General features: G+C 31.8%; 8 protein-coding genes across 9 annotated transcripts in view; 4 read left to right on the top strand and 4 right to left on the bottom strand.

The window, feature by feature from the left end:
• The window catches only part of LOC118050333 (probable 2-oxoglutarate-dependent dioxygenase AOP1), a 2,694-nt gene extending 2,247 nt beyond the window's left edge, over window positions 1–447 (top strand). Inside the window, exon 3 of the mRNA XM_035060656.2 lies at window positions 21–447. Coding sequence (XP_034916547.1) covers window positions 21–260 — 240 coding nt within the window. The 3' untranslated portion in view covers window positions 261–447. The remainder of the gene's footprint in view (window positions 1–20) is intronic.
• A 2,957-nt stretch (window positions 448–3,404) lies between these two features.
• Window positions 3,405–8,378, top strand: LOC118050334 (uncharacterized). The gene is made up of 9 exons (XM_035060658.2): window positions 3,405–3,608; window positions 3,715–3,834; window positions 3,942–4,121; window positions 4,253–4,332; window positions 6,010–6,049; window positions 6,156–6,263; window positions 6,715–6,795; window positions 7,153–7,275; window positions 8,046–8,378. Exons 1-9 carry the CDS (start codon window positions 3,498–3,500, stop codon window positions 8,091–8,093), a joined length of 891 nt encoding a protein of 296 aa, XP_034916549.1. The 5' UTR covers window positions 3,405–3,497; the 3' UTR covers window positions 8,094–8,378.
• Window positions 8,379–13,894: 5,516 nt separating this feature from the next.
• LOC118050335 (gibberellin 3-beta-dioxygenase 1) lies at window positions 13,895–17,438 on the bottom strand. The gene is made up of 2 exons (XM_035060659.2): window positions 16,785–17,438; window positions 13,895–14,597 (listed from the first exon to the last, which is right to left on the bottom strand). The coding sequence occupies exons 1-2, from the start codon at window positions 17,252–17,254 to the stop codon at window positions 14,036–14,038; spliced, it is 1,032 nt and encodes a 343-aa protein (XP_034916550.1). The 5' UTR covers window positions 17,255–17,438; the 3' UTR covers window positions 13,895–14,035.
• Window positions 17,439–26,269: 8,831 nt separating this feature from the next.
• LOC118050336 (protein TIFY 8) lies at window positions 26,270–31,440 on the bottom strand. Of its 2 annotated transcripts, XM_035060660.2 has the most exons (6): window positions 30,626–31,423; window positions 29,539–29,726; window positions 28,985–29,430; window positions 28,778–28,865; window positions 26,687–26,882; window positions 26,270–26,592 (listed from the first exon to the last, which is right to left on the bottom strand). In XM_035060660.2, exons 1-6 carry the CDS (start codon window positions 30,909–30,911, stop codon window positions 26,510–26,512), a joined length of 1,287 nt encoding a protein of 428 aa, XP_034916551.1. In that variant the 5' UTR covers window positions 30,912–31,423; the 3' UTR covers window positions 26,270–26,509. The 2 variants fall into 2 exon arrangements, with proteins under 2 accessions (XP_034916551.1, XP_034916552.1); XM_035060661.2 differs by lacking the exon at window positions 26,270–26,592 and having other exon boundaries at window positions 26,740–27,056; window positions 30,626–31,440.
• Window positions 31,441–37,615: 6,175 nt separating this feature from the next.
• Window positions 37,616–41,038, bottom strand: LOC118050196 (uncharacterized). The gene is made up of 2 exons (XM_035060457.2): window positions 40,298–41,038; window positions 37,616–39,735 (listed from the first exon to the last, which is right to left on the bottom strand). Exons 1-2 carry the CDS (start codon window positions 40,890–40,892, stop codon window positions 38,507–38,509), a joined length of 1,824 nt encoding a protein of 607 aa, XP_034916348.1. The 5' UTR covers window positions 40,893–41,038; the 3' UTR covers window positions 37,616–38,506.
• Window positions 41,039–41,088: 50 nt separating this feature from the next.
• On the top strand, window positions 41,089–43,488 carry LOC118050197 (photosynthetic NDH subunit of subcomplex B 3, chloroplastic). Its single transcript, XM_035060458.2, has 6 exons — window positions 41,089–41,295; window positions 41,388–41,501; window positions 41,736–41,789; window positions 42,090–42,152; window positions 42,399–42,461; window positions 43,164–43,488. Exons 1-6 carry the CDS (start codon window positions 41,089–41,091, stop codon window positions 43,197–43,199), a joined length of 537 nt encoding a protein of 178 aa, XP_034916349.1. The 3' UTR covers window positions 43,200–43,488.
• An 8,586-nt stretch (window positions 43,489–52,074) lies between these two features.
• LOC118050160 (cyclin-A2-2) lies at window positions 52,075–59,057 on the top strand. The gene is made up of 12 exons (XM_035060404.2): window positions 52,075–52,215; window positions 53,841–54,200; window positions 54,383–54,665; window positions 54,922–55,055; window positions 55,600–55,692; window positions 56,363–56,496; window positions 56,650–56,725; window positions 57,438–57,514; window positions 57,609–57,642; window positions 57,730–57,879; window positions 57,987–58,121; window positions 58,590–59,057. The coding sequence occupies exons 2-12, from the start codon at window positions 53,901–53,903 to the stop codon at window positions 58,641–58,643; spliced, it is 1,470 nt and encodes a 489-aa protein (XP_034916295.1). The 5' UTR covers window positions 52,075–52,215; window positions 53,841–53,900; the 3' UTR covers window positions 58,644–59,057.
• A 379-nt stretch (window positions 59,058–59,436) lies between these two features.
• LOC118050159 (serine/threonine protein phosphatase 2A 57 kDa regulatory subunit B' kappa isoform) lies at window positions 59,437–63,740 on the bottom strand. Its single transcript, XM_035060403.2, has 2 exons — window positions 61,981–63,740; window positions 59,437–60,067 (listed from the first exon to the last, which is right to left on the bottom strand). Exons 1-2 carry the CDS (start codon window positions 63,121–63,123, stop codon window positions 59,711–59,713), a joined length of 1,500 nt encoding a protein of 499 aa, XP_034916294.1. The 5' UTR covers window positions 63,124–63,740; the 3' UTR covers window positions 59,437–59,710.
• Window positions 63,741–70,695: the final 6,955 nt, after the last annotated feature.

Here is a 70,695-nt window from a genome sequence, read left to right as displayed (position 1 = left end):
TATGCAAACTGGTGTTGCAGGCATGGAGCAATGGGAGGCTTCACGCAGCAAGGCATAGGGTGGTGATTAGCGGGGACAGAGACAGGTATTCTTGTGGGTTGTTCTCAACGCCAAAGGAGGAAGCAGTGATCGAGGTGCCAGATGAACTTGTAGACAAAGAGCATCCTCTTCAATACAGGCCATTTAATTTTTCAGATTATCTCTCCTACTTTGTTTCCAAATTAAGTGATGATGCGTTGGAGATATATGCTGGCATCTGAAGACTTTGTTGCCTTATATATATAATTAATTAAGCACTCGATCCTTCCTTCTATAATTAATACTATGTTAATGTTGCTAATCAACTTAATTGGTTTCTTTACAATGTGTTTACTGTTTAGAGTTGTATGTTTAAGATAATTAACTTGCCTGGATCCTATCATGGGCAATTTATAATTTAATTTTTTTTTAAATAATATACAGCATTTCATGAGGCTCAGCAGATCATCTATACGGAATTAATCTGTTCAAGGGAGATTTTTCGTCGTAGCTTCATGGGAAATAGTGAATTTATTAATGACATAATTCCTTGACCTCGTCTTCTAGTTAATCTTTAATGATTTCAACTGTAGTCCAAGTTGATGGGATTTTCGTTTCGAAGGAGGGGTGAATTACGCATGTCGTCCTTGTGCTATGGTCATTTGATTATTTGAGTCCCTTTACTACTAATTTGATGATTCGAGTCCTTCTTCATTGTATTTTGTTTGCAATCAAAACCTTCCATCAAATACATTGGTGGTAGTGACTCAAATAAAGATTACTCAAGTAATCTTTAATGATTACTTCGTGTTGTGTTGTTCCTTCTGAAACTCTTTGATATTATCATTAAATTTGGTATAATAAATCAAACTTGAAAAATTCTTACTTGAGTCCTTATCAATTCCGAGTTTCTAATTAAATCATGTAAAAATTATCTTGATATGACATAAAAAAAAATCAAAAACGCGAGTTTAAATACATCCTAAATGATTGGTAAGAAGAGCTTGACATCTTGATTTTTTTTTTGTAATATTAAAATGATGATATATTGGATTAATTCTGGTCAACCCAGTCTAACTTGTGAAACCTCATTACCTGAATTGTGGATTCCAATGGATTCAATAATATTTTTTTTATTTTAATTATATGAAAAAAAGGAACAATTTAAAATTGACCTAAAATTAAATTATGATATTTAAAAAAACAATAAAAAATTCATTAAAAATCCAATGCTTAATGATTTAGTAATGACAAAATCTCGTGGCCTCCTTAACCTCGTCTTCTAGTTAATCTTTAATGATTTCAAGTATAGTGCAAGGTGAGGGGATTTTCGTTTCATTACACATGTCATCCTTATGTTATGGTCATTTGAATATATGAGTCCCTTAACTATCAAATTTGATGAATTGAGTCCTTTTGCATTTTATTTTGTTAGCAATCAAAACCTTCCATCCAATATGTTGTTGGTGGTGATTTATTTTGTCTTACTTCTGAAAATGGGTGTAGACATGCCTGTATTATCTAGCATTTAAACTTAGAATATAAGATCTAATTTTAAAAGTTCAACAAAAACCATAAATGCTAAACCAAAAGGTTTTAAATATTTTTATTTCATAAATAATCATAATAAAAATTCTACTAAAGATAAAATACTAAAAATCTTATTACAAATCCTCAAAACTATTAATAATGAATATCTAATAACAAGTCAAAAGAAGTCCATCATTAATTAATAAAAATCATTTAGCTTGGCTAACAACTTAAACTAGTAATGTAAACATTTTTTTTAAAAAAATAAAATTGATCTTACATGTAGTATAGCGCAGACTAATATTGATCTAGTCTCAACCTAAAATATTAAACTATAAAGTAAGGTTTCAATGTATGACACCATCTCAAGTTAGAGTTCTTTAAGCTTGAAACTTGTACAAGTTCACCACTATCTCATGTTTAATTTTATCAAATAAAAAGGAGATGGTGAGATTTAAACCGTTGACTGTTTGATTAACAAAACTTTAATATCATGTTAAAAAATCATCTCAACTTAAAATTACTGGATAAATTTTCAAGATATAATTGATATTATTTAAAACACACTAAACCCACAAAATTCTAAAACTATTGTAGTTAGAATTTTCTACTTTGCACCTTCTCACTTATCATAATATAAGACATCAATAAGTGTTACTTTGTTAATTGTGAGATTTGAATCATACTAATTTCAATTTTTACCAAAATTAGGTTTAGCTACTTCTCCATTTGGAATTGAAGGTGAACCTATTTTCATCAAAATTTAAAATTTTGATTTTGCTTTAAATTATTTTTTAGTATTTTTAAATTATTTTGATGTGATTATATTAAAAATTATATTTTTTTAAAATATATATTATTTTAATATATTTTTAAATAATAAAATATTTAAAAAAAACAACATATAATTGGCTCTAAAAAGATCATACTTTAATGAAACAAAAGCTCAAGTGAATAGTGCCTCATCAAAGTATCGATGGAGCTGAAGTGGCAAAAAGGAAAATAACATATATTTTGATATATAATATCAGGAATTTCAGTTTGATTGTAATTTTAATTCCTTAAAAAATATTACCATTTCACTTAGTACAGTTTTATGGCGCAAATAAAATTTTCTGATAATAATAATAATAATAATTTATTTTCTTTATACATTCCTCGCCGTTAAATCCATATGTCGAGCTTAGACGAAACGCAGACTTTTACATTGATCTTAGATGGCTAATTATATCACTTTACGTGTTAATTCGATACTAAATAGCAAGAATAATAATTTAACTCCAACCAGAATCATAATTTATTTTTATGAATAATTATTTTATTTAATAAACAATAAATATATAATATAAATATTATTAAACCGACTTGCAATACAAACCAAACATATCTATACGATGATCCTAAGCCGAACACACGAATCTTATAAAAGAATTTAATTATGACACTTGACATTTTGGATTTTCGGGAATGAACAAGTAATTAAAATGACTGTTTATGAAGCTTCAATCAACCAATGGCCGAAAGATTAATCATACGTTTGAACCCTATTCTTTTACAGTTTTATTTCTATGGACCCTTTACTCCTTTTCTTTTTCAATTGATCCCTCAAGTCAAGAAAAGTTTTTAATCTAGCCTCTCCATCCAATTTATCATTAGATTTGAACACGTGGCAGGACATGCTCCAGAGAAGTGCCCCCTTTTCTTATATGCTTTCTGAATATGTTTCTTAAAATGAATGGAGTTTGGATAAAGGGACCATATTAAAAACATTAATAGAACTGAGGGACCAACAAAAAAATATCAAGAGTATACGGACCAAATGTACGATTAATCCAACAACCGAAAAACTCTTTAATTTCCCTAATCATCATCTGATTTGCACACGACCTCTTCGATCTTTTCATAATAAAAGGAAACCTTAAAAAAACCCAAGTGATTTTCTCGTACAAATGCAACAACAACACGATGACGATACTAACAAGGTCACACGATTTGAAGAGGAAGAGCTACAAAGTGCAAGAGCTTCAGTAGAAACACTGACTGCCAATTTGGACAATCTGGTCAGCAAATTATTTATTGAAACATGTATTAATCTAGGTGGATTTTTTTTTTATTCTCTTGTGGGTTATTAATTTTGTGCTGTTAAAATTGGTGGGTTCTTGTTAGAATCAAAGAAAGGCTGATGTTTTGAACAATTTGGAACAATTACGAGAAAGAAACAATAAAAAAGGCGATGCTACGTATACCGGGGTGCAGAAATTAGTCCCTCTTTTGAAGTCACTAAAGGTAGTAAAACACTAAAAGTTAACTAATCCCACTTTGTTTTGTAAGGTGTTAGTGGTGAATCTTGAGAAAAGTTCTTTCCTTTTTGTGTTTTTGTTTTGTTTTTATAGGATTTGGAATCGCAAGAATCTGTTTTGCAATCTGATTACGATGTGAAGAGAACTGAATTGGAAGCTGAAGTTTGTAATTTGGAGGAGAAAATAGCTGCTGGGATGGACAGTGAGGGTTTGTGTAAGGACTTGGATTGTTTATTGAGCGAGTCACTGGAGAAACTCAATGCAGCAAAGAAGGTTTGAAAAACTTAAATAAGTTGCTCTTTCTGTTACTGTTTAGATTGTTTAATTCTTTTTGGGAATTTGAATTGATTTGCATTTAAAGTTAAATTCTTCAGAGATGGTGATGTGGTGTTTTGTTGTGTTAGGAATTAGCAGCTAGATTGAGGGCAGTGATGTCGGTAAAGCGGAAACTTGGTGAAGTGCCAACACAATCCGAACTTATCCAGTATGTTGATTCATTTTCCTTCTGTATTTTTAACTTTTCTTGTCTAGTTTTATTGCCCTTTAGCACTTCACATATCTAGTACGCAAGATGTTCTAAAACTTGGAGCAAGTAAAATATAATAGATGCTGAAATGCCATGGGGTTATTTTTAATCATGTAACACATGAGCATTTCATTCACATAAATTGTTAGAAGTCGGCTGCAGTATTATTGGTGTTTCTATGAGCTTTAGCAAAAATCAGTTGTAATTTGGTACTCTTCAATTTAGTGATCATGGTAAATCATAATTCAACTTACACATTAATGTTGAATGTACAAACACCCCCACACGCCCCAAACCAAGCTTCATGTTCCATAATCTCAATTAAAAGCAAATCATTGAGATGATGCATTTTCTCAGTTGTCTTCGGGAAATTTCTCTTTGCTTTACATTACAGTGGTGACTGGAAATTGATGCTACTGATTCCTCCGTAGAGGCACATTTATTGATCAAGTTTTCCATGGCTTCTTTGTCTCTGATTTTCTCCTTATGCCTCAATTTATTATTTTCTATCTGTTTCTTGTTGACAATAGATATTGTCAATATGTTCAAGAGAGATTTTCTAGTAGCTTCATGGGAAATAGTGAATTTAGTAATGACATAATTCCTTGTCCTCGTCTCTAATCCTTAATGATTTCAACTATAGTCCAAGTTGATGGGATTTTCATTTCAAAGGAGGGGTGAATTACACATGTCATCCTCATCTTATGGTCATTTGATTATTTGAGTCTCTTTACTACTAATTTGATGAATTGAGTCCTTTTGCATTGTATTTTGTTTGCAATCAAAACCTTCCATCCAATACATTGTTAGTCGTGATCTATTTTGTTTAAAATCAAGTCCATATATTGATTTTGTTTAAAATCAAGTGTTTGTTTGGAAGTACGGTAGATGTTGCTTTTTAAAGTGCTTTTTATTTGGAAATGCATCAAACAATTTTTAATTTCATTTTTGACATTAGCACATTGAAACAATCTAAAAATAAAAAAATAATAACATGAAGCTAAAACAAAACTCAATTTTTTTCAAAAGAGCAGTTCAACCACAATCCCAAACACCCTCAATTTTGCTTAAATCTTTAGTTTGAAAAGAAGAATAATTTTCTATAAAATGAAGATCGATTTTTAAAGTGAAAATTACCCATAACTTCCTATAGTTTGGTCGAAATTGCACTTACCTACTGACTTTTGAAAAATTATATTTTACATCATTGGTGAGTGTAAAATCGATTAAACTGTAGGATTTTAGGATGAAAACTGACATGCAGAGCTTTTATAAGTTACCTCTTTCAAATATGAATTTCTATTCCATTGCTTAGACTTCCATCTTATCATCATAGCTGCAAGAAATGCCTTTTCTGGTTCTGTTCCAAAAGTTTCCACATTCTAAGGTTGAGTGTGCCTATACATCTGTCATTTTACGTGTGAGTGTAATTGCTACTATTTGATATTACGCATTTTGCTGCCTATTTTAACTTTTTAATGTTTGATATTGATTGACACCTGATCCAATATTGCTGCATCTGTCATTCTATGTATGAATGTAGTGGCTACTATTTGATATTACGATTATTGCTACCTAGTTTAACTTTTTAATGGCTGATATTGATTGACTCCTGATCCAATGCTTTCATTTCAGGTATGAACGTGGGTTTTCAGATGTGAATGATCATATCCAGGTTTAAGATTCCGCATGTTGGTTTGTTGGCCTTCATTTGAAATTTGTGTTGGATCTATCTTCAACTAGTTTCTTTAATCACGTGTTGTTTGTTTGCTAATGTACAGGAAAAACATCGACAAACCCGCAAATATTATGCAACCTATAATACTCTTTTGGAGATTAAAGAATTGATGCTAAAGGAAACTTCTTTATTGAATTCAATAAGTTCACAGGTATTTGTCAAACAACATAGAATCTGCATCATCTTGCATCATCACTATTTCTTTTTATGAATTCAGTTCTACTAACAAATGCATTTATGATGCTCTTTTACTAATCCTCTTTTAATTTGTGGGTCTTTTTTTTCTTGCTAATTAGTTGCTGCAGTTTGATCTGTTAAGGAACAAAGCGATGCATAGCTAAAATTATTTGACTCTGACTGGAATGTTATTGTGTTGTTATATGATATCAAAGTAACAAAGACTGGTGCTTATAAGTTCCCTTAAAATGCATTTACCTCACTTCTGGAGTTCAATCGTGAAAAGCCAACATTATGATTATTTCAATGATGTAAACTTTTGATTACTGAGATAATACGTATAATAGATGTCTTCACTTGCACGGATCTGGCCATGATCTGTTAATTTCAATGTTGCTGACTTGTTTTGCATGTTGAATTCACAGTTTCAGGATGCCATTACAACTACCAATGGTTGCACAAAATTGATTGCTTCCATGGAAGGAATTGTCAAGGGCAGCCAACAGGTAATTGAAATCTTTTCTTATAAATGAACTTAAGTAAGGTGAATTGAGAGTTCATTAATTTCCTGCGAGGATAAAAGGGCCTGGATGCTTGACAGTCAGAAAAGAAGGATAAGGTCCATAAAAATTTGGTCTATTTTGATATGCCTGCCCATTCGATTTGTTTTTCAATAGAGAACCATCCTCAAAAAGTTTATTGATATTACTAACACTAGTAGTTTGGTGGAGAAATGCAGTTTTGGCCTACTTTAAGTTCTTGGATGAGTTTTCATGTTCTTTCTTCAAAATACTGCTCACTTTTTTGCATGATAATGATTTTAATTATTTGAGGGAGTAATTACTACCGCATCCATCTTGCAGAGGCTGCAAAAGGTCGAACTTGGGCTTCAAGAAGAGCAGAAGGTTTCTGATGCTCTCAAGAAGAGGTATGCTGCAGCCATGGCAGAGCAAAGGCGCTGCTATTCGCTCTTGAAGGCTTTTCAGGTAAGCACTGGTCATTAAACTATGCTAGTCATAATGGTTATACTGTGCAAGAACAAATTTCACAAATACTTCACCATGACGATCTGATATTAATTCTTGCTGGTTTCTCATAGTCTGAGCAAAAAACATTTTTAAGACTTTTACAAGAATGTAGCTTAATGTTATACTTCGCTATCCTTCCAACGTTATTTCAATGCTGTACATCATTTTCTTTTAAACTTTGGCAATGTATGAATATGCTTTGGCACCTTCGAGCCTGGGTTTTTCTTGGCAAAAGAAAAGCTATTTATTGTTGATGAATTAAGTTAATCATGCGGAAATGCACTGGTTTGTTTTTAAAGAACTATAGAATGGCTGTTGAGTGGTGAAAGACTTGGACTTGCAACCACGGGTCCACGAGGGCCCAAGTTCGAGTTTTGAGAATAGCTCCTTCATACAAATCACAATTCTCCCTCCTGGGGCTTCATTTAGATAGGATGTTAACTGGTAGTGATGCTTATTAGACAGCACTTTTATTTATGATATATGCTAGTTTTTCATATTTAACAAAAGGAAATAGTTACCTCTTTAACAAAAGTGGTTCACGAGTACGACCTATTTCATTTCAATTTCTTTGTCACTACACGTGCACGTGGAAATTGTTGCTGGACAAGAAAATAGAAATTCAGTGGGGCCTTTTTCTTACTGTTTTATTTATTTATTTATTGTGGTAAAACAAACCTGTCCCTACTTCGCCCAATTTACATCAATAGAGGTTTTTTTATTTCCAGGAAGAATGTGCAAAGAATGAGAGACTTCGGGGCCAGACTTCTGTTTAAAACGCCACTGCTGCCTCTCATCTATTGTTGAAACGTCTAAGCATCAGTGCATCACTATTGACTCTTGACCCGTGCAATAACTCTTGCAGTGCTGATCTCTTAGATCAGACGGAGAGCATTATTGTCATTGAAAATGTACTTAAAACATTCTTTTTCCCTTGATTTTCGTTTGCAGGCTATATTATTGCTCTCATTTGTAAGGTTGCCTGCTGTGCCCCCATTTTTTGTTTTTGTTTTTAACACTATCCGAATAAGTTTTATCAACCCACTGTCTTTTTAGATAACGATGCCGGTCTTATTCCTTGGAGGTTCTTCATACAAGGTAAGTTGACTTGATATATTATCTGCAGTAAAACCTAACAGGATCCATTTAAGAGAGAAGAAAAACCAACAGGATCTCATCTCATTTAGTTTCTCATAGAAATGAACACATTTTGTTAGACTTTTGAGTAGGCACACGTCCATGCTGCTTAGCTTTCCTCGCTGGAATCCAGATGCAATTGTGATGCGATGCAATCAGTGATTTAGACTGTGTAAATGCTATTAGACATGTTTTAGGTTCCGTTTCAATTGTTCTTCGCCAACCTTTCTTGGGGTGATTTAACAGCTCTACTAGGGCAAAAGCAACAGACATCTTGAGTTTGATACTTTCCATTCTCATGCATGAAGAATTTTGTTTTCGGTATTCGTCGTGCATGAACCTGACATTATCAGTGGAAGAAGTCAATAACAGGACTATACACGAACCTATACGGCCATACCCCTCAGAAGCATCTTAAATTTAAATTACTGTCCTAATGGCTACCGTTTATGTGAAAGCTTTGAGCAGGAGAGACTCGCCAAGACTTTCATTTTGTATGCTCTTAGAACATTAATGAGAGAGTGCAGCAGAAGCAACAGCTGGATCACGATATCTCCTGAAATCGCTGGTAACTTCAGTGTCTTTCACCTGACTAGAACCTTTTCCCTTTTCTCTTTTTCTTGGCATTAAAGTTAAAACATCCCTTGTCCTATTTGTATGACAGTTTATCTTCCCCGGGGCCACCAACCTTGAGAATTGGCTTATTAGGCGAGTATGATTAGGGTCAGTTTTTGGCTGTCTGATTGTGGTTTCGATAAATTCGGTTCAGTTTTCGGTTAACCGAATAAAAAAAACCAAACCTGAATCAAGTTGCTATATGGTTTTCGGTTCTCAGAATCGAAAATTTTGGGTTTTTTTATAATGAAACTGCTTATATATCCCACCCCCACCACGAATCCTGAAAATTGAAATATAAAAGCAGACAGTCAATCATGAATCTCCTAGCATCCTGTCTACAAGTAACCTAAGAAAAAGATGATCTGTTTCTAGAATCACATGCTTCATGTTTTTACTCCCATGGAAATTGAACTCTTTCTCAAGAAGAAGACAAGCTTACGGGGGCAAGGGAATAATTTTTCACCAAAAGAAAATGGACAAAGTTCTTGACAAATTATTATCTTTGTCGATCCCTAATGATATGTTTATGATGGCATGCTCGTTTATATCTATACTAGTTTGATTTTATGTGTTGTGTTGTTGCGCGAGATATTGAAGTATTTTTTTTTTTATGCTAGTGCAACCCATAAAAAAATATATTATGGGTATTACAATTCACCATAAATTATTTTTCTATGTTGTATTTTTATTAATTTTTTAATAATATATTTTTTTTATCTTGCGTTGTCTTACATATTTATAATTCAAAATACCGTTTCATGGTTTACTAAGGGTTAATTTTACAAATCTAAACTATAATTATTAAATGAAAAAGTTAAAAAAAATACCAAAAAAAACGACATAAATGAAAAAAGCAAAGTTTGAAGATCTCAATAAAAAAACAAAAGATGCAAATGAAAAAGAAGAAGAAGAAGAAGATTTGAGGTGGGAAAAAAGAAGAAGCTTAAAGGGCATAATTATAAAAGAAAGATGCAAATGAAAGGAAAAAACTTGAGGTGGTTTACTTTATGAACAATGCAAGTTTTTCTTGTGTGTATAGTGTATATATATATAAGTATTTTTCTAGGTTGTGGCAAGTTTTATAATGAATCAAGTGAGAGTTAATCTAATAAACTCATAATTAGATTGACTCAACTAAGAATGAGTAAAAATATGTTTGACTTTTTTAAAAAAAAATTTAATGATATTATTTTAATTTTTTAAAATAATATTAGTTTAGATCGATATGAATTAACTAACTTAACTCATAAATTGAATTGGATAATAAATTTGATCCGGTTTTACATGTATATAGAAAAACAAACACCAGAAAATCCAAGCAAAACTAGTGTTGTGTTACTTTTCTCCAAGATAATGTCTCACTTTCCTTTTCTTTTCTTTTCATTTGGTTGTCATCTAAAACAAAAGGTATCAATTAAAGACAAGTCGTCTGGTAGGCTTGTTTTGTCGTTTCTGTTATCTTTTTAATGATGTCGTCGTAGTAATATTAATCAGCTTATAAAATGGATAATGGAGGGCTTAAATAAAACAAAACACCTACATCAACACAAACAAATGACGTCAAAGCGAATATTGTAAAGCCTAGCTCCCTAGCTAGCTAGTAATTAAAGATACTGCAAGGAAAATGAGTTTAATTAGAGCTTAATTATTGTTTAAGATCATAACCTCTTTTTTTGTCGTTTAATGAATGATTTGTCAATTGTAATAAAAAAAAACAGATGAATAAAATTTATAGCATATCACCTTGATAAAAAGACAAGCTGTCCTTTTTTGTGATTCTACATCACGAGAAAAAAAAATGAAAAAACTTATACTATATGTATGATAAGCTTAGTAATGGATTCTAATATTATTAATTAAATTTATTTTATAGATTTTTATAATGTAATTGATCACATAAAGTTTATATAATAACTATACAAAGATATATCTAGTTTTTTTTATTATAAAAAAAGTTTTGAATTAGAGATTTTTTGAAAAAAAAAAGGCATTACTATTCGTTTAATTTTGATAAATCAAACTTCTGTGATTAATCAATTGTTGTGATAAATGATAATTTAAATATCAACATCAATGCTTTTATACACATATTAATATACACATTGATAGGTTAATTTTGTCCCATTTGTTATAAACATACCATTGTTAAAGAGTTATATAATTCAAGACCAGTGTTGAACTTAAAAAAAAAAAGTTTAGTTCCTTGTCATGGTGAATCCTAAAACATTTTTTTTTTGAAACAAAAAAATATTGAAAAGTTGACGGTTAAGGTGACTGAATTTATAATGATAAAAGCTTGATTTATGAGAAAATAAAAAAAAAATATGTTTTTTATATAGAAAAAAAAATAAAGGAAATAAAGAAATGAAAGAGAGGAAGAGGAAGTGAATGAATACATGATTATATATATAGTAACCTTTTCTATGATCTTTTATTAATGAATACAACAACGTTATATTTTATTGATAAATATCACCATAATTTAAGAATAATATTTTTTTTATTAATATTTTTACTTGTATTTTACAATTTTCTAGTCGTGACCCTTGTGCGTTCAATAGAGACAACTGTTGTGAGCTTAAGGAAGTGAATGAATACAGGATTATATATATAGTAATCTTTTCTATGATCTTGGATTGATAACACATGACATGGGGTCATGGAAGAAAGAAATGACCGAATTTAATTTGTATGAATATCAACCAACATTTGTATGAACTCACGATGATTTTAAATATAGACTCTCCATATTGATTTGATGTATTTAGAGAAATTTAATAGATTTACTTTTACAATTCAAAAATAAAATTAAACATAATAAAAGTACGCTAAAAACAGTCTATAAAAAGCATATATAAATTTAAGCCGCCAAGACCAACACCATAATATTCTTCTTCATATTAATAAAAGTTAATGCAACATTTTAAGCCATGCTAATTTATTTTGGAACTATGGATTGTATTTTTTTTTTAATACAAAAGTAATTACATCTAGGCTTTATTTTTCTCCCAGAACATGCATTTGATCCTTCAAATCATAAAAATGATTTGAAGATCCCCACCAAAAAAGAAAAAGAAAAGAAAGAACATGATCATGTCATCTCTCAGCTTGACGAACAGCCCTATTAATTTGTGGTCACTACCCCAAATAGCATAAGCTTCTTCACCATGAGCATCACCACCACCAATCTCCGTGTGCTCATCGGACATTCTTAGCGGCACCACCATTTGTATCAAAAGACATATTATGGTAGTAGTCAACACATTAACAAAGACAACAAACATGATTCCAGCAAACTGAACTCCCATTTGCCGAACCCCAGAACAAAATATTCTACTTTTGTCATCAAAACCATAAAATAAACCGATATAGTGCGTAGAGTCCCCAAAGAACAGCCTGTTTAGCTTCGGTTTAGCAAAAAGGCCTGTAAGAATACCGCCGTGGCTACCGGCAATGGCATGTGTATGCAACACAGCCATTGGCGATCAAAATCAAAGTAATCGCTGCAAAAACAGACTGGAAAGACACCATTGTTGCGTTGGGGAACATTCCAAGAAATGCTTTCGAAGAAGATATTTTTGATCCAGAGCGACATTAGCCTTTCCCCAGAATGTAAGAACTTAGAGCCAAAAGACATTCTCGTTACTCATTTTTACTATCTCAATGTTCTTTTTTTTCTTGTCGAGGAAAGATGAAGGTTTCAAGATGGCATAGTGCAGATTCTTGATGGGCTTCTAACTAGATGAATAATGATTTGTTTATAACGATAAGCTGTCTCTAAGTTAAATTAGTTCTTTTCATCCCATTGTCCTCGATCCATTGTCATTTTCCTGTTTTCTTATCTGCTGCGCATGATTTTGAGATTGTTGGCGATCAATCCAACCAATTTTAACGACAATTTCAAGATCTCTGATCATGTGTTTTCAGCAGTTTCGCTGATGTCCCATTTTTGCAATCCTCGCTGGCATGACACACAGACACTCTTTGGTTACAATGGAAGGCATCGAGTCGACATCGTCCTAGTTTACTAGTAGAGGGGAAAAAAGAAACCACTAATCGTGTGCTAATGTTTTATAAGAAAAAGATGAGACATCAACTTCGTCAAAAGTCTTTAGAGGATCTTAAAGTGTTATTTGATTTTGTCCCTTTTGCAATAAAACAAATCATTGTGAGTTTGTCCCATTCACAGGTAATCAAGATTCTAATTTATATTAGGGGAATCGATTCATATTTAAATTACAAGAGGAGTGGAATGAAGATTTGAAATTGGAAGGCTCTATTTTATAGCCCAACACCCATATTATTATATATATATAAAAAATAAAAGTAGATGGTTAAAGTTTATATAGAAGGCGGCCTCATAGCTATGTATTTGTGTTTTAAAAATATTTTAAAAAAAAATTTAAAAAATTTTATTTTAAATTAATATTTTTTGTATTTTTAGATTATTTTTATGTAATATTATCAAAAATAAATTTTAAAAATTAAAAAAAATATATTATTTTAATATATTTTTAAATAAAAAACACCTTAATAAACAAATAATCAAACAACTCCAAAGCTGCCATCCACTCAGCTTAGAAAGGTGAATAGTATGTTTCTCAAGGTTGGCATCAAATTGTATAACGAAAATCTTATGTATATTTAGATTCCCAATCATGGAAACTAAGGCAAAGCATCCACGTATAACTTAGATCCATCACATTGATCACTAACTAGCTAATCACAATAATATATATATATATATATATATATATATATATATATATATGAATTTACACATACATGAACAAGCCAAAACAAGTACTGTAATATTACACGATGTATGGAATAGAGAGAGCTATCATTAATTTTAGGCAATACGAGCGAGAACTCATTGTCGTGTCTTTGCTCCGGATTCTATCCTTAACTTTTATGTAGTAGATAGATGCACACATATATCACAACTAATAGTACCCTTCCCTTAAATTCTGATCAAAGATAGTGCTTTCTCAAGATTCTTAGCCTTGGTGCCAATATAATCTCTGACCGATACAGAACGATATAGAGGCATTTGGGTAGAATTCAAAGCCAGAGGAGAGATGTGGAAATCAGAAGGAAGGCAGTAAAAATAAGCCAAGGACAGCCTTTGTTGGTTCTGATCTTTCATAACCACACGATGAAGAACACTAGGAAACTTAGCATTTGAGAGAATATGCAGGAGATCACCCACATTCACTACAAGAGATCCGTTTGTGGGAGATACTAGAACCCAACCAACTCCTTCTTTGAAGATTTGCAAGCCTTTTACTGTACTTTGGTGTAGTATTGTCAAGAGGGAAGTGTCTGTGTGGGGAGCTAGACCCATGGCTCGATTTGGGTCAGGACATAATGGATAAGAGTTCAGCTGTAAAGCAGTGCTGTCACCTCCAGCAGAAACGACTCTACTTATTTCTTCTTCAGATATGTCCAAGGACTTGAGAACTAGATGCATTAGGGTTCTGGCTAGCTCCTTCAGTTTCTTCTGATAATCTTCCATTACATCGCTGTTTATATATATATGCATGCATGTAATTATATTAGGAAAACTAACAGAATTAATTAGATCAAGAGATCAAATGCTTCTTCTTTTTTCGTAATTTAATCCCTACTTGTAACAATATAACTATGTTGATTGCTAAATAATTTGTTTATTGCAGTACTGTATAGTTGTTAGGGACAAATTAAACTAGAATTATGTAAATGAGGCCGCTAGTAAAAACAAAGGAATTAAGATTTGAGGGTCTAGAACTATATAATTTTATATTCTGGACCGGATGAGAAAGTATTAAATATTATATATGACAATAATTAACCTTCATAATTCAAATCTAAACATCAAAGAAAGAAAGAAAGAAAACTGGGGGAGCCAATCTTTGAGTGGTTTAGGATTTTTGGATCTCAAAGCATCATATCTAGTAATTTATGACAATGAGTATCTAATTGGATTTTTACTGTATTTATATTTTATTTATTATTTAGTATTTATTAAATAAAAAGATTAGATATTTATATCCAATTTATCAGATTTTGAATTATACCCATTTAGATATTTATTATCCAAATATTATTTATTGTTTAATATAAATAAAAGAGTAATATGTGTGTATCGAATGATGAAAGTATAAATATTATGCATGTATATGCATGTATTATATAAATATTAGGATATGTAAATATTTTATTGGATTAAAAAACCACAAATATTCTACATGTGTGTGTATTGTAAATGTATATATCTTGAGTCAGATTGAGATTAGGATTTGGATGGAATTTGACAATATTTATAACATATCTATTACACATAGGGTAAAATAATTATATAAAAAAACTCACTTATTCAAATTGATTCTAGTTAAAATTCATGTTAAATATTTACCATCCTTGTATACAAATGATTTTTAACCAATCAGAAACTGACACCTCTATGATATTTGCATACTATATATTATATATGTTCTCCACCCCTTTCCAAAACCGCAGTTATTTCTTCCTTGAACTTGCGCAACTTTTCTTCCAAGAGGGAGGGAGAAAGAAGTAACATCAAAGCACTAAGATTGAGAATTTCAAGTCAATTCAAACTTGTGCTAATTAATACTTCTTTATTCATATGAAGTTTAAATATCAGTTAAAGTTTGTCTCTTTTTTTTCCCTTCAAAAGCAAAAGTTGGAGTTATTTTTTGAATTATGATTTTATAATTCAAAGATTCTTAAAGTATCATTTGCCATTTGGATTGTTGAAAAAGCTTGACAAGGGATGCCCAAAGGAAACCATTTTTATCTTCCCTTATTCTTTCTGAAAGCACATGATTCCACAGCAATGGCTACGAATATTACACATCGTATCTAGCCATTATAGATATCTTTACTCCTTTTTATGTGATATGTCCCATAGAGTTTAAAAAATATTATTGTGTAGACAGTTCATGTAAAGCAATTCATTCCAATCATATTAGATATTTGAAATCCAAGTTGCTTTCACCTACATAGACCAGCTGGTCTATATAAGGATTCTGTAAGCAATTTATAATTTATTGTTTGTGAGAAATTAAATTTTTCAAGAAGAAAAAGTTATATCAGCTCAAAAATTTAAGGTTTTAGATGAGATTTCATAAATGATTTCATATTTTTTTTAATATACTTTCATAAAGACAATATGATTTCATAAAGATTATATAAAGAACTGAAAACCATTTGATAATCAAGATTCTAATATTATATATATAGAAGAATAATTTCAATCCAAGAAATTAGATTCTTAATAAATTCCGAGTTATGGTTGTACAAATTAAAACATGATATGTCGAATATATATAACATTTCCGACAAGTGATTGATTGGAAAAATTGTTGCACAAATTGTATCATACGAATTCAATACCATAATGATTGATAATCGTGTGATAATTTCGTGATTGGAAGCTAGTTTTGCTTGAGAGGGTAAATTTTGGAGATGGGAAGGGAAGCATATGTAAGGTGAGGACAACAGGCCATGGCTTGAGCTTCACCTTGGCACCTCTAAAGTTGAAAGATGTTGATTAAGAAACTCTTTCTCGGTTGATGAATCAAATCTTACTTAGTGATTACTTCCTTGTTAATATATAATATAAGCCTTAATTACGAGCAAATTAAGATGCAATATATATGAATTACTTCCATAGATTTCTCTACGTGCATGAAAATGCATGGACTTACCAAAACCTTTGGTAGTCATTGGGCCAGAGATCCCTAGCGTGATCAGTAGAAGAACCCATGATTGTAAACCCTTCATGCCACATATACTTGTTGAAGAACGGCGAAATCCGAGCTAAGCCGTAGCCGGTGGCTCCACCAGGAGACCTTAAGGCCTTCAATTTCTGTCCTGTCGGGAGTGAGAAGAGTCTTCTAGCCTCGGACTCAACCTCATGGAATAGGTCCAATGGAATGTCATGGTTTGTGACCTGGAACGCGCCCCATGCCTCACAAGCATGCCCTATCAGTTTCCCTGCATCAGGATCCGTGAGGTCGACAGTGGGAATCGATACTCGGTCTTCGGACTCAAAGGGGTGGGAAGTAGGCGGCCATACATGTGAGTCGGGCAAGGTTCGTACCGAGTCAAAGTCCAGTGGGATAACATGGTGGGGATGGTGAGGAAGGTCTCGATAGGCTTCAGAAAGAGTGCTCATGGCAGCTAGCTATGCCTGGGTAATCTTAATGAGGGGGAAACAAAGCAAGCTCGAGAGAGTTTTTCAGTTGAATAGGAACACAAGTACATTAGATTAATGGATCAATACAAGGGATTAGGTTATTAAATAATGTAGGTGGAGGAGGGTGGCTTTTGTCCCGAGTGGTGCCTGTTTGTGAATTTGGAAGGATATGGGGATCGATCGGTTGAATGAGACAAAAGCAGGAAGAACCAATCAGAAAGCTGAGGCACATCTCAAAAACTCCAAACTGTTTGTTTGTGTGGAATTTGGATATGCATGATAAGAGGGACCCTCTTTTTATCTTTTGCTTTTGCGGACAATAGACATGCCTTGTCCACAAGTAAGACACTGTCGAAAAGCAAATCATTTATTAAGCTTGCAATAAAATCATACATATTTCTATGATGTCGGGAGTTATCTCAACAGTGTTTGATCATTTTTCAATAAACAAGTGACTCTAAAAAGAATTGCAAAATTACTGTTCCAACTTCGTGTCTGTATAGACATGTATGCATAGTATTTTTAAATTTAAAAATCAAGAAGGCTATTTTTGAACTAGAGAGTCCCAACAACTATATATTTTAAATAGTTTTTTAAGCTATCATCTAAATCTTAATTAATGTGAGCATTATACAGCAATCGAACTAGGACACGAGAACTAATTATTAATTTTACAAAATTAATGTATTTTCAAGGAAGGAGACGAAGTATACACTGTCACGAGATTCTCAAGTAAGAAGTGATACTTCGTATCAGGTTCAAACCCTAGGTTGCTCCCTATCAGGTTCAAATCCTAGGTTGCTCATGTGATGGTCACTGGAGGCTTACATGGTCGTTAACTTTAGAGCCCGTGGGATTAGTCAAGGTACACGTAAGTTGATCCGGATACTCACGTTAATAAATAAATAAATAAAAAAGAAGAAGCGCTGCTCCCTAGCCTCCACAAAGATCTGCCGCTAAATGCCAAAAATCGAAAAGCTACAGCACAGAGAGGTGGTCTAGCAGGAAAACTTTTGGTAAAGGCCAGGTAGCTCCATTGTTGGGCCAATTTGCTTTTGTAAAGCCACAAGAGGATGAACTTGACCTTTAATTGTAGATTTGCTGAGATCCTGGATGAGATTATTCACTCTGACTATTGGTCTCTCGTGAGAAACATTCATCATTGTGGAGGGGGAAATTACAATTAAGTTTGAAAATTAATTACGGCTATTGAAGATGAAGCAAAACCCTTTTCACCGCTTTCTCGTTTGAAGCTGCTTTGCTTGTCGGAGAAAATACATGTTAAAGAAAAATTAATTTAGGGTGATCGTGCATGGCTTGTATCAAAGCTGCAGGGCTTCTTAGAAAATGTTTTTCAAATCAAAGTATGATTAATTAATTAGAAGTTGTAACTTTGTGGCTTGCTTTTGATATATATATATATATATATATATATATATATATATATATTATATATATATATATATGATGTGCTCTTTATGTATTTTTGATGGTTGTGAAAGAATCAATTCAATTCAATAATTTAAGTTATTAGGTAAGATGTAAAATATGATTTATATTATTCATTTAATGATTTTCTTGTTAATTTCTTCTCCCTCCAACAAATTAAAAGCAAGACAAGAAGTTCAAAGTAAAAGAATTTCTACCATTTGATCTCTTAAAACTAACCATACATTGGTGATATATGTCAAGCACCAAAGTCTTTGAGTTCTCTAACCATTCTTCATGATGCCCAAACATCTTCACAAACATAATTTGTAATACATTTCATCATCTCTATGCTTTTTTACTTACAATTTATTTTTTAATGTGATATCTTTATTGTTTTTAATTTATCAAGTTCAACATGAGGAAGAGTTGATATGAACTTATATTTTAGACCCAGCTCAACATTTTAAAATGAAATGATTTTTTAATATATTATTGGAGTCTTAATTATTAAATTTGAATCTTATCTTTTATATTAATTTTTCTAACTAAAAACAAAATGATGGGTTTATACAAGTTTACAATTTAAAGTTATTACTTGAAAAGATTTGAAAAAAAAAATAATTTAAAAATATTACTCTTTTAGATTGAAATAGTTATTTTACTGATCATAAAAATATTGTCCTTCCTTTCATCCACTTTGAGAGCAACAATTATTTTTATGTTAGTTTAAGATGCATTTCATTAAGTTCAAAATAAAATTAAAGATTCAGCTCATTAATCTTATTATTTTTATGTTATGTGTACTCCCAAGCCGTAAAATAGAGAACACATTAATTTAAAAGATGACTTTAATGTTATTATTCATTAGTCTAATTATAAAATAGAGAACAAGTTAAGATTAATATAAAAAAAATAAAAAAAATGGAAGAAACTAAACCAGGAAAGAAAAAGAAAAATGAGAGCTACGTGGCTTGGCTCTATATAGGCCTGCCGCCTACACATATACCTAGACTTATATTTCTCGTCCTAAATCACTGGAAATGCCACAGAGGGGACAGCCATACCAATCCTTCTTCAATCATTGAAAACATGGACATAAAGTGTGTTGGTCTGCGTGCCTAATCATATTTTAGATAATATTAGATAGGTGATAATAATTATTTTTTAAAATAAATTTTTATTTAAAAATATATAAAAATCACATTTTTTTATTTATTTTAAATAATTATTTTTATATCAATACATTAAAAAAATTAAAAAAAATTAATTTCAAGCAAAAACAAATCTAAAATCATAAAACATGGTTTTTACCACAAAACAAACAGTTCCTTAGTTTATTGGCCCACTCCGCTCCGGGTTAGACTAAATTTTTTCTAGATATACAAGGAAAAAGAAGAAGAAAAAAAAAAGAAAAACATGAGCTTAGAAAAAAAAAATGATTTTTTTGGTACTACTACTTGCATGTTAAATATTGTTTTTCTAACTTTAAAGAAATATTAAGATAAATAGAGATGATGACATATTAGATGTATATTTTTTTAAAATAAATATTAAACAATTAATTTAATTTAATTTAAAAAATTCTTTAAAAAGAAGTTAAATCCAACAAAGAAAAAAAAATATAAAAAAGACCTAATATTTTTTTAAAAATCAATGAAAAATCTTACATACATAAGAAAATATTATGGAGCCTAATATTTAGTTAAATAAAATTCCAAATGATGAAATTAAAAGGCATGATTTTAAAAAATAGAAGAAAAAAAACAGCAAATGAACTCAGGCGAAACTCCCAAACTTGGGTTAATCCCTCAAATTTGCAACTCGTTAAATCATAAACTCATGGTTAATCAAGATCCTCAATTTAATGTTGAAATATGAAATTAAAAAAAAATCAATTTAAAAAACTTGTCAATATTAAAAAAAAAAAATAGCAATCAAAAGAATAAGGATAAAATCTAATATGTAAATACAATGAAGGACGATGAAATTGTAAAAAAAAAATCAAAAACCATCCAAAATAAAATAAATAATAATCAAAAGAATGAGGACCAAATCTGAAATGAAAAAAAAATTAATGAAGGATTAAATAAAAAAAATCAATTCGTTAAACTAATTCAAATAAAAAAGGCAATTAAAAAAATAGAAACCAAATCATATAAGCAAAAACTTAAAGGGTTGCTATGAAATATTGTAAGGGCAAACATTAAAACCGAAGAAGAAAGAGGGAAAAAAAAAAAAAAAACAAAGTCAATCACCCTTAAACCATTAAGAATTAAGTTACACGCAATGCATAGAGAGGTAGCCCTTGCAATTGCAATAAAAAAAACTCTAATAAAACAGGTTTTTACCTGTTGTGAGCCACCACACACGTCATCCAAATATGACAGAATGATGAAACGCACCAGCAACTTTTTTTTTATATTATTTATCTATTAATCAAACTACCAAATCACTCCTAAAACCACTTGATAATAATAATAATAAATAATAAATAAATAAATAAAACCACCATGAAAATACCAACATGCCTCTAAAGCAAAGCCTAAATTTTTTTTATTCAAAGGACAATAAATTAGTTACATATTGCATGTCAAAAGAAATATTGAAAAAGCTCATGCTCATAAATCATAGTTAGTTTTTTTCTTTTTTAAAGATAACATAATTTTACTATGCAAAAAATAATAGAAAGATTAAAATACCTCTAGTCAATTCTAAAATGACAAATTAACATAGCAAAAAAATTATTTTACCCTTGAAAGATAGTATTGTCTGATTTTTATAAAGACCAATTTTACCAGTTCATTATTGTAATCTACATTCAATTTCTCAGTTCACTATTGTAATCTACATTCAATTAAGGCTAATATACAGTGGTTTTTCCGCACGGTTTCGGCTGTGTAATTGGCTGAAAAAATATCATTTAATAATTGTTATATAATCAATCTTAATTTAAAATGTGATTGACTGCATGCAATTGCATAGACAAATGGAATCTTAGAAAGACTTGAGGAAAAGCTTTTTAATAAGTTTGATTATATCACGTGAAGATCACATCAATTAACTTCAATTTTTACTATCATGTCTTCTATTATGGAACATATTTCTAGCAAGAAAATCTCTCCAAATATACGGTTTTTGACTTAATTAATGAAATTGTACAAACAAGTTAGTTTATGCCTTCCAATGAATTGAAAGGAAATGATTTATGCGAGAATTCTTGTATTTAATGGTGCAGGTAAATAATGAATTCACCCATATGATCGCATGAGTTAGATTACCTAGATTCAATAATTAATGAATTCTACCACCCTTTTCTTCTCATGTGATATATTAACAAGAGTTAATTGAGTAGCTAGGGCTACTCTATGATGTAGATAGGACATAATGCTTGCATGCATGATATTTACATGTATTTGAAAAGTTATCTCACATATCTACATCGGAGATAAAGTTTAAAAAATCCTTATAGATAAAGCCATATTTTAGAATTGTTAGCTATATATAACATAATTGGAATCTAGGTATACTATTTAACTTGCTATTTAAATAGTGTTATTAAGCTTGATGAGCTTGATAGATTGATCGAATAACTTCTTCATCTAGGGCCTGACATATTTAGAATCTAGATATACTATTTAAACTTGTGTTATCTTAAGCAATGTTATTAAATTCATTGAGCTCAACAGATTGACTGAATGATTTATTCATCTAGGACCTGGCATATTTAGAGTCTAGATATACTATTTAAACTTAGACTATCTTAAGTAGTGTCATTAAACTCGTCAAGCTGGACAGATTGATCGAATGATTTATCAATCCAGAACCTAGTATGAGTTGGGTTTCAAATTAAATCAAATAGAAATTAATTTGAACAACTTGATGGGTCAAACTCATGAATCAGTCAAAACCTAGTTTAACTTTTTTTAAAAAAATCTTAAAACAAAGTTGTTTTAAATTGACTCGGGTCAATCCGCTCATTCCCTAACTCAAATCTTGGGTCAAGTTTAATAACTTTGATCTTAAAATTTGACCACCAAAACCTACCCGTTAATTAGTGGATTCATTAAAACAAAAACTAATAGACATGGAGGATTGAATGTGTTCCCAGACATATATCACTATTCACCATAAATAGTATAATTATCATTTTATCATTCCAACAAAAAAAATCAATAAATTTGTTATTGAGGGTAATGTGATATTTTTTCCAGGATCCATTAGCTATTATGAGATTGATTAAAGACATTTTGGTTTTTTAACCTTTTAAATTAAAGACATTTTGGTTTTTTAACCTTTTAAGAGCACAAAGAAACCAAGGTCACGATTTTCTAATATTACACGGGTTGACTTTGGTTTTTTTTAGTCTTTTTTTTTAAAATTATTTTTTTTCAATTTTATCCTTTAAAATTTGATTTATTAGAAATTTTTCTTCGTGGTTTTTTTTTCTCAATTTTTTTTTTGAGGTTATCTCAATTTTGTGCCCACAGTAACGAGTTAACCCTAGTTGACTTAGATTTTTTTTTTGTTAAATATTTTTTTCAGTTTCTTTTTAACATTGGGTTATTTGATAACTAAACGTCATAGTTTTATTCAATTTTATTTCGACAAGGTTACCCCAGTATCACAACCAGGTCACGGGCTTGGCATGCTAATTCGAATATGCTAAGGTTGGGGTTTTTTTTTAATCTTTTTTAATTTGTTATTTTTTTTCAATTTATTTATTGTCATTTTATTTTTTATTTGTATTATTTAAATTAATCAGGCTTATTAAACTTGGTTAAATCAATGATCCAAGCCTTGCATTTTTTTTTGCTTGTTTAGAAACTCTCGCATCGCTTTAGCATATTTTTTTTATATTAAGAGAAAAATTGAGTTGGCCCACGACATAGAACATACCCTATCTAGTTAGTATACTATAATGTAATTGTTTTTCCCATTTAAAATCTTATTGGAAAAAAAAAAAAGCTTTTCAAATAGAAAAGGCTAGTTCAAAAATATTTTTATTATTAAAAAATTAACATTGGCCTGTTTCAAAATGAATGGGATAGTTGTAACAACAAATTTTTTATATTTTACAATGTCAGTATTTTCTTTTTTCCTTTTAGAGAAAAATCTACCTTCATCGTATATTGGAAAATTTTGACAAAAGATAACACATACACATGATGAGTCCCAAAATCCAAGATTTTAAGGAATAAGACTAATATGTTTGATAATTGGTTAATTTCTTAGTTCAAGCAGTTTAACCAGGTACTGTACTAGAGAGTGGAGGATTCGAGATAAAACCCTAGCTAATTTGTGAGAAGCCATTTGGCATCACCTGGAGAATGTGCCAGTTCGAGAGTGTACTGGAGAGTGGAGGATCTGAGATCAACCCCTGGTGATTGTGGGAATATTGCTCTAGAAAAAACAAGTCAATTCCCTTCAAGGAGAGTGGTCGGAAGCCCCCACTAGAAATCTATAATTAGAAAATGTATGTCAAAGATACATTATTATTATTATTATTATTATTATTATTATTATATTATTATTATTATTATTATTATTATTATTATTTTCAAAATAAACTTACATTTCCATTGAAAATCATACATCATAAGGTGATTCATTAGGATTCATGGAGCCTGGAAAGTTTGGCGTGAAATAATGGGATTGGTAACAGAGGTTCATCCCGCGGTAGTTGAGGGAGCGTGTTTGGAATACCGGCTATATGCACAGGTATTGCAATAACGCGAGCAACTCTTAGAGGAATTTGATGAGTATGGAGGCAAAATACTCTTTTAAAGGTCATTATGCCTAAGATCTTATGGGTAGTGCAACAAGTTACGGGCGCTAGAAACGACTGGAGGCGATGGTGATGGAGTCAAGTGTGTTATCATAGTTGCCAAGACTTTTTAGGGTGGCAAGGTTTGGTTTTGACCTTAATTTGCCAACACGGTCTAGGTGAAGAGTTGCACCTGACTTGTGAGTTGTTAAAGGTCTGGTTGGGTAGAAGTTTTCGTGATAACAAGTTTTGTCTTGCATCCTAACCAATGAGTGTTTAGGTTGTGTCATGGTATGGCATGGAAATATTAAAAACAAGTTTTAGAAACTAATGGATTTTTTATCAGTTTTCCACAAATGATATCAATTGATAAGACTGGAGAAAAATTCTTAGTAGAAAAATTATAAGCACTTTTCATAGGCTGATAAAACAAGACTTGAAGAACTTGGTGGGCTAGACGACACCTACAAATGTTCCTTAAGTTTTGTTTAAGCCTTATATCAAACTTGTGTTTTTTTAGATTTTATATTCTCTAGAGAAATAAAGTTAAGAGAAATAAGCTCTAATAGACCTTTTATCTATGGAGATAAAACTTTATTTATATAGATTTTTTAATATAAATATCTAAGTTATAAAATATTTAATATAAATATCTTATAAGATATTTATGGAAGTGTTTATATTCAATAAAATATATGAGTATTTTTCCATGTATCATCCAAATATATATATATATATATATATATATATATATATATATATAATATATATATATATATATTTTTTTTTTTTTTTTTTTTTTTTTTTTTTTTTTTTGGTTTGATAATGAGCATTGCATCGAGACATCATCAACCATAAGTTATTATGGCAATATTTGTTTTTGCGGCCAGATTATGGATTGTTTTCGTTCATTTTTTATTGCGTTATTGTTTTTTTCAATTCAACTTAAAACTCAAACTAAGTTAGACTCTGGTCATGAGTTTTTTCAAGCCAACTCACTGGAACAAACCAGGTTAACAACTATGGTTGAGAAAAGAAAGCATAAAATAATGATAAAAAGGAAGAAAATATATGATTCCCCATTCCCATTGAATAATGCAAATGTGATTGTGGGTCTACAAGAAATCGGTATATGATTGTGCATTGTTTGGTTCAAACCAAAAAACAAAACCGAGTTGCCATGATCTAGTTCTTTTGGTTTGGTTTGTTTGATATTCGGCCTCTTCAATTAGGTAAATCATTTTTAAAGGTTCTCTTTGAGAACCGAACAAACAGAAAAACCAGTTTCCTTTTTTTCATTTTAATGATTCTTATAAAAAATCAATCAAAAATAAAAAAAAAAAAAAAAACTTCTAAATTAGGAATTTTCATATGAAAACTGAAAAACCATGCTGAAAGATTTTGGTTTACATGACTCGACTCATAATAAATTATGTTCGGTTTTTGAAAACACTCAAACTAAATAAATCAAAACCGAACCGGTCAAACCATTTGCTCAGCTCTATCTAGGTCTCTTTTTTTATCCCAGCAAAACTTGCTCGTCAAGAGCCCATAGAGACAAGTCTCCGACAAAAATATGCACAGGATGGGCCATTGATGAGCCGCGCTCAGCACAGAACTCTCTCTTTCCCCTAAGCAAGGGTTTGGTGATTGATGGGAGGGTGCTGCTGCCACCCAAGCATGACTGAAATTGCTGTTTATGAGAAAAAGGTTGTGGAATTGTGTTTGCAAATGCCTACTAGTTTTAAGCAAAGGGAGTAGGGGGTTTTTCACGTTGAGAAATTGATAAACAACATAGATTTATATCAAAAGCTTGGTCATGGTGGCATCTGATTATGATTATGATACAAGTCCTCTATACACGAGCTCCGCTCCCCCTTGCTCTTTTCCAAAAAAGAAGCAAAAAAAAAAAGGAGAAAAAACGACAAGAATGAAGAGCTTAAGCAACACCAGAAAAAAGAGCTCATTCTTCCTAAAGAGCTGTTATCTAAAATAATGTTAGGGCTGCTTCACGTTCTCAACTTTAGAGTTTAGACCTCTCATTTCTCCTCATTACTTGGTTCGCCTGCCTGAACTGCGTTTCTCGTCTCTTTGGCTATTACAATGTTGCCATGATGACCTCCTGCAGATTAGCAAACGAAAAGAGCAATTTAAGCAAGTCATTTCCTAGCTCTAAAGAGCAAAGGACATTGTGGATGATAAATATGAATATTCACCTGTTGGTGTAGAGATTCGATCACTAGAACCAACTCCCTGGGTAGCATTGCCGGTTACGGATAGCCTCCCACGGAGTTCATATTCCCCGCCGCTGGTCACGTAACTTTCACTACTTGGACTTGCATTAGGTTTTGGTGAGTAGGTTGTTGACCATGATCCTCCGTTTGAACCTGCCAGAGCCATTATAACATCTGCCTGAAATAGATCAGACAGCACATAATGGTCAAGGCACCAATTTGGCTATGCACTGTGAGATAAATACTTGTGCCACATGTAAATAACTGAGTCGAACACCACAGGAAAACAATAGCATAAATCCCCCAAGGATTCCTGTTACTTTTTGCAGCTTTGACTATGAGTCTCCGAGGCCTTCGCATGCAGGGGTAAGAGGAAGAAATGAATAGCGGAAAGTATTATGTGATTTGCCTCAGAAAATATACAGAAAACCAATTTTATTAATCTTCTCTGAGGCCTAGGCTGACAAATACGCAATTGGTGCCTTTATCGGAACATTAAAGCTGGTCTTTGGCACAAGATTGCTACCCGGCATCTTTGTGCCAGGATTTAAATTTTAAAAAGTGAACAAAAGTAACATAAATATTGTCCAAAGTATTAGAAATTGTAAAAATGAATAATAGAAACAGTTCTTACAGGGACCACATAAAGATTTAGCAGAAAGGAAAAGCGCCCATCATCATGAAAGGAATGGGAAGTTCTGTACATAATGATGGGCAGCTTTTAATATTCAAACTTGTAATGAAGATATTTCACCAGTTCAAGAAAGAAACGATGCATTTTATAGAAAAATGATCAGGACAATTATGACCCAATATGTCTATCTTAACTTCTTGAGCAGAACTACAAAAATTGAAGCTTCCATAATGAAAGCCTAGATAAATCAAAAAGCACAACGTTCTTGGAGACCACTATGAATCACTTCACTGCTATCATGATGAGGATAAAAAAGTGAAAACATTAAGCACGCTTTATGGTAGAAAACAGGCAACAGATTTACGGAAAAAATGCTATATGATAGACATCCACTAAAGAATGAGGAAGGCACATTAGCAAGCCCAAGCAACCAGTAAAAAGTAGCCTTTCCATACAGTTTTACCCAGTTTGAAAATTGCTGAGATTGACAGAAATAATGATAGTAAAGTGCTGCACTGAGCATATAAAAGGTGACAAAAATGGAACCACAAAGTTTAGAGAGCAAGGAAAGAGAATAACGTGATATCAATCCTCTCTTAAGCTTCACCAAGGAATAAACACACCAATTGTATTAATACACAATAAGGAACTTAAGATGAACAGAATTCAAAAGACACGACTGATGCAAAAAAAAAAAAAAAGATTGGGAAGGTTAAGAGAGATCACAATCTAAAACATGGATATGTGCTCACTTTGAAGGAAAAGGAACTACTTGAAACATAGATACTCGTGTGACTCTCTGTTCACTAAGGGAAAATACTGCCAGGTAATGTATAAAAAGTAATCCTACCACTCTAAAAAGAAACCGCCATCAGACTTTCTCACTTGAGTAACTGCAGTCTAGTGAACTAGGCGTCAGTTTGTAGCTCTGTTTCGTTTTTTTTGCCATTGTATATGATAAATTAATTCAAAAGAGAATTCTGCTACTTTCAACATGTATCCAACCAAGTCAACTCTTAACTCGAGCGGTGAGGTGTATCTGGCCATCTGGAATCATATTCCACAAAGTGAACAAAGAAATTCTAAGAAATCCATCCCTTACAATTTGTTCACTTCACATGCACAGTTCAGACAACAGAGAACCGTTTTCCAAATAACAGAGCACAATATTTATTTGCAGACCAAAACTAATAACACAACTGCAACTGCTTCCCTGGGCATAGGTTCACATTCTCAATGACAGTAGGCTGCAACTACAATTTTTTTATGACTCAACCAAGATGCTATCAAACATATGCATTTTTCTCGAGGTGATTCACTAGCATAAACTGATGCAGGTTGCACATGAGCATGTAAAATAAGCTTTCCATCCAAGAAACTGTATAAACCAATGAGATTAAAAAGGTTATCCTTTATTAGCAAACAAATGGAAAGCAAACCTTGTTTGGGTGGACATCATCAAAAACATGAGCTTGACCACCATAAAATATAGTCATCTGGCGGCTGGCAGATGTTAAACCCTGCCGACTGCCATAGGAACCAAAGAGATATGGTATCAAGTTATTTTTAATGGGTGATAATTAGCATCAATTAAACAATTAACATTGAGAAGCGTAGAAGATAATGTACTATATTATATAATTCACCTTGAAGGATTTGAAGATTCTGGCTCTGAAATATGAATCCCAGTCTTGGGTTTGCCACCACTAGGCAGCCCTCTGGATGAATTTTTCTCAGAGATACCGCTGCCAGCATTTATAGAACTCAGAATTCCAGGGCCTTTGATTCCAGTTCTGGATCCTTCATCGGCAGCAGATTGTGAGACAATTGAAGGACCAGCATTTGTGTCTCTGAATCTGTTTGTGGGAACTTGATGCGTAAAAGGAACAAATTGACCACCACGCGGAGGATATGCACCTATCCCCATGGGAATGGATCGATCTTGTTTGGAAACGTTGGCATCAAGTCTACTGCCAGCAGAAGGTTGCAGTATGAGAGATGCAGAACTTGGCCTCATTGGCTGCATACCATAGAAAACCTCGTCATCGTTGGACCTTCTAGGCCGCTCTCTGCCACCTCCATTTTTTAGCATCTGGATCTCAACATGAAAAATTAAATGTTAACAAAAACAAACCACATGGGAAGTTCTTCTCATTCATTAAAATGGAAGACAAACCACAAGATTAAATCTCAAAGCTACCTTCATCAAATGCAGGCTCTCGATGGAATCATGAGCCATTTGTGGAATCCCATCCCTTGATACAGTAAAGGCAGAATCTGAATTGCTCCGCTTACTTCCTGCTAATCTGTTGCTTATCTCAGGACCAGAAATATCACTCCTTGGACCATAAAATGGAATCCCCTCAAGATGATTTCCAGCCTGCCTTTCTATTAATATCAATGATAAAATATCAAACTTTGGTAGGATCATGAAACCAGGAAACACAAGCAATAATAAATATAAAGAAATTTCAACAACTAAAGTTCAACCTTAGCAATGTCCTTTTTATCGAGGTTGTTGATGAAAAATCTCCACATAAGGAAAAGTAACATGTGTAAGCTACAATTACAAAAACCCTTTTCCTCGACCAAAAAGCATATTGGCCTAAATTGCAAATGACGTGCTTAATTCAGTCCTTTCAACTTGCAATGTGGAATCTTTGAAAGGAAAGGAGTATATACATGAACACTTTCAATTTTGTTCTTACTTCTTTAGGAAACAACATTTGAGTAAAGACAAACACAAAACACCACATTTGGCAAAATCCATCAGATGAAGATGTTTTAGTATACAAATCAAGGAAACAATAAAAAAGTGGCAAGAAGTTGCAAATTAAACTTTCCCTACTGAAAGATCAAGTTTAGTAATAAAATAAAAGAAAGAAGACGAGGTGAAATCCTGCGAAAGCTAACAACCTCACTAAAACTAATCAACAAAAGAATAATCCATCTCTCAATCTGAAAATAGAAAGTGTTCTCTACATCACAGTGAAAAATCAAGACTGGCCATCAAACCTCACACGCACACGCCCCGCTAGATCATGGAGGAAAAAAGGAGCAAGGACCTCCATTTCACTTGATAATAACGAGATGAGAGGGAAAATTAACTAAACAAAATAAAAACATAATTAGATGAAAAGAACCCACCAACTAAATTGAGAAAGAAAAAGAATTTCTTGAAGAGTTTCAACGTCAATAAAGGGAAAACAAAAAATCAAAAGGACCCATTAACCTATAAGGCTCAAGAAAAAAGACAGAAGCTTTCAAGTTGTAGAGCAAGTACATACCAGAAGCTAGATCAGAGGTAGAAGAGAGAGGTCCACGGCCACCACCAGAAGAAGCCCCAAGTGAAGCAGAAGCAGAAGGAGACCCATCTTTATTTTTTGGAGCTAAAACAACTGGTGAATCTGTAGTTCCTTTCATGCCCAAGAAATCATGAAACATTGCCTTCAAATCTTGTTTTTGTTGCTGTTGGCTTGTTGCAGTACTGTTGTTTACATAAACACTATTATTATGGCTACTGTTGGCATTGTTGTTCTTGCTTTGTTGTGCCATTGTCAATACTACTGCCATTTCCTCTTCATATCAAGCTTCTCCTTCATGGCTTCTTCTCTCTTCAGCTTTAGAGGGAGTGGGAGTAAAAACGAAAGAGAGAACGATTTTCAAGAAAGTAAAGAGAGGGAGGGAGAAAGAGAGAAGGGGCCTCAAAGACTGAATTTTTAAGAGGGGCAGAGCATTAAAAAGCAAAAGGTTCTGTCTTTCTCTGAGAGAGGAGGATGTTGTTCAACTTTTTTTATTTTTTAATTGATTAATTATTATTTTTTCTTCTGCCTGCACTAACCGTCTCTGTGTCTGAATATGTGTAGGCTTGTTGTTTTTGTTTTTAAAAAGGGTATAAAGGTTGTGTGAGAGTGTGCTTGATTGTCGTTGTTCTTGCAAAGGAAAGAGAGGGTTTTGCCGTGTTCCTTGCTGCTATTGGACCTCGTGTTTTAGGGTTTTGTGTTTTTTTGCAGAGATCCCTCTAACCTGTGATTACAGTTCCTCTCTATCCATTGCTTTTTGGGGCACGGTGGTGATTTTATTACGGTTTCACCTTCACGTCCCACGTGCATTTGTTTTATGTCTAATCACTGTGTTCTCATCATGGGAAAAACTGCAAAACCCAACCGGGGAGTTCTAATCATTCATGTAAAGACTGCTTTTTTATCTTGATATAAAGAGACGGTATGTTTGTTTCCTTGGCTGCAATCATATATAATCAGGGGTTTTTTTTTTTTTTCTAGTAGTGTATTAATAGATATTTTTTAAAGAGTTTTTTTTTCATAAATATATTAAAATAATATATTTTTATATTTTTAAAAAAATTTATTTTTAATATAAAAATATTAAAACAATATAAAAAAATTTAAAAAATAAATTTTAGTAAATCTGTTTTGAACGCACTCTCAAACAGGGGCTCAATTCTATTTGGTTAATAAAAATAATTGTGTGATTTTGCGTGAATCCTATGAAATCTTTTTTGGATTTTGTTCAATAAAAAGCTAAAATTAGTTTTAAAAAATTATAATTATAAAAGTTATTATAAATATATATAAAAATAGTCAGATAATACATTTAATAAGAAAAAGTCAGGTTTGGGCAAATTAAACAATTAGCATACAAAATAAAAGACAGAATATGATGAAATTAGCACAGCAGCAAAAAAATTTTGGTAAAATAGCATGTTTTTAAATGTCATGGTTCTAAACGGTGACATCAATTAAATATTGCAATTATAACCATGATAAAATTTTAATTAATATATTATGATTCACAATTGCGATATCAATTTAATTTTGATACTATTAAGAAGGACAAATTGCCAACCATTTCGTAATGGTTAGTTAGATCAAAAAATTGGTTGACATTGAAAAGATGTATATTGGACTTGGTTTTTTAGTTTAGAAGTTAGACAAAGATGTATATTTCAACTCATAAAACATATTTAAAAAAATCATAAAATTATGGTTTTTATGTAAACCAGTCAACTGATTCATATAACTGGTTCAATCAACCGACCGGTTGAGCCAAAGAATTGGCAATAAGGCTAATGCCCCTCCTGGTAACAAATATCCTCAATATCTAAATATAACAAAAAAAATATTTATTATTAGGTTGTTAATCTAAAATTTAATTTAGTTAATGATTTTAAAGAATTAAAAATTTTGTAATTTTAACAAAATTAGAGCAAAGTGTTTTCTAGAACTATCTTTTCTAGAACTTCATCATAGAGTTACCTTAGTAAATCTTATTCCCGACATAAAATACATGAAGGTCCCTTCAAATATACATGAATATTAAAATAAATAAAAAAAAAACTTAGTGTTTCATACGAGTGTTGGCTGGTGTATATACACGAGGGGTTTTTGAGAAGTCAAAGGCAAGTTAACATGTTAGTTAAAGTGTTGTGACTTAAAAAAGCAATGATAACCAATATTTATGTAGTGTGGGTGCTACAAGAGAAACCCTCCTCGTAATTATTATGAAATTGTTATTTATAATTTGTTTTTTTTGGACAAATTGAGCATGTTAAAAAAAAAACTAAAATTATGTTAATATATATTTGATATTATGTCGAGGCATGGTTAAAATTGTGTTTTGCCCCCACAATATAAACTCTCTAGTTTCGCATGAGTTTTATTTATTTTTTTTAAAAAATTATTTTTTTCAAATCACAATATCAAAAATTATCATAATAAACAAACGTGACTCGAGGTTTTCGACAAGTCATCCAGATCCAGTATAATGTATTATAAAAAGTTTCCTATCAACATGGTTAGGATTTTGCAATCAGATTAGCTCTAGATGTGATGTGGATGTTACGCGTGGCATTTTTTGTGGATTGGTTGAGAAAGACTTGGCTTAATTATAGATGCAGCCATTGATGTAGATCTTTGTGTATTCCTTCATTTGCTGCTACATTTCTACCTAATTTGTGGTGCTTCGCCTTTGCTCCTGGTGGGAGTGCAAAGGGCCATTTGCGGGCCTCTGTTTCTTTCTCTTTGTTTAATGCTACACAGGGCAAGGTTGCCCCTTTCCTCAGTACTTTGTACAGTTCCATTTCAAGTGCAAGTGAAGGAGACTACTGATGAACACAGGCAGAACTGCATGGGAAATTGAAATCATTGCTGGGATTCCTTTTTTTGGTCCAATAAACACTCATTTGTTATGAAATTTAATCCCAATATCTTACATCAATCCAGAATACATAACCTCTCATTTCAAAACAGAGTTTAATGTCAATTCTAGGTTGGGATGCATTGTTTTTTTACTGGCTTTTGTGTTTGCGCTGAAATAAACATAGTAAGGTGTTTGGTAAAAAATCAAATTGTATTTTCTATTGTAGGATCCACTAAGAAATTGAGTTTGAAATGCAATTTTTGTGAAGAAGTTTTTACATGTTTTTTTAACTGAGTTTCGTAAAATTCTGTTTGTTTTTTAGTTTCAAAAACTCTTTTGAGAAAATTTAAATTTTTTTATTTTCTTTAAATTGATGTATTTTTGGTATTTTTCATATCATTTTAATGCACGTTGATGTCAAAAATAATTTTTTAAAAAATAAAAATATAAATTATTTTGATGTATTTTCAAGTAAAAGAACTTCAAAAAATAACCGCAACAACCTTTCATTAAATATTTTATACATATTTTTTATTACACATAAACTTCAACATAATTTTATTAAACACGTAAATAACTAATATTTTTTTAAAATTTATTTTAAAAAACCACCATTTCAAATACAAACAAATTCGAAGAGAAGTGAATACCATTTCAAGTTGAGGATGAGGTTGGTTTGTCAGGCCCCTTGCCATGTTTAGTGACCAAAAGCTGATCGTGTAATCCTCTCAAATCTTTTCAAGCTTCTCAAATATCCTTGCCAGGTGCTTCTAAATAAGATTTGTTTTCTATTTTTCTCTCTATCTCTTTTGTATTATAATTTATTTTTCCAACAATAAATTCAGTAGTTCTTCTCTATTCAAACAAATGCCGTAAAATTGGCTCAAAAGTAAAGCTGCAAAAAGGGCCTGTAATGGAAAATAAGGACTAATAATGATAGCCTTGTTATGTTCCTTTATTTTGCTATGATTAGTTTTTATGATTTTATCCAATAATGTAATGATAAATAATATATTTGTGTGATATTGTGGGCTCCTACATATATACTGTCATTCATGATCATTGTCCACTTGGTACAAACACTCGAGAGATTTTGCCACCAAATTAAAAAAAATCTGCCCTCGTAATGATCAAAAAATGGAAAAGAAATGCATCCAAACGTCCTTCACACGATGAAGAGTTTTCATTACTTTAGTTAGGGCACGTTTACTTTCTTTTCTGCATAAAAAACAAATATTAATTTTTTATTTAAAACATTTTGTCGCGCCAGACCAGAATAAAAACTAAAAATGATTATAATTTTTTATCTGACTATTTGATCGTGCTCAAATTTTAACAGGAGTTTTCAAAAGCCGTTTTTCTTATAATACCTATGGAATCATCACTCATTGAAGATCTGGTCTTACCACGCCAGACCAGAATAATAGCTGAAAATAATCATAATTTTTTATTCAATTGTCAGATAGTGCTTAAATTTTTACAGGAATTTGCAGAGTCATTTTCCTTGTAGTACTTATGGAATCCCTACTCATTGACATTTTGTTCAACATTTTGTTCCATCATGTTTTTTTTATATATAAAAAAAACCTTTAAATTACACTTTTTTGGGTTTTTTATCATTTTAATATGATAGTGTTAGAAATAAATTTTAAAAAATTAATAAAAATATTATTTTAATATATTTTCTAATAAAAAATAATATTTAACATAATTCCAATCAGTTGCAAAATTTGAATTTTAAAGCTTCTTCCTTCTAGGCCTCACAGCCTTCCTAGACTGACAAAACTGAAAACAGGACTGAAGGAATAACAAAAGGTCGACACTATTTAATTTTTTGGGTAAGAATTACTTTTCAAAAATATATTTGGTTTAAAAACATATTAAATTAATTTATTTTTATGATTTTAATGTTATGATGTTAAAAATATAAAAAAAAATCTAAATAAAAACTATTTTAATATAATTTTTCAATAAAAAATATTTTTCACTACAATACAAAACATACATTAACAAAGATTGATCGTACAAAGAAAGCTTGGTTTATCTGGCTAATCTTAAGAACAAGAGAAGTCTTCTTGATATGATAGAAATTAGTTCTAAATATACAATAATTATTATTGATTTTCCGGTCCAACATAAACTAAGGTCACTATCTGCTAGTTATATATGAGACTAACATAGTGTTATTTTAAATATTCAAAGTACCATTTGGTCAAATTTTTATATAATGAAAAAAAAAAATTTCTCCGGTGGGTTTTCGACAAGCATTTGTATTTGATATTCATGTACTTTATAATATTTTATTACGATAAAGAAGAGGTTTTCATTTATTTTTAACACAGATTAAATTTTAAACAGATATAAATTGAATTGGCATAATTATCAATTGAAATAAAAACTGTAAATCCATTTTGATGGTTTGAGAAAATAAAATAAAATAAAATAAATTTTTATATTTTATAAAATACAAGACCACTTAATTCTTGATGGGTTAATTCAAAATCTAACTCAAGTTAAGTTAGACTTAGTTGCCTAAGAAATCAACTCGTGATCTAATCGACCCAATTAAAATATAAATGAAATCCAACTTGACCTTTTATTTTCTAAAAAAATAAAATGATACCATTTTTAAATTAACTATGATCAATTTAGTTTAATTCATAACTCGAATCTTGTGTCAGATATAAGGCAGGCTAAGTCTTATAATTCTAGTAAGAGTTTGGTGACAATTACAAACAAAAAGCAGAACCGTAATTAAAATTCTGAGGTTCTTAGAGTTTATTTGGTATTGTGATAGTGATTATTTTTCAAAGTATTTTTTATTTAAAATTTTTTTTTTTATATTAGTATATTAAAATAAACTAAAATAAAAATTTTAAATGTGAAAAAAAATATTAAAAATACTTATAATTCGAAAAACAAAGTGTCTTGCACGGTGGGCAACTGGGACAGGGAAAGGGACAGCAAGAGTTGTGATTGGTGAAGGATTATTAATGGGAATGGTGGCAGAAGTCAACAAATTTGGTCGAAGAGAATCAATGCCTCCATTTTTATCCCTTTCTTCTCCTCTTCCCTCATAGTGGCCATTACTCTCCCACCGCAACCTCACCCAAGCTTTATTATTGCCCACAAAATCCTCTTCCCACCTTTTACGCCATTCTTCCTTCTTTAATTCTATGTTCTTCTCGAAATATAATTCACCTGTTAATTCTTGACATTCTAACTTAAAAAAAGGTTCTAAATTGATGGATGCAAATTATTTTCACGCATTGTAAACATTGAGGTTCTAAATTTATAGGAAAAAAACACCCATCATTGTGTAAAAATCTTTTAATATGGTAATATAGGTTTTTGAACCCATATATATTTTTTTGTTATAAAAATATGGCCAATAGATTATATTAGACAGGTGTTTCGTGCTAATTTAAATTTTTTTTATAATGTAAAAAAAAACATATTCAGACTAGCCATTGTTTTTATAAAAGTAAAAAGAAATTTGTGATTCAGATCATTGAATTGACTGGGTTCAATAATCTCAATTAATTTAATAATATAATTAAAAAAAACATTGATAATGAACAAAGTGATAAAAAAAAATAAATGACTATAATTAACTATAAAAAATGAGATTTTAATACTATGCCTAAGAAGAAAAGAAAGAATACCAAAATACTATGCTACTAATAAATCGTTGAAAACACGAGCTAACCTTTTATTTTTAAAAATTTTAAAATTTTTTTTTTACTAAAATTTTAAAAAAATATATGTTTTAAATCGTTTTTATGCGTTGATGTCAAAAATAATTTTTAAAAAATTAAAAAAATATTTTAAAATAAAAAATATTTTTCACACTTCCAAACAAACTAGTGGAGCGCGAGAAAAAGGGAAACGGTGTTCTCGGATTTGTTTGATTCTGACAGCGGGGAGAGAGAGGCCCTGTAGTTGTTGTAATGAAAACAGTGCAGTCTCTCAAGCACTGCAATTTTTTAAGCGGCCCTGCTTCTTCCTGGTTTTAATGCAATATCATGTATAAATATTAACAAACATCCATGAATTCCAAGCCACATGCAAAAGGTTTGATCTCATTCCAGCATCTTAGCTACCACTATAACAAAATATTTCAGTTGAGAAAGGCATTTCCGATCCATAAACAATTTAAAGAAAAGCATCCTTTCTTTATTACATCGTGGTATCATTAATCTATAAATTATTCTAAGGAAGCAACCTTTTCTAGTCTGATTAATAATTAGAGGAATAAGTGAGGTGATTAGCAGAACATTAAGACCCCACCAGTAATAACCAGTCGCATCTTGAGATGAAGGAACAAATTAATTTGTTTGTCACTCTCGGTTGGTGTTTCTTACACCCTTCGTATACTCCAAAATGGACCATACATTTTTGTCAAGACTCAATTCCATCACTGTATTAGATTCCCACAACCATAAGCGTACTGCATACTCCAAAATTTCAAGTTGAGAGCATATACCATGAACATAAACAAGGATCTCCAGTGATGTATGAGCTCTAAAAAAGATTCATGTAAGAGGTGATGTAGTGGACATCATTCATTGGCCGATGAAAAACAACAATTTACCTGCAGGATGCATCGCAAAGTTCATTTCAACTGGTAGCATCGATTAACTATTTACCTGCAAGAACTTCAACATAAACTGTGGAAAGGTGCAGCATCAAAAATATATTTAAATGCTTAAATATCCTGTTCTCTAAATCCAGACCAATCTCCATTGCCATCGAGCTCCCTTTCATTAACTCATTCTCCACGTTTGCCAGAACCCAGCATTCCACTTTGCACATGCTGAGGCTTTTGTATTCGCAGAAGTTGTCTTCATATTTGTGCTGAAACAATGCTACTTAATTACGTCGGAGCAAGTCATCTCTAGAAACAGGATTCTTCAAAAACCACATTACAAAAAGTTTTCCAAAACTGATTGCGAAGTTCTCTGATTTCACATGCCTTTGCAGGGTATTACCATCTAGAGAGTGAGATGTCATGTCTTTGCTCTCTTTTTTATATCCTCTATCAACTGATTTGCACTTGATTCAGGATTCTGAGATGAACTTCTGTGCTTAACAAGTTCTCTAGGATCATTACAAGTCTTTAGTATTTCAGACATTACTTCTGCCTTCTGCAATATAGATTTTCTCCTTGCACGTCGTGGCGCATCTCTATCAACATTATATGTATTTGGCAAGTTTTTTGAATGTGAAACAGAAGACATCAGATTACACAGTCTCCGTGCCAGCTCAGTCATTCCCTGTTTCCTGAACTCATCATTCAATCTATGGAAAGTAAGGTATTGAGGAACTATACCTCTCCGTAACATGTCCTCAAATTCTGCAAATGCCTCTTCAAATCTCTGCATTTTACAAAGCAAATGAGTAAACATGGTGCTAGTGGCTAAGTCCATGTCACATCCCCTAGCTCTCATTTCCTTGCTAATCTGAACAGCCAAGTCCAATCTCTCCTCCTCGCACAACATCTTCAACAAAAGATGGTAAGTGAGTCGATCTGGGGTGTACCCAGATTCAATCATCTTGGTATATAGGTTCATCCCCTCTTCAATTTTCCTACACTTTGAAAAATGCCGAAAGAAATAATTATAAGTTGTAGGGGTTGGGAAGACTTCCCTGCTAATCATCATCTTAAGGATCTTGCTAGCCCCAACAAGGTCTCCAGCCTTACAGTAACCCTTTACCAAAGAATTGTAGGTGGAGATAGTGGGGCCTTCCTCACACAGAAAAAAGTGCTCCATCATCCCCAAGACCTCCTTAAACCTACCCGCTTCTGCTAATGCATCAATAATGGGATTATATACAATGGCATTTGATTTAATCCCTTCTCTTTTCATTTCATCAACCAATTCAATAGCCCTCTCAACACGACGCATACGACAGTACCCTTCTACCAGTGTACCATATGTTACAACACTCGGTTTTACATTCTTCTTCTTCATTTCCAGCCAAAGCCTCTCTGCATGCTTGAGCTTTCTTGATCTAAACCATCCATTTAACAGTATATTATATATCCGAACTGATGGAACCCAGCATGGGTCCTTTTCCACTTTCCTATCAAAATAGTCTGTAGCCACCCTAACATGCCCCTCCTTACAAAGTGAATCCAACAAAATTTCAAACAAGCTCGTTCCAGCTTCAGAATTATGAATCAAATCTAAACTGCTCGCGTATTCAAATGTTCTAATTGCAGCTTCAGACATTCCTGCACAAATGCAGAACCATTTAGTGAACACAAATCCAACAACAATAAGATGATATAACTGCAAATCAAAACCAGCCACAAAACCTTACAATAATGAAATCTCCCTTGCACTAATTCAAATTCCATGCAAAACTCAAACATTCCAATTCCAACAAAATTTATAAGTCAACCAAAAGGTAAAGCTTGGACCAACTACAAACACACAAAGATTGTAATTGGTAACTATACAATCAAATAACAATCTCAGATTTAAAAACCAAACAAGAAGCTGGCTCCAAATCACAATTTAACATTCGAAGTCAAAAGCGCACACGTTTCAAGCAATTTCTAATTATCAAATCAAAACCAAGCTCAAATTTTTAATTCAAAAGACACAAATCTAACACAATAAACCCTTTAATATTCAATGGAAATTACCTACGGGAGTGTACCTAATCGAGCACTGTAACGGCGAGTACAAAACCAAGCAAATTTCTTTCAGTTCAACACAGCACAAGAAGTTCCAAACTATAATTCAAAAAAACACAACTCAATGTCGCAAAAACCCAAAATTCCATATTACCTGCTCTAGTATACCTTCTGATCAAAATCGCAAAAGTGTCACTAGAAACCAAATCCCCCCTGTCATTTCCACCAATCTTATCAAGCAATAAACACCAAGCAGAACCAAATTCTCTTGCTTTACCAAGAAAATTCACCATTGAATTAAACAATGCCGCAGAGGATTGAAACCCAGGTTTCTTCTCTGCCCACAGAAATACACTGTGCATCAACTTTGGTGATGAATCAAAATGGTCAAATACTGCCTGTATAAGACCCAGTTCCGGTTCAATTCCGGTCCGGTCCAAAGCGGTTCGGAGGGATGGACCGAGCTGGATTTTGGGGTCTTTGAGGATGTTGCAGAGGGTAAAGAAATCATTTTGATGGTAATTAGGGTTTGAGTTTGAAGTTGGAGAGGAGTTTTGCTGGTCTGCTGACGGGGATGGGGCCAAGTTGGGGTTGTGGGGCCACTTGATTAGAGGGTTTCCTTGTACGGACAGCCACGATTCCGCTGAGGACACGGCGGAGAAGTGGCGGTTATGCGGCGGTTTTCTGGTTGTTAAAAATACACAAAGTAGAGTTGTGTTTTTGTGGAAGTTAATGAGAGACGACTTCATTTGCTAGTTAGCGCCCTAACAAGTGATTATGTCTTTCAGGTGGCAAAATATAGATCACAAGATTAATAGTTTATTGAATTACGAAACTGCCCTCCAAAGAAAGATTGAGAAAGTTCTATGCTTGGTTAAAATGGAGAGGAGAAGAGTCGGAGAACAAGAAAATTTCTAGGGAAGAAAACAGTGGTGAAAGAGAGAAATGGCCACCATTAATTTTGGTGGGATATCACTCATGATGCCAGAGTTATCTCATGCTAATGGAAAAGGATATGGGAATTGTGTTAGTGTCAAGGTTGTGCCAAGAAAGAGACTTGTTTCTGTCTCGGCTTCTGCTTCTGCTAAATCAATGGAGTCTTCAGGGAGTGTTACCGATCAAAAGCCTGAAATTGAGCTCGAGTTTATTGGGGTACGACTATCGGTGCTTGAGAACTCCTAGCACTGATAGTCTTTAAATGTTTAGCAATTATCTTTTGGTTTTTGATATTTGCTGTATTGCAGCCGAAGCCGGAAGCTGATGGGAAGTATCCAGTGGAGAGAGCGAAAGCGATTAGTGGAGAGAAGTTGTTGAGGAACATCATGTCGGATAACAAGATTGAGCTCTACGCTGCCTATGTAAGTTTGTGATTTTCAACCTCCTAGAATCATTACAGGCATGCATTCTATGGTTTAAATAAATTTGACAGTGCATATCATCATATCATATATATTTAAGCTTTAACCACTAAATTAAGTATATGAATTGGCATCTGTACATTTTTTTCTCTTCCAAATTGGGTTTCAAGTAGTTATGGTTAAATTTTAGCTCTTAATTCGGTGCATGTAATTGTTATTTTGAGATTCCAACAGGGGAAAGTGATGAACTGTGGAGGTGGTGGAAGCTGTGGAACTTGCATTGTGGAGGTATTCTTTTTTAACAATTATCTCGCAGCTTGTATATCAATCTCTTCATTAAGTCAATAATTGCAAACATCTGGTAACGATACCATTGCCAAGTACTTCAATTCTTGAATGATGGTATCTGGACTGTTGTGCATGCAGTTCCTTTGTTGAACAAACCATTTGAGACCAAAATTTTCTGCTTGAACCCAGATTTTCTATGTTGCCTCCTGAAATCCTTGTTCATCACTGGAACTTGACTTGTTGCTTGTTTTTATTCATGTCCTCAACTTGTGTGCATCCTCCAATGTCCTTCTCATGCAGATTCTTGATGGAAACGATCTTTTGAATGAAAGAACAAATACTGAACTCCGGTATCTGAAGAAGGTACTCCCTCTCTGTCCCCCTCTGATGCACCGATGAAATTAAAACCCTGCACTTTGTGAACTATCATGCTGTCTAACCTGCTCGATATGAATGTGATACCCTCGCCAACAACTTCCTTCAAGAGCTGCGCTTTCATTAACTGTTCTTATCAGTATAAAATGGTTGTCTTCATCTTACCATTTTTCCTTTTTTTGGTGGCAATATACTCCCTGTAGAGTCTCATCCCTTGACTCTCTGATTGTGCAGAATCCTGAATCCTGGAGGCTCGCTTGCCAAACAATTGTTGGAAACAAAGAAAACTCTGGCAAGGTAATGACATTTATCAGATATAACTACTCCTGACATTGGAGTTCCCAAAACACCTGTCGTATAAAAACATTTAGCACATGATGCTCTGAGAGCTACAGAAAGAACAATTTAAAGACGGTGCCTTATACAATGCCTTGCAAGGCTGTGTAATTATAATGCCTTTCTCGCATTTTTGTGATCCGAAACTTTCTGTGATGTTCCAATAATATTCTTTCAGTTTTTAGAAATTTGTCTTAACTGCATCCACCTTATAAAATATTCAGAAACATTGCACTATCATTCTGTGACTGTACACAAACCTTCTGTCACCATCTTGGAAAATTCTATGCCTTTTGTGTTGGCTTCAAAGGTATTGTAAAATCTCCCGCACCCGATTTTTCTTTCAGATGGTATAATAGAAATGTTTGGCCTTGAGGACAACATAGACATTGTTTGGCATTTTGTTTTTACTTGTATTTCGGTGCGTTGCAAAAGTGCATTTGGTATAAAAAAGAGTTCAATTGAATTTTTTTTTCAGTGCTTTTCGATGCTTTTGATGTCAAAAATAAGATATAAAATATGAAACAAGTTTATTTTATGCATTTTCAAGCAAAAAAAACACTTTTGAAAAGCAACCTGCACTACAATACTAAACACACAACAGTTTGGTAAGATTCTGAATTTGATAGATTTAATGGAGTGCTATTCCTGTGGTTGTATCAGGTTGTGGTTCAGAGGATACCCCAGTGGAAGAAATGATTAGAAGCAAGGCATGGTCAATGACTGAAGCCAAAGAACAATATGATGCTTCAGACAATTCATGGCAATGCAGATGCAGAATCAAAAACTTACTGGTAAATTTGTTGTCAGAAATCTAAGCTTTGCCTGGGTATGATCGTGTGGAATGGTTCTAAAGGATCCACATAGCTGACTCCAACTGGTTTGGGATCCAGGCTCGGTTGTTGTAAATCTTAGCATATCATGCTAATGCACGTTGTCTGCATTTGTCAAACGCTTCCTGTATTCAGTTCATTGCTTTTGCTGTGCACATCATAGAACTGGCTTCTTCAGCATTCTCAACTTTTGTACTGGTGTTTTAAAGCTACAGGCCTGTCTTCTGATGGTTATTAGCAGGGCAGGCAGATCCTATAATCAAGCCAAACCCACTAGGAACTGCAATACTGGAGCACTAGACACATCTTGAAATAACGAACAATCTCCCTTGTCCTGAATTCTGCGTAAAACGTTAACTTAGCCGAAAAAAATATAATACTGGAAGTTGACAATCGTTCCAGGTGACTTGTTTAAGGTTGTTCTGTTGATTGACAAAAAAACTAGAGGGAAAGAAAAGAAATTATACGCTCTCTGTCATCTGTTTCTTAGTCTTTTTGAAAATTAGAGTGTTACTCCACTACTGAACTCACCCTAATCTGTGATTATTATTTCTGAAGACAACAAGGAATTTGTGAGATGAGGTTGTAGTGGATGCTCAGGCTTCTTGTAAGTAACTGGCTGGAGAGGTTACTTCTCCATGCAATTTGCTATCAGTTCTTCAAAACCTCCTGTATACTCTTGCAACGTTTCACATTTGTGCTTCTGACACTGCTCCAGCTCCAAGGGTTACTCCCAGGTCCATCTCTAAAAATGTGTTCATCAACTTTTGAGTTTAGGGTGTGTTCATTAAAGAAGATATTCGTGTTTATGACTGGTTGTGTTTGAGAATATGGTAATGTTTTTGTGGTTTAATGTTTTTTTTATTTGAAAATATATCAAAATAATATTTTTATTTAAAAAAAATTATTTTTTATATTAGAATATCAAAATGATCAAAACATATAAAAAATTTAATTTTAAATAAAAATTAAAACTTTTAAGAAACATGGTTTTAATCGTGTTTTTAAACACTACTTATTATTAAAAAAAAAATGATTTTATGTTTGGTTTTTTAATATAGATAAAATATAATTAATTTACATTACCAAATGTCAAACCCTTAGAATTATTCATCAATATATGTTGTGCGTGCTAAATTATATACATTAAGAAAGACGTGTAAATAAGAAATTAATATAAACATCAAAGACATCTTTTTTCATAAAAAAAATCAATATTTTTCAAAAAGATAAAAATAATAGTATGAGAATAGATCAATAATTTATGCAAATCTCATTTGTTTTCAACAAAAATAAACAAATTATAAGATATTAAAATATTAAAAAAAAAAGTAAAGAGAGAAATGTGAAATGAGAGAAGAAGGAAAAGATAAAAATTAAGTTTACTTTCATACCCTCTAATCCAATTTTTATTTTGAATGTACTAGATTGTTAGCCCGGGCCGGGAGCCAAGCTATAATATTAGTGTGTGTTTTATACATGTATTCATGTCGTTTAAGATATGTATTGCTCACGTCGAACAAATGTAAATATATAGAATGTTATAGATGCATTAATGTTTGTAAATGTATACAAATATTCATATATTTATAATTATCTGGAAGTTGGTATATGCATAGTAGATAATTTGTGATCTGTTAGAAATACAAAATATAAATAAATTGACATATACACAAATTAACTACTAGCATATTTATCCTTGCTAAGGGAAATCATATATGGAGTAATTTTAGAGAATGTTTATTTTTGTATTTTAAAAATATTTTAAAAAAATATTTTTTTATTATTTTTTTTATTTTAAATTATTTTATATTTTCATATTGTTTTAATATGCTGATATAAATAATAAATTTTAAAAAATAAAAAATTATATTATTTCAATGTATTTTTAACAAAAAATACTTTGAAAAATAAATATTATCACAATTTCAAACATGATCTTACTCAATTCTAGTATTCAACTATCTAGAGGGTGTTAAAGCTCGTTCCTCTACAAGCCTAGTTGAGATACAATCGAGGATAAATTTTCTATAAATTAAAAAAAGTTATTAGAAAAATGTTTGGTATTATAATAGTTTTTGTCTTTGTGATTTAAAAAAATATATTTTTTAATTATAAATTTTAAAAAAACATATGGTTAGTTAAAAATTATGTGAGATGGATTTTTTGCATGTTAAATATAAAAAAAATTATTTTAACTTTTACAAAATTAAAATTTAAAATACAACTATACTTACATGAAGTAAAGATAAAAAAAAAAAAAATGATTTAGTTAATAAAAAAAATTTATATAGCTGGGCAAAAAAAACATAGAAGGTATGGTAATAATAACAAACTCTCTCTAAATCGAATCTCCTTCTCTACAATAATGCAATTGTGGTCCTAACGGTTCTGCTGCAAGAAACCGAACCTTTTACTTTTAGCTCTGATCTGTAAGGACGGGAGGCCGGTTAGCAACCCCACAATCTTGGGCTCTGTTTATTATTGTATTTAAAAAATATTTTTGAAAAAATTTAAAATTTTTATTTTTTTGTTTTAGATTAATTTTTTTAATATTTTTAAATCATTTTAATGCGCTGGTATCAAAAATAATTTTTAAAAATAAAAAAATATTATTTTAATATATTTCTAACTAAAAAAATATTTTAAAAAAACAACTTAAATTACACTACCAAATAAACTCTTGATGTGCGTGATACCATGTACCATTGAAAATAGCAAGCAACATTTTAAAATTATACCCACTGCCCGTTTCCTGGTCCCAATATTCTTTTTTATATTTCTCAAAATACTAATATTGAGTTATTGTATCAATTTACGAGTAATTAAATTAATATGATTTATTTTTTTATTAAAATAATATTTTTTTATTCTTTTTAATATCAATCTAGTAATATTTGAATTGAGTTTATTCAGGTAAACCAAATCACTAAAATCCCTACCAAGTTAATTAATTTTTGTTTATTAAATGAATTAGAAACTCAACTAAATCCTGAATTTCTTGGATCAATTCACCAAATAATTTTGAGTTTAACAACCATGTTTTTTTCCATGCCTTCGCTAGCTAATTTGGTTGAAATGAATAAGGCTGCATATATGGAGGAAATTTCTGGAGAGAGGCTTTCCCTCGGAATAATTAGAATGCCCTTTTAGAATAGGAAGGTTTTGATACGGTTTATTTTTAATGTTTAAAAAATATTTTTTAAAAAAATTAAATTTTTTTATTTTTTTGTTTCAAATTATTAGATGATAATATAAATCATATTTTAGAACCTTACAGGTTAAGATGGTTCTTTGATATGGTTTCAGAACCTTGATAACAAAAGGGTTACGAGTTTAAATCTCATCATCCCTATTTATTTAATAAAAAATAAACATAAGATAATATGAGTTTGTGCAAGAGGCCTTTACTTGAGGGGATATATTAGAAAATAAATATAAATCATATATCAGGATCTCACCTAATAGCTTAAATTTTTGGATTGAATTGATTCTTTGACATAAATTAATCTTTTTTTGATGTTTTTTATTATTTTAATATGTTAATATTAAAAATATATTTTAAAAAAAAAACTACTTGTATCACATTTTTAAATATCCTTTTTAAATAACCATGCAATTAGGACTCAAAAAATACATGGCTAAATAGGTTGCTTGAAACCACAAGGAAGAAACAAAAACAAAGAGAGAGAACAAAAACAGATAGAGGAAATCTCCCAGTGTTCCCATGTTTTGAATTGGTGACACACTTTCGAACATTTTGGCAGCTCTATCACATGAGGAATCATTGGGGGGGGGGGGGGGGGGGGGGGTTTATCATATCAAAGGCGACCATATGTTTTGGTAGGTAGCCATGAATTTGGTAGGGTGGGGTTTGTTTTTATTTTATTTATTATGTTAGCTCAGCATTAAAAACAAATGGTTGAAGAATTACTATCATCTAGGGTCCTACTTCATGCTTCATAACTTGTGTATTTTATTTATCTATCTAGTTCTATATTTTGCACTTAAGTTCTAATCACATCAGTGTTTTTTCTTTTCACTATAATCTGTTTTTTATTTGAAAAAAATATTAAATTAATATTTGTAAATGATTTATTCATGCTGATATTAAAAATAAAAAAAATTATTTTGATATATTTTTAATTAAAAATTATTTTAAAAAAATAGCATGCAATGCACAATATTAATACCTTGTTTGATTCTGCATTTCAAAAACATTTTTAAAAACAAATTTAAAAAAAAAAAATTTCTTTACTTCAAATTAATATTTTTTTAACATTTTAAAGTTATTTTGATGCATTTCTAAATAAAAATCAATCATAATCACACTCTCAATCTCAAAGACACTTATAATCCAACCACTTCTTTAATTGCATTCTTGGGAGTTTGGCATGGGACAATGTGTCTGTTGTCTTGAATTTCAAATTGCAACTATCAACCTTTGACTCTCTACGAAGTTGGGTTCGATGATCATGTGAAGATTTAGCTAGCTGCGATTAAAAATTGAGATTCAAACGAGACATTGACTTCTTTAAACGACGAGTGTGCCTAAATGTGTGATTAACTAATACTTTGCCCTAAATTCATGCTCCTGTGGACCATTCTAGGGCACACTGTCTAGCTTCAGGAGCCATTCTTTAAAAAACGTTTCTTCCCTTTCCCTCTATCGAAGGGGCTGTCGTTCCCATTGCCAGTTCTCGCTTCCCTTTCTTGCCCGCCGCGCTCATAAATATGCAACAAGATCAGTCGGTGTGGAACAAACTATGGTGTCGTGTAGTGTGATTGATATTTTATTTATTTATTTATTTATGTGGGTGTCCGGACCCGTTTGCGTGCATCAAAACTAATCCTACGGCTCACTAAACATCCTGTAAACTCAATAAATATATAAAACACTATAGAAATGACATGCATGTATAATAAGATTTGAATCCTGATACAAGCCCTTTACATCACTGCACCAAGATCTGAATTGCAGTGTGATTAATTAATATCAGTGAGTTAGTTGTGAATTGCACTCTTTTACCAATTTCTTTATTTTATTTTATTTTAATCGGATTCTAGATGCTGCCATGTTTTTAATATAATAAATAAAATGGGCCCGGTAGGAGCCTCTTGGGCTAACAAAAAAAGTATAAAAAAAGGCTTAGACCCACCTATCTTTCTGATTTAAACTGGGGGTCCACCATGCAGACGCTGCACATGGGCCAGACGTGGACTTTAAGTTATTGAAATTCGAATACGCTCTTGGTCAATGAGTGACTCAGCAGGGAATTCAGTGAAGCACTCTCCGTTGCTCCTTGTCAAATCACACACCTTTTCTTTTCTTGAAACAAAAAAGAGAGGAGAATTTTTTTTATATGTATATATATATATTATATTACTTTAGGCTCCGTTTGTTATCTAAGCTTATGCTTCTGTTTTTTAGAATAAAAAGCACATGAAATAATGTTTTCGAATCTGTTTTTCTAACCCCAAAAATAAAGGCAACTTAGACAAATGTACTCCTAGGCACCCGGGGACTGCATTGCACCGTATTTTTCTAATTTTTTAATGATTTATTTAAAAATATTTTTAATTAATATTTTTAATTATTTTAATATAATTTTAAACAAAAAAATATTTTAAAATACACTCTATACTGTAACAAGTCATAAGTTTTGTTACCAAGCTTGAGGTTGAATTGATGATAATTGGCATTATTGTCCTTCAAAGTTCAAAAAAGTCGTTCAAATTTAAAGCGTGTTAAAATAGCTCTAAATGTCTTTTTCAATTTTCAACATCTCTCTTTACCTTCTTTTTTTTAATAATTGCCCTCATATATATATATATACACATACATGGCCAAATTATAGCCGGAAGTTTCATAATAATCCAACCCATAATCAAACCTATCCTAAAATATTATAAATGTGTGCATCAATGCTCATATAAAATAACACTCAACATGCATGTGTTATAGAAAGTGATTGTTTTTTAAATTGTCTTTTTATTTAAATATATATTAAAATAATATATATTTTTTAAAAAATTATTTTTTATATCAGTATATCAAAACGATTCGAGAATATAAAAATATATTAAATAAACTTTTGAAATTTAACCAACCCCCATTTCAAATGCAATGTTAAACGGGGCTATGTAGAGTATGGTAGGAGGTTATGATAGGATTATTAAAAATAATTTAATTTTCAATCCATTTATTTTAAATGTTCTTTGTCTTTAGAATAATCTTTTTGCCACAATTTCTTCTTAGTTGTTGATCTTGTCTTATTTATTTTCCTTTTAATTTGTTGTAGGAGAGGTATTTATCATCAACCTAGAAAAAATAGGAAAGGTTTTTGAGAAAACTAGAAGGAAAGAAAAGAAAAATCAATCGTTTGGTGATTTTTTAAAATATATAGCCAAATGTGAACTTTCTTGGAAGATAAATTATTGAAGCGAACTTTGTAACCTTGAAGGATTATTATAGAGTGAATTCGTATTTTTTAAAAAATTAACTTATACGTGGTTTTTAAGATTGAAAACTCTTGTTAATGGCAATAGTTATACCAAATCAAAATTTATAAGGTCTAGTGAAATGTTATTAAACCCGAGATAATTTGATAAGTTAATTTGATAACCCGTTGATTTATTAACTTGATTGAAACTAGGTTTTATATCGAATTAAATAAGAGTTAACCCATTTAAACTCGGTCAATCTAATAGATTAACTTGTGACATAGTCGACTCGTTTAAAATCCAAGTAAAATCTGATTAAATTTTTTAAAATAATAATATTTTAAATTTTTTAATATTAAAATAATATTATTTTAAATTAATTTAGGTGATTTTAAATTAATACGTCAAATTTATAACTTAAATTTCGAGTCGAGTCATCGACCAAGCTGGTTTCTATGGTCCAGTGTTTTTTTTTTTTTAAAAAATATAAAATATACTAGTTCAAGATTGCCATGTTGCACTGCAAGATATGGTCAAGACATAAGAATGGCAAGTTTCGAAGATTTAAAATTGACCGTGTGAGTTAATTATGGATCGCACCTGTGCTATTTACAAGTCAACTTAATTAGCAGCTGTGATATCCACATGTATAATTAATAGTTGTTTTTTATATACTCGGAAAATAAATAATTGGAATCTAACAGGAACCTTCCCTTTTTACTTATTTCATTTTATTTTCCTTATAACCAATTCTGGCTCAAGCACTTACTCGTATTTTTTTGCCACGTTTTCCTTGTACATAGCGTCGTGATCTCGAGGCTCCCTTTCCTTATACACTAAAAACGACAAATTAATTACCATATAAATAATCGTATTCAGTAATTCTCTAAAAAATAGAAATGGTAGCAAGCTGTAATATCGAAAAAAAAAAATCGGTAAAATAAGGATAGTTGGGGATTCCATAAAAATTCATTTTTTTTTGGTTAAAAATTTAGTTTTTGTTGATATATTTTAGATCGTTTTGATGCACTGATCTTAAAAATAATTTTTTAAAAATAAAAAATAATCATGTTGATGTATTTCAACACGAAAAATACTTTAAAAAATAATCATAATTATATTTATAAACAAAATCTAAAAACACATTTTTTCCCGTGTATCTTGGATTGTGATTCACAAATTTTTTTAAAATAGATATTCTCTTTAAAATTTATTAAGATAATTTTTTTATCGGCATATTAAAATTATTAAAATTTATTTTGATATTTTTAAAAGATATAAACATTTTTAAAAAAATATTTACAGGCATTCACAAACATGGCCTTCGAATAGGCTACTTGCAATATACAATAATTTTGAAAGACACGACCTGAATTTATTTTATTTTAAGAAAAATGTCATTCCACCCCACCATCCCATTTATGATTTAGGGCAATTCAAATAGTACAGAAAATGACATTAAGTACTGAATTTAGTGCTGTTATTTTTTGGTTGGAAAATAACTATCGATTAATAAAACGATATTAATCCTCATTAAGATTCAAATGACCTCATGATTAGGTCTAAATCTTCTATTCCACATTCTCATCCACCCAGCCGTTTTTTATTTTCAAGAAAAAAAATTCAAGATTTGCTTTTCCCTTGCATGCTATGATATGATAATAGATGATATTACAATTTACAAGTATAATTTCTCTCTTTCTATATAAAATTAATCACATGCTTTTAACTTAGAAAAAATATTAAATTTATATTTTTTTAATATTTATGATGATTTTAATATATTGATGTAAAAAATATATAATATAGAAAAATAAAAAATTATTTTAAAAAACACTTTTCACCATAATCTCAAATACATAAGAATTGATTTGGGGAATTAAATTTTTATTTAGAGTTTAATGTAACTAAATTCCAAGTTAAAATAGAAAAAAATATTAATTTGATAAAAAACTGGTTGATTTAGACATGTTTTTAATAATTTAATTAACACTGAATAAGTTTTTTAAAATATATATTATTTTAAAAAAAAATTGACTGATCAAAATACTTTTACTCTTACAAGTCAGTAGTTATCATATTCGGATTCGGATCACGAAAATCACAAATCCACAGTCACATGGGAATTTGCCTTTGCCACCTCAAAAAAGTGATCTGGAAATAGCAAAAAGGAGTGGAAATAGCAATTTGCTTCGGAAGTTTAAACTGTGACCCCGTCCCGCTCACGCAGAGCAGTTATCACTCTCTCCTAATTATATCATATCACCAAACAACACCGCCCAGAAACCTCACTCTCTCGCTCGCTCGCTCACTCTCTTTAAAAACAAAGACCTCTCTTTCTCTCTCTCCCCCCCCCCTCTCTTTTTCTTTCTTTCTTTACCGAGAGAGCTCTCTAGAGACCATCACTTTTAGGTCTCCTTGGAGCTCCCAAGCACATGGTAGGCTCTCTCATCTTTCTCCCTCTCTGTTTCTTCTCTGTTTTTTTTTCTTAAGCTCTACACACCACCAGTGATTGACACGTTGCTGTTGGATCGAAAAGAGCTACAGATTTTCTTTCTCCGAAACTACACGGCGTTTCGTGTTTGTCTCTGTAGATCTGTGAAGCATACTCTAATTTCAACCATTTTTGCGTTTTACTGCTTCGTTTATCTAAAAACGACTCCTGTTTTGAAATTTTCTGGATTTTGAAACGCGTTGTTGTTTTTGTTCTTTGTGCGTTTGCGATTTTCTCGATTTTTGAGCGAATTTGTTGAGATTTTGTGCTCAGAAAAGATAATTTGAAGCGTTTGTGTTTTATATATATATATATATATATATAGTTTGAGTTTTCAGGCATTTGATGCTGTAATGGATTAAGTTTTAATAGGATTAGAGTTTTTTTCTCACTTAATTTAGTTTTATTATCTGTTTTTTGTGTTGTCAATGCTAAGATCCTTTAATAAACAGTAGATCTTAGCTCCATATTATGAAATGTGTCTGTTTAGTTATTGTGAAAACGTGTGAATAAGAAAATCTCTTATTTATTCGGTTTTTACAGCTACCTGATGGAGGTTAAAACCGTAGCAAAAAATTTTTTTGCTTGTTTCTGTTCATAGGCTAATGGAAGGTAAGTGTAATGAAATTATGTTAAAACTTTTGAGCGAGGTTGAATTCACCTAGTCGACGGGCCATGGAGTAATTCTATTCGTGCCGAAATATTCAGTTGGTGTTACGGTTGTTGGTGCCTTGCAGGGCTGACTGGTTGAATCCAACCCTTCAATGGTTGATATTATTCGGAGATGGATATTTCGAGACAAATAACATTAATCTTAATCCAAGTTGTGAGAATGAGTTCAAACTTATAGAATTTTGATTGATTTTTTTAATCCGAAAATTGGTGTTATGGTACGAAACATTTTGAAGCGTAAAGTGCAGATACATAGATTTCTTTATGACTACCGTGTGAGCTTTTGGAGAAAGAAATTAAGGAAGAAGAGAGTACCGTAACTTGAAACGGATTTTTGGTTGAGTTTATATGCCTGAAATTAGATTTCTTTTGACAAGAACTTTTGTCAACTTGAAATGAAACTAATTACAGGTTTTTCCATGAGGTTTGAAACAGTACTATTTCCTTTGGACAATGCACCTAAGCCTGGATATATAATCTCAAAATAAGCATGAATTTGTTCCACATTTGATGTCTTTGAAACATTTAACCATTTTGAGCTGAAAGTGCAATTCAAATGGACTTGTTATGTGAACACGAGCTTATACAAGTTTTGCAAGTTTTTTCTTAATATCTCAGATCATAGTAGCGTTAAACTGTTTATATTTCATTCCTTTGATTGGTCTATGGTGTCGTCCTTGCTTTTTTGTGATCTTGAACCCTAGATTTTCGAGAAAAAGATTTTATTGCTGGCTATTAAATCCGGTGCCCTCTGCTATGATTAAGTATGCTCAACTTAATATATGATCTTGCAGCATTATGGCCAAATTGTTGCTATGTTGATCAATGTGCTTTTATTTTTTACCTGCTTTTGGAATTTGCTTCTCATCTGACATCAAACTGGCATTGGAATTTCAGGTTCAATGAATAGCATTTCAGTTTGAAATCACGTATTGCGCTTCCACGAAGCAAGCAAGGATGAACAAAGAAAATGCAACTGCTGCCAAACTTGAAGAGCCCGCTGCTCGAATTACACGGGCACGTGCTAAAGCCTTGGGGACTTCGGTAGGAATATATCCTGCCTCGAAACCCTCCTTCAAGCAGGAGCAGAGGCATCCTCTTAGAGCAAAGACCAAAAGAGCAGCATCAGATGAGAATAAATCTGCTTCGACCTCGATTGCTGGCTTTAAGCATAAGAGAAGGGCAGTGCTTAAAGATGTGAGCAACATCTTTTGTGAGAATTCACAACAAAACCGCATCAATGCAACTAAACAACATGTATGCAATTCTCTTGCTTGTATCTCAGTCTTCAAAATTTGTAATTATAGCATAAATTTCTTTAATATATGACATTTGTGTAGGGAATTTACTTTCATCTGTAGTTATTCACTAGTAGCAATTTTTTTTTCTGAAACTCACTAAGTGAAAGACTATTCTCTGCTGACATGGCTGGTTGACAGACTACTAAACTAGCTAGAAAATGTCCTCCGAAAACAAATGCAGAGGTGGCTGCTCGTATCTCTATGAAAATTTCACCGGTTCAGGAGGATGTAAAAGAAAAGTTAGCTGAAGAGCTGTCAAAAATAAGAATGGGAGAAGCACAAAGTTTTACTTCACCAGCAAAGTTAGAAGTAAAACAAGATAGTTTGTGTCATGGCACAGGAGAAGGTGGTGTAGCAGATCCGATGCTTCTAATACCAGTTTCCACAAAATTTTCTGGAGTTGAAAGCCCTCTAAAGAAAGGTATGATTTGGGTATAAGCATTGTCCTCAATCATCTACCAAAATAAAACCAACCAGTTATATGACATCATTTATGGTTTAATTAACCAAAAAGGGACTTTAGCATTTTCAATTCATTAATATGGAGTTGAATTCATTTTTAAGATGCAATTGTTGATGTCTAAAGGTGATTGAATAGCTTTTCTTTTTTGGGACATTGCTGTTATAATACTTAATAGACTACCCATGGTTAAACATTTTTAGTTGAATTTGTGCAGAAGTAAACAAGATTTCAAAAAAACTGGATGCCTCAAGTGGTGCGAGCGTAGTGGATATTGATTTAAACATAAAAGACCCTCAGCTCTGCAGCTTGTATGCCCCTCATATATATAAGAACATACGTGTGAAGGAGGTTTGTGCTGCAGTCGTTACCTCTAGAACCTTTCGAAATAATTTATCATGAACTTTTATATCCAGAAACTGCTATCTCACATCACAGATATTGTTGTTATTTGATCAATCTTATGTGAAATAAAGCTATTCAATCTATGGATGAAAACTATCATCCCTACTGAGTCCAACTTGGCATAATTTGATATGGTAGGATTCTTGTGAAAGCTATTATCCAATGCCAGTGTTCTCTATTTTGGTATTAAGGCAACATGAAGGCTTTCGTTTTTTTTAAGCACTTAGCAACAAACAACAGCTTCATTACTTGAGTTTTGAAATAAAGCTATTATCCAATGCCAGTGTTCTCTATTTTGGTATTAAGGCACCATGAAGGCTTTCTTTTTTTAAGAAGTACTTAGCAACTAACAACAGTTTCTTTACTTGAGTTTTGAAATAAGAATTTAACTTTAGCCGGGGCTTAAGAAAGGAAGAAATAGTAACTTGCATGTTCCTTGGCTATCATCACCATATTCGGTGCTGACTTTTTAATACTTCTTGTACCCCAGCTTGACCTAAGACCTTCAGTTGATTACATGGAAAAGTTGCAGCGTGATATCAGTCCAGGAATGCGAGGAATTCTGATTGACTGGCTTGTGGAGGTTAGTATAGTCAGTTATATAGATTTAATAATAAGAGCTGTCGCAGGCATATGCTTTAAAATAAATGCAGCATATTTACTTTTTCAAAAGATAAGGAAAAGAAATGCCTCTGTTCATAGAAAGTGAAAATATACTAATTTCCAGTTTTTCTTCTCTACTAAAATGGATACTACGAAAATATACTTTTTCAACTTTGATGGTCTCACTTTGCCTTGGAATTTTTCCTTTCAAATAATAGAGAATATATTCGTCTTTGCCTAGAAGATAGTCAGTTGCATTTTCGCTCATTGTTTCAAGTTTCCATGTAGTTAATCACTCCTGCAGCAATCATAAATCAAAACAAATTGGTTTGATGGTTCCTTTTCCTTTTCCACGTTTCCCATCTCTGTTCTTTTGGTTGTTTCCTAACTTGATGTTCTTTTTCCCAAGATATGGGCTTATTGTGGGAGAACACCTTAAATTTTATCTTTTAAGACTTCGTTTCACTATGGACACCTCAAGTATTTTCTAGCTTCCATATTTTTATTGAATGCATGTTCGTTTGTTTTGTTGTACATAGAACTCCTAAATAATTATGAAAACTCGATTTGTTAGGATTTTAGACAGAGACAGAATCTTGATCTTGAATTGACCAGAAGTTGAAACATTAGTATCCTGGTCGCTTTTTCAGGTTTCTGAAGAATACACGTTGGTTCCAGATACTCTTTACCTCGCTGTCAATCTCATTGATCGATTCCTCTCACAGAACTATATTGAAAAACAGAGACTCCAATTACTTGGTGTTACTTGCATGTTAATTGCCTCGTAAGTTTAATGTTCGCTTGACATTTAGATAGAATACGCTGGTTTATGTATTAGAAACAGCTTGAATGCATTTCACAGTAAGAATTGCATGTCATGTGTATTTTCCCACTTTAGTCATTGATTCCATTATGCACTTTTCATTTATGATGGCAGTAAGTATGAAGAAATTATTCCGCCAAGAGTGGAAGGGTTTTGCTTCATCACTGACAATACTTACACAAGAGGAGAGGTATGCTCCCTGGAATCCAAACATCATTATCAATTGGGCTCCATATTTTTATGCTTCGTCATTCACTTCTCAATCTTATTAGTCCCGGAAACATACTTGTCAGCCTTGTCTCGGTATTCCCATGGCTGTGCACTTCAAATTATGCAAGTCTCACAGTTTAATGAATGGTATGGCTGAGAGGTAGTTCGCAAGAGCATCTTAGCATTTGAGCACCTAACTGGCTGACCTGATCCAAATAACTGGAGTTACATTTATTTTCTTCCTTACTATGACGTTATAAATTCTTTTAGAAAAAAAAAATCTTAGTGGTGGCTGATTATAAACTACAGGATGGAGTCGATTCTTTTCATACTGTAGGAAAATTTTGTTTGCCTTTACTTCGAATCTTTGTCGCTATGGAACTTCTCGATTCCAATTCCAAGAAAGATAAATTCCGCAAAAAGTCCCTGCCCTAGAGCTTTAGCGAGCCTTGCTCTTGCTGAAATCGTTACTCTTCATTCTCCCTGTCAATGATTTCTTCCAAAAGCATTTGCGGAAAATAAACTACCGTTATCCGAGGTCTTTCTGTCAGCCAATTTGCATCTCCATTCTAATTCTGGTGCCTTTACTTAGCATGATGGTTTGTGATGCATTCTTAAAACTATGCTTGATTCCTCCCTTGAAATAGTGGCGTGGGCTGATATACAAGGCTTCTAACACAATATTATGGCAGGTTCTGAAAATGGAGAGTCAGGTCCTGAATTTCTTGTACTTTCAGTTATCAGTTCCTACCACGAAAACATTCCTGAGGTGTAATATTGAACATCTTTTACCTATATGTTACCGGTAGATATCATCAATAACAAATTTACGCATCTTTCTTATTCCATTTTTTATTTTTCAGGAGATTCATTCAAGCTGCACAAGCATCTTGCAAGGTATTTTAAAATGTTGGCCATTTTACATTGCATATCTTCTTGGAATTTAACTTATCTACTCAGAGACCCGTAATTACTCTGATATAGGTTCCTTGTGTCGAACTGGTGTTCTTGGCAAATTATTTGGCAGAGTTGACTCTTGTTGAGTACAACTTCCTAAAGTTCTTACCTTCCCTCATAGCTGCATCCGCTGTTTTTCTTGCCCGATGGACACTCGATCAGTCAGATCATCCATGGGTCTGCCCTTTTCTGCCTCTTCTAGTTTGATTTGAGTATTTATTCTTTTTTATTTCCCGTTCATTAAAGGAATGGCTGAAGAGAATGCTTCTGTGTACTTTTTTCAGAACTCAACTCTTGAGCACTACACTAGATACACATCATCAGAACTGAAAACTACAGTACTTGCTCTGGAGGATTTGCAGCTGAACACTAATGGTTGTTGCCTAAATGCTATACGCGACAAATATAGACAACAGAAGGTAAAAAACACATACTATCTGGAGGGGTTTGAGCTGATAGTATGTACATGCTGTCTAATGCACATAAGAATGAATGCGTTGCTAGTCCTTTCAATTCCTAACTAGTGTTTAGGCATGTTTCAGAATTATTTGAATCAAATCAAACGAGTTTTACTATTTTCAAAATATACAAGGCAGTTTCTATGATTCGTGTGTGTTTGGTAATGCATTGTAGCATGCTTTTACAAAAATTACTTTTCAATTAAAAATATATTAAAATAATATTTTTTTTTATAAAAAAAATTATTTATTATATCAACATATTAAAAGTATTGAAAACCATATAACAAAAGCATAAATTTAATATTTTTTCAAGTAAAAAGTAATTAAAGCAAGTTGAACCTCATTACCAAACGGAGCTGCCTGCACAATTTTGAGTTTCACATTTCCAGTTCGTGTCATTCTCACAAATGGTTATCATTGTGACAGTTCAAATCTGTAGCAACATTGACCTCAGTACGACGAGTTTCATCGCTTTTCTGAAGACGAAGAAAAACCGGTCCTGCATTAACAAGCACAGCACTCTGATTCGACACTTTGAGGGTGATATCGATTCTAATCATAGAGTTTAATTCAATCAAAAGTTTGCATTTGTCTATCGTTGTTGTAACATCTAATCTTGTTCTGGTGCTTCCAGTTCAAAGTCAGTTGTTGTTGTAGTCAGTGGTCGGTAGCATAACACACTCGATAAGGTAATTTATAAGCCTTGGGTGGAATAATTGCACATCTTCCTAGTCTTTAGGAAGCTTTAACCGCACCTAGGTTATCCAATAGATTGCTAATTAGCAATGAGAAATGTAGTTATTTCAACGTTACTGTTGTATTTAAACCTTGTGAATCACAGAAAAAAAAACTAGAAAAAAAATAAAAAATAAAAAATCATGCTCTAGACTACTATGGTCTTGTGTTCGCTTATATTTAATGATTACAATATGAACTTTCTTGACCCTCTATGTTATGAACAAATTTAAGCTTTGAACCGTGAAGACGTCCTGTGAGCACCGATGATGTTCTTCGACAATGGCAACGAGGTGGCGGCAACAGAGGCCAGTGGTTCTTTTACTGCAAGGCAAGTAATGCAAAGAGGCTTGAAAATGGTGCCCACACAGTAAAACAAGTGCTTGTTTCTTTGATCTAACTTGTTTTTACTTTTCAAATTGTTTTTTATTTAAAAATATATACAATGCATGCTTACGTTAAAAATTTTAAAAAATATTTTTTTTTTTTCTCTGTGGTGAGCAGAACGAGATGATAGAGTAAATTAGGTGACGGAAAATTGTATAAACGACTGCATGGTCATTCCTTCATAACCTTTACCAAGGAAGCAATGATTAATATTCCATACAGTAGAAAGAGGGAACACAGGATCAACACAAGTTACAATAACTGGCTGTCACAGGACTATCCAAAAAAGAATCCTACAACCCAAACTACTAGAACAGCAACTTCCATACATTTTCTTCTCGTGGCTTTCCAACCACACCACCATCAATGGAGGAAACGAAAAGAACAGTAGCCCATGATAACTAACACCAGTCTAAATATGGCACTTAACAGGCAATTGAGGTTGCCAGAGGAGTAACCAAAACGGCTGTGTTTCCGGTCATTGGCTTGAGACTGGCTGCATGCTCCAGCTGCTGCCATGCTTCCTTCCGCTGCTCAGCCAATAAGCTTAGCTTCTCTTCATCCTCCTTCAATTGATCAAGGCAGGCCAAGTACAATGCCTCGTCCATCTCGGAGAACATTTTTCTGATGTTTAGAGTTAAATTGAGCACTCCTGGGTTCCAGTGGTTATGAGCATTCTTCTCTAACGCTGGAAATATGATGGGCAGAATCACAAGCCTGTTGTGAGCAATCAAGTTGATGATTTGGTCATTGTTCCATAAGAAGAGGGCTCTTTCAGCCACCTGAAACAAAACAAACGGTGAAGATGAAACCATGAATTTATCTCAGCGCAGCAAATGATCATCTTGACTCAAGAAGTTGTATCCATGGCTCAAAGTTTGGTGCAAGATGGCAAAGTTGAGGAACCATTATAGGACTATCCCATGACACGTCATAAAAGCACTGAAATAAACCAGCATTATAAAGAGTCCAAGTGAGGAGGGTTTCGAGGGGATCAACAAGAAGCATGGCAATAATCAAAGCTATGTTCTGCTTTTGAAAAAAGGGAGAGCTCAACTAAAAATTTCGTATTCGATGAGGCCACGCAGCAGTCAGAAACAATCAAGGCGAGACGACTAAAAAAACCAGTTCTCTGGCCTTCAGCAAAACAAACTAAATCCTCGGAACTGGGCATTTCCACTTCTGAAGCACATTCCCCAACCAAAGTACATAGCTTAGCTTTAGACCCAATACACTGGCTAATGAACAAGGATTGGAAAAGGAGGTATTTCCTTCTTAGAAATTTGAAGATAACAAATGAGCCCCTGTACCCCCTACTGACCTTAGCAAATAAACTTCACACAAAATAGCTGGATTCTCTCGCCTGTTAAATTATACCTTAAACAACGCTAGAAAAAATCCTCCCAGGTGAAGACATAAAATTCTATTGGAAGAGGCTGCATGTTTGTAATTTCGCTCTAAATTAAGTCTGAGTGAAAAAATTTAAGTATCAAAGTAGCCACTACCAGTCTTATGATGCCTATTAGAGATTTATACATGACCGATCAAAGTAAACAGAGGAAGGGCTGCTAAAACCAAAAAGAAAAGGTCCATTGTTATGGAATGCGGAGGAGATATTGCTCTTGAAACACATATGCTTGGTTTGGGGGGGTTCAAAGAAGATTTGGGGAACCAAAACATGAAAGAAAATGGCTGTCCTTATCTTCGGAGTGAGAGGAATGAAAAGAGAAAAAGCTACTTTCCTTTGATGAAATGAGGAGAAAGGAGGGAAGGTAAATGCTGGGATTAAATTTACTATAACATCCTTTGCTTTTCATGTGATCAAAGTATTGTACTTAGAATCAAGAGTAAATTTGTCAATTTAATGCTTTGAACAAAATTTTCCACTCATCCTCTCACTCAAATGGGGAGAGTGGGTTTTATGGGCCCAAAGGGAAAGTTTTCTCCTCATTTAACTGTCTCCATTTTCTTCCATCTCCCAAACAAAGGAGTAAGACGTTCTTCCTTCCCCGTTCTTTTACTCTCAAAACCCAAAAAAAAAAATGAGAGGAAGAAAAGTACACGGGAAAGGTATATTCCCTTGTCTGGGAAGGAGAAAGAAAATAGAGGCAACTGATTAGGAGGGGAAATTTTTTCCTCATGGCTCACAAAACATGTTTTCTCCAAAAGAGAGAAAGTGCGAGGAAATTTTTTTATTGAAAAGTAAATTACTTCTTCAACATTGACTAAAAATTGCTAGTGAATATTTTCACCTTATTTATTTGGTTTCCAAACAAGGAAAAGTTACTTTCTTTCCATTATCTTTCCCTCTTATTTTCACTTCAAACAAACAAGAGAAAGAAAATATAATTTTTTTCCTTTTGCTTTGTATCTACTCACTCTCTATCCTACCCTGTTTCACTCCTGTACATGGCATTAGAAACTCAAATTGAGTCCAAAGCTTGCATTTCAAGAAAATCTCTATTCACAAGGCATTCAAACAAGATGCAGAGTATGTAATTTCTTATGAACTGAATGACATTGAAGCCCAAATGGGAAGATTGAGTTAGCATTGCATTTATTTATAATAGCATTGGTCCACACTTCAAGAGTTCATTTCAGTTTTAACAGATTATGACATTTTAAAGCATTATATCACAGGAAAAAGAACCAGCAAACCATACTGAACCTCAAGGGCATGGCAAATGGTAAGTACCTGAAAGTGGAAACTATTAATGCAGCATCCAATTCGCCAGAACAATGGAACCATGACCTTTTGGAACTCCACCATGCTAATTGCTTCCAGAATCTCTTCCAACTCGCCCAGGAACATTACCTCCTTCTGGCTATTAGTTATTGGCCAGTATTTCAGTATCCCCTTTACTACCACACTGGCCAACCTGGGCTCCTTCTCAATAAATTGTAACACGCAATACGACAACTGCTGAAAGTAAACCCCCACAGACTTGGGCTTATGCAGAGGAATCAAGACCCTCCACAAGAAAATCTTGTGCTCCTCTTTCAAGGGCAGGGCAAACCCGCTAATTATACTCCCAAAAATCTCCAACAACTCCGCAATCCCATTATGCTTCTCGGTCTCAAACACAAACCGATAAAATATATTGCTCAGGGACTTTCGAATAAAAGGCCTGTGCACCATGAACTTCCCATAAGACCTATGCAATATAGTCTTTAAACAATCCCTTTCTCTCGGATCCTCCGTGTCAAACAAATCAAGCAGTCTCAATATAAACGAATGGTCTATGTACTTCTTTGCAACTTTAGCATCTAAGCAAGTAGAATTGATAAATCTAAGCAACAAATCATACACAATTTGCAAGTGTGGCCATGCAGGATCGAACATTGGGTCATCGTTATCATCATTCTCGCCAACACTACTCGAATTGGACCTATAATACGGCGGAAACACCCTAAACAAATTAACAGCACACATTCTACACATAGCTAAAATGGCAGGTTCACTAAATCTCATAGACCCAGAAGCCACAAAATCAACTAGTTCAAGTAAAGTTTGCCTCTTCACATCCTTTTCAAGCGTGTTCTTACTTGGGTCGCTGAAATCAAAAGTTACACAGCAAAGGCTTACTTTGCTCACAAAGAGATTCATCTTCTCTGCATTGGGCACATCTTTGAAGGGCACAAGTGGCTCAATCCCAGCAACCACACTAGCTGGAAACACAACAGAAGAAGTTCTTTTCGGGCCACTGGATGATTTCCCCAAACCTGCAGTTGAGCCATTGGATCTCTGCTGAGTTAATGGCGATTCAGGCCGAGTAGACTCAGCTGAGTCAGTTTTTGAAGATTTTTTCGGGAGCTTACTTAAGATTTGCCTCAACATTATAAAAAGAAACTTTAAGCCGCGCAACACAAAATCCTAACAAATTCGCTACCACAGCACGGCCATTGAAGGGTATGTTTTGTAAATAAGTAGATTTACAAAGAAAGGCTGGTATTTCCGCTAGATTTTGGTCATGGATCAAAAGGGTTTTGAGAGAATGTGAGTAGATCCATTTCTAAAGCTTTGAGGGTTGTTATTAAGAGGTGAAAAGTTTGAAACTTTAAGGTATATTTTTGGTGAAAGGTCAGATCTTGGCAAATAAAAACAAAACTGGGTTTTTGAGTAAATCAAAGAATGATCGCATTCATTGATGATTTACCTCATTTTTAGAGAGATTCATGTAACGATGATAGCCGCAGACATGAAATGTGAGGTTTTAGGGGGGGGGAGATCTAAAGGAAGGAAGTGCCTTGTGTGGTTTGATGATGTTAATGTCTGGTCTTTTTTCTCTTTTCGAGAGTGAAAGCAAAATAAACAACAGGCAGTGCAATGGTTTTCAATTATTTTGGTGGAGGGTTCGTTTCCTTTCTCCTTTTTTTAAAAAAAAGAATTCTCGGTTGATGAGAAAATTGCGGCATTTTCTCGGAAAATGGAAGTACTTTAAAGAAATTTAATAATTGGATCTGGATAGATTTTTCCACAAGACGGAGGTGTCCGTGTGATTTTTGGACCGTTTGATTCCCTTGATTTATTTAGGATATTTGATTTGATTTTTGTTTCTGTCCATGTTTTTCACCTGTACAGCCAGATTATTTATGTTATAAAAAATTTTATTTTTTATTTTAAATTATTCTTATATTTTTAAATCATTCTTAATATATTAATATCAAAAATAAATTTTAAAAAATTAAAAAATATATATATTTAATATATCTAAATAAAAATTACTTTCAAAAATAACTCAAACAAAAAATCAAACATCTTTTAAAGTGTATGCTGCTAGCACAATTTTTGTCCGAAAAGGACAAGATTCTTGAGAACTCAGCCATGGTTCATACGGTGACGTCTCGTGGAAAAATCATAGGATTCAATGGCTGTAATGGAGATTCGTTTGTGATCTGAAGCAGTTCAACTGCCCAGCTTGTCCACGTCTACACATTAAGATCCCATAATTTAAGTATACAAAAATTAATTGAAAATATATTAATTGTTAAGAGTTATTTTATATATATTAATATATTAATTGTTAAGATCCCAGTGATTTTAAAGACACAGTTATAGTTGTCTGTCTTGCAATTAAAGGCTTCATCATTGTGTCGACAAATCTAACTTGATTCTATTATTATTTTTATCCTAAATAATATCATTGATTTTTAATCAGTAAGTTTAAATCAAATTTATCAGATAATTCAGATTACAAATTAACATGTCAAGTTGTTTCTAGGATCAGTCTAATCGGTGTAAAAAATATTCAAAATTAGTCATTTTCTACATTAAAAATCATTATGGATAATCTTGAAATATAAAAATATCTTGATCATTAATATCTTTTTTTTACTTCTTTAGCCTTGCTGGAGAGTTCGATCCAAACAGAAATTTATAAAAATCAATTTTTTTTGTTTAGGATTAATTTTTTATATTTTAAAATTATTTTGATGTATTAATATTATAAATAAATTTAAAATATATATTAATATAATTTTTAATAAAATATATTTTAAAAAATAATCACATTCTTAAATAACCACTTAATCCAAACTCACATCTAGATGTCGGCATGCAGGGTTCTATGCAAATTTGCTACGAGTTAATTATCCTCTGTTCAAAAACAAAATGACTGCGAGGGGATGCTTTTGCTCCTATGGTTCATTGATTCCGCCCACTGTAAAATTATGTTTATTTAAAAAAAAAAACTTAAAATCACATGAAATTGACATCAAAATTATGTTGATGGTTTGAATTGATATTATTTTGTTCAGATGGGAGTCACTAAGGTTGTTTTGTACGGATCTACATTTAAATAGTGTTGAGTAATGTGGTCTAACTTATTTTTTTAATTTATTTTTATTTGCAAAGATATTAAATTAAATTTTTTTGTTGTTTTTCTATGGTTTTGACTTTTGATATATTAATATCAATCAAAAAATCTATATATTTTTAATTAAAATATATTTTTAAAATACATCATGCACCGCATTATCTAACATGGATTAAATGCTTAGTTATCTATTATCTCCCGATAATTTCTCATTCTATTAAATACAAGTTTTAGTGTTTCCACTCGTTTTCAACTATAATACTCGTGTGTATTTTATAATGCATTGCAGAGTATTTTTATAAATATATTTTTAATTTAAAATATATTAAAATACTAATTTTTCTTTTATTTTTTTACATCATCAAAACAAAATTATTAAAAAATATAAAAATATATACATTAATTTAATTTTTTTAAGGTAAAATGTATTTAAAAAGCAAGTTAAACCAAAAAAACAAACACTCAATTAATATGAATAACTTGATTTTCAATGCTGAAATCTCTAGCTATTTCTCAAATTAACAACAATCCACGTTACTTTCCCATTAATTTTAGGATCATTGTAAGAAACTCACATCCATTTATTTTGATTTCAGAGCATGTTTACGAAATGGGACATGAAGCAGAAGGGTACATGAAAGGACATGGATCCTGAGGGAATACTTCGGCTCATCAATTTCAGAGCCCATTGATTCTAACCACTATAATTATGTTTTTTTATATAAATAAATAAAAATAGCTACTGTAAAAAATTGACATCAAGATCTTTAGCTAATTCCGAGAAAAATGTTTAGTAAAAATATAAGAAATGGTCCCCCAAGTTAAAAACTTTATGATTTTAGCTCCCAATTGCCACATTTTAGATCTAGTCCCCTTTTTATTGAACTCTATGATCACGAAGATCACCATGTAAACACTTAATCCAACCTCCAACTCTTGATTTTCACCGTACAGTTTCTTATTCAGTCGATTGGAGGTTTCAATTATTGCATACAATTCCTTGTTTTCGATCATTTTACCGCCCTCAATGGCCACGTGAGAAGTTCTTTTATAGACATGAAAACTCGGCTAGCTCATGTCGGATTCAAGTCATGTTATCCGGGTCAATTCCTAATAATTTATTTACTCGGGTTTATTTTTTTTTTTTTAATAATGTTATTTTGAATAATTTTTTTATATATAAAAAAATAAAATATCATTATTTTTTATGTAATTAAAAAACAATAATGAATTCTCATTTGAATATTGATAAGGTTATTTGAGTCACATATTAACTCTCGGGTTACTTGAATTTAACCAGATCAACCTTTTAAGTAATTTAAAAATAAACATAATCTTAATAAAACTTTAAATTAGGCACCAGGCATACCATCAAATGTCGTGTTTATTTTTGTGATGTAGCTGTGTTTTTTAAGATTTTTTTTTAGTTCAAAATAATATTTTTTAGTTTTTTTATTGTTTTAATATGTAATGTGAAGAATAATTTTTTTAAAAAATATTATTTTAATATATTTTAAAATAATAAAAAAAATATACCCCACAACCCCTCAAAAATTTGCTAAAATAAAAGTACATTATCGATGATATTTCATGTCAACTATGCGTGAAGGAAGCATGAATTCCATGCTAGAATAAAAAAATCGAGCGTATTGAAATTCAAAATTGGTTAGTGGGCCTAAAAAGCAACAAAAGGAAAAGATTAAGGATAAAAGTGTAAAATTGCGCATCGTACGTCCACATACTACCGCGTCGAAAAGGAATCCACGGCAAGGGACGATGACATGGCGCAGTGATGGATACTTGGATCTAAGCACTTGACACGCAGCACCGGAGAGAAACCCTGTCCGGTGATAGCAAGTAGCATAAAAAATTGATATTTATTTGACAAAAACTTGTGAAATATTAATAAGGTAGTAATTATAAGATACGGCACGTAAAGGGCCAAAGTAACTTTCACACCTTATAGTTACACAGATGTTTCAATTTGATCCTTTGAACTTGAGAGTATCACGGTACCAACCTGAACATTGCCTTGTTAATCATGAATTAATTGTTACAATTTTAACCTATCCATTTTTCTAATGAGGTTTAAACAATATTTTTTCAATAAATAAATAGTGCTAAATATGCTATGAATTTTAATGGTTGTCACGACGACATGACAGTCAAGATTCAAGACAAGTGTCTATAATTTAATAATATCGAGCACTGTGCCAATCTTTAAAATTTATATAATAATAATTTTATTTTTTCTATTGAACGATGGATTCCGTATTGGTCAATAAAAGATATTCATATCTTTAGTATTTTTTTTTATTTTATATTAAATTTTCTTGCTTTCATATTATTATTTTTTTATTAATGGGATGTCCGAACCAGTTTGTGTGTATCCTCGACTAATCCAACAAACTCTAAAATTAAAAATTATATAAATTTCCAGTGACTATCATATTAATAATTACAGAACTCAAACTTAAAATTATAAAAATAACAAATCTCTTAATTTTAAGATTTTAACTGACGTATTAAATTGTTATGCTTTTAGATATTTAGTTTAAGCGGTGGATGAGTATGCTCTCGATGTTGCTATACAGGGTTGAAATCTTATGAAAAAACACGAGTAAATTATCTTCTTGAAAAAATACAAATCTTGATGTGAACAACATGCATAACTGACAGCTATGTAAATTTAGTTTTGGTGTGCTGAAATTATCCTAGAAATGGTCATATCCAGAATATGTCGTATTCAATTTTCATGTTTCTATTTAAAATAAATATATATACATGCACGCACACAACCTCTCATTTTACATGATACAACATTGAATATCCTTGAATTTAACTATAAACTAAAAGATTACGGGGTTTATTATATCTCCCCTCACAAAATATTATTTATTAAAATAGTACTTTGTTTTTTTTAATCAATTTTTTTTTTTAATTTTATCATTTAATTTTAGATTTTTTCTATTTAATTATCATATTTTCGTGACATAAATTATAGGTTAGACAAATTAACCTTATTTGATAGGTTAACCTGATTGACTCAATTTTTTTTTCTTTCTTAAGTTATCTAGATCTCATTAACTATAAATTAAAAGAGAAGGGAGTTTTGCTATACTCCTCATCGCAAAGCACTATTCTTTGGAATAGTGCTTTGCTTCTTTTTTTTTTTCAAACAATGTTTTCTTTGTTTAATTTATTATTTAATATTTTTTTCTATTTAATTATCACACTTTCATGACATGAATCTTATATTTGACGGGTTAACCTGATTGATTTAGATTATTTTTTTTAATTTCATTATTTAATATTGATTTGACTGCGAATTAAACTTCATGGTTTGTTTTGTTTACTTTTCATTGGGCTATCCTAGTCTCATGACTCGAGAATAGTGTTTAACATGTTAACCTAATTTAACTTGGGTTATTTCTTTTTTCTTTTATTTGACTTATTTATTTTTTTAATTTTATCATTAAACATTGAATCAGTTGAAAATTGAGTTTTATAATCTGTTTTAATATGCTTTTTATGAGAATATCTTGGTCTTACAATTAAGACTACGAGTTTTGATATTTTAACTTTGATTAAATTAGGTCGGTTTTTTATCTTTTTTCCAAGAGGTTGTATCGGTCTCATGATCCAAGTCATAAGTCCTTCAACACTGAACTTACTTTTATTGGGTTGTCTTCGTCTAATGACACGTGTTGTTGGTTTGACGGGTTAACCCAGCTTACTCATTTGTTCTCTTTTTTTATGTTAGCTGACTTATTCTTTTTTTAATTCCATCAACTATTATTGTGTTTGATAAGAATTAGAATTCATAATTTGTTTCATATTGTTTTTCATGAGGTTATCTTGGTCTTACAACTTGGGAATAGTGTTTGATGCTTAACTTGCTTTGTAATTTATTTTGACTATCTCTCTGTGGAGTTATCTCGGTCTCAAGACTAGAGTTGTGGATTTTTAGCCTAGGTTAAACCATATTATTTTTTTATTTTTTTCTACAGGGTTGTCTCAATCTGATGACTCATAAGTCTGGTGGAATGACTTCTATTTTTTTTGTATGTTTTTTAATTGATTTTTTTTAACATCATCATTCAATATTAGGCCAGTTGGGGATTTTTATAGTTTATTTCAATTTACTTTTTCTCGGTTTTGGAACTTTTCAAATTTGACATGTTAACTTAGGTTGTTTTTTATGTCATTTTTTAATAATTATTTTCTTTTAATTTCATACTTGAATGTTAGGTTAATTAGGAATTAGATTTTATAATTTATTTTGATTTGCTTTCTATATGATTATTATGATCTCATAACCCAGGTAAAAATTGACACGTTAACCTGAGTTGTCCCAGGTCAATTCAATATGTTATTATTTTAATATTAAGAAAAGATACCATCTTAAATTTGTCTAGTCAAATATTATTTTCACAGGTTATATGAGTTTTTTTTTATCAGTAAAGTCAATCGGGTTACATTGGATAAACCCTCAAATAATTTAATTTTTCCCAACTTAAAAGAAAAAACATTAGCAACATTTAAGTATTTAAAAAAAAATTAAAGAAAACTTTAACTTAACCCGCGGGATCACACAGGTCATTCATATAGTCTTTAGAGAGAGTCTTCTCATGTTTAGTTGATATCAATCAATACTTTGAAGTTATATATATATATATATATATATATAACAAATAAAACAAACAAATCACATCTATTACAACGATTCATCATACATCACAGTTCAAATACCAATTAGATACGACAAAAATTATTATTACAGATAAATCTAAAAAATATATGAGTGGAACATTATAACAATTCATGGTGTTTTGCTCACTTTAACATGCATTGACATATTTTGATTTTTTCACATGGATCTATTGGTTATTATAGTATTCAATCGGTCTTTTTCTATTTTTTATGCACATTAAAATAATTTTATTATCTTTTTAATAATTTTTTTAAAAAAGTTGATGCTGAAGTTTTTTTTTTTTTTGTATTTTTAACTTTTTTTATTCATATAAAATGACTAAATTACTTATAAAAAATAAAATCTCATTCATTGATGGTGAGAACTGAGAAGTGTTTTTGTATTTTCACAATATTTTTTATAATATAATCAAGTAACTGGAAGAGCTTTATAAAGATTTTAGATTTTTATACACAATAAAGTTATTTAACTGCCCTCGGTCTAGAAAAAGCAAAGATTATTTGCAAGGGTTTTTTTCATCCTTTACCCCTTGCTTTTTTGCTATACTTAAGAGAATTAAGGGGTGGTTTGATCTTTTCTTAGATATAAAATATTAACAAAAAAAAAAAGATGATTGGTGCATGCCATGCCTACATTAGCCAGTGAATATTGCCCACGTCCTTCAAGTATAGTATCTGATGATTAAACATCATCTTTCGCAATGGAGTTGAAAGCACGCTAACAAACTTTTTCTTTAATTTTGTCCCTGTTATTTAGTCTTTATTGTTTCAATTTTTTAATGACCGATTGAGTTTTTTAAAATGATTAAATCTCCTTCCCACATCTGTTTTTTTAATTGTCTCCGTGCTTTTTTTTTTCTTCACATGTTATACTTAGTCAT

This window comes from Populus alba, chromosome 6 (assembly GCF_005239225.2).
Source record: "Populus alba chromosome 6, ASM523922v2, whole genome shotgun sequence".
Taxonomy (NCBI): Eukaryota; Viridiplantae; Streptophyta; class Magnoliopsida; order Malpighiales; family Salicaceae; genus Populus; species Populus alba.
This window is presented reverse-complemented; position numbering and strand designations above follow the sequence as displayed.

What these genes read in the sequence shown, in the direction of transcription:
- LOC118050334 (XM_035060658.2), top strand. Translation starts at nt 3,498, where the DNA reads ATGCAACAACAACACGATGACGATACTAACAAGGTCACACGATTTGAA. An exon ending in CTGCCAATTTGGACAATCTG is followed by an intron (nt 3,609 to 3,714) that starts GTCAGCAAATTA and finishes GGTTCTTGTTAG; the next exon opens with AATCAAAGAAAGGCTGATGT. An exon ending in ACACAATCCGAACTTATCCA is followed by an intron (nt 4,333 to 6,009) that starts GTATGTTGATTC and finishes CTTTCATTTCAG; the next exon opens with GTATGAACGTGGGTTTTCAG.
- LOC118050335 (XM_035060659.2), bottom strand. Translation starts at nt 17,254, where the DNA reads ATGAGCACTCTTTCTGAAGCCTATCGAGACCTTCCTCACCATCCCCAC. An exon ending in AATGACTACCAAAGGTTTTG is followed by an intron (nt 14,598 to 16,784) that starts GTAAGTCCATGC and finishes ATATATAAACAG; the next exon opens with CGATGTAATGGAAGATTATC.
- LOC118050336 (XM_035060660.2), bottom strand. Translation starts at nt 30,911, where the DNA reads ATGGCAGTAGTATTGACAATGGCACAACAAAGCAAGAACAACAATGCC. An exon ending in TACCTCTGATCTAGCTTCTG is followed by an intron (nt 29,727 to 30,625) that starts GTATGTACTTGC and finishes TGATATTAATAG; the next exon opens with AAAGGCAGGCTGGAAATCAT. An exon ending in GAATCTTCAAATCCTTCAAG is followed by an intron (nt 28,866 to 28,984) that starts GTGAATTATATA and finishes TTCCTATGGCAG; the next exon opens with TCGGCAGGGTTTAACATCTG.
- LOC118050196 (XM_035060457.2), bottom strand. Translation starts at nt 40,892, where the DNA reads ATGAAGTCGTCTCTCATTAACTTCCACAAAAACACAACTCTACTTTGT. An exon ending in CAGAAGGTATACTAGAGCAG is followed by an intron (nt 39,736 to 40,297) that starts GTAATATGGAAT and finishes GCATTTGTGCAG; the next exon opens with GAATGTCTGAAGCTGCAATT.
- LOC118050197 (XM_035060458.2), top strand. Translation starts at nt 41,089, where the DNA reads ATGGCCACCATTAATTTTGGTGGGATATCACTCATGATGCCAGAGTTA. An exon ending in TTGAGCTCTACGCTGCCTAT is followed by an intron (nt 41,502 to 41,735) that starts GTAAGTTTGTGA and finishes AGATTCCAACAG; the next exon opens with GGGAAAGTGATGAACTGTGG. An exon ending in ACAAAGAAAACTCTGGCAAG is followed by an intron (nt 42,462 to 43,163) that starts GTAATGACATTT and finishes TGGTTGTATCAG; the next exon opens with GTTGTGGTTCAGAGGATACC.
- LOC118050160 (XM_035060404.2), top strand. Translation starts at nt 53,901, where the DNA reads ATGAACAAAGAAAATGCAACTGCTGCCAAACTTGAAGAGCCCGCTGCT. An exon ending in ACCACGAAAACATTCCTGAG is followed by an intron (nt 57,515 to 57,608) that starts GTGTAATATTGA and finishes TTTATTTTTCAG; the next exon opens with GAGATTCATTCAAGCTGCAC. An exon ending in CTGCACAAGCATCTTGCAAG is followed by an intron (nt 57,643 to 57,729) that starts GTATTTTAAAAT and finishes ACTCTGATATAG; the next exon opens with GTTCCTTGTGTCGAACTGGT.
- LOC118050159 (XM_035060403.2), bottom strand. Translation starts at nt 63,123, where the DNA reads ATGTTGAGGCAAATCTTAAGTAAGCTCCCGAAAAAATCTTCAAAAACT. An exon ending in TTAATAGTTTCCACTTTCAG is followed by an intron (nt 60,068 to 61,980) that starts GTACTTACCATT and finishes GTTTTGTTTCAG; the next exon opens with GTGGCTGAAAGAGCCCTCTT.